This window comes from Ciconia boyciana, chromosome 3, assembly GCF_034638445.1.
Source record: "Ciconia boyciana chromosome 3, ASM3463844v1, whole genome shotgun sequence".
Taxonomy (NCBI): domain Eukaryota; kingdom Metazoa; phylum Chordata; class Aves; order Ciconiiformes; family Ciconiidae; genus Ciconia; species Ciconia boyciana.
The window spans coordinates 98987530-99058834 of NC_132936.1; the positions used below are offsets into that span (position 1 = coordinate 98987530).

Consider the following 71305-nt stretch of genomic DNA (forward strand, 5'->3'; position numbering starts at 1 on the left):
TTGATGGCTCGTATTTTGCACAGTTCTCTGGTACTGTCCTCTAGATGTAAAGATAGTCGCTAGGCTATTATTTTTCACTTTATTAACAATAATTTCAAACTTCTGACAACTTTCAGAGATAAAATAGATCAGTCTGATACAGCAGGACACAGGTCTGATTCCGGCTTGGTGTAAGCAGTCTTCCAGACTGGTCATGGAACTTCTTGGCTTTTTGTCTAAATTAACATGCAGTATCTGTTCTCGGTTTATTCTGCTGGTGCAGTCTCACAGGCAGGAATAACTGTAAGGGGCGACACACTGCCTGGACAAGGGTTTACTTCAACTTGCGTCCTTGTGAGAGGAGGGGGGTTGGATTGAAAGTGGAAAGGAAAAGGTGCTGATGAAGACCAGGAGTATGACGTCCTTTACTGCACTCCTATACAACCAGCAGTTTAGAACTGTGAGCTCGTGGTTGGAGACTGGATTATTAGCAGTCACTTCTGCCTCTTGGGCTGAAATGGTTATCCTGCCATGAAGCAGTCTGTGCAGATATTACTTTTAAAATTTGGAGCTTATCAATAGAACTGTAGGTACCAAGAGGCCGCAAAGAACTATGGCTTCCGGCATAGGCATCACTTGGAAACTGGTAGACGGGCTCATTTTGGATTCATGGACTTATTTCTCTTGATCTGCCTGTATTTATACACCAAAATGTCTAGAGAAGTTTAGAGACTTAAACTGTGCCAAAGGTATAGAGAACTATCTGAAAACTATTTAAAAATCACATATAATAAGTAGAGAAACATTTTATACTACACCATGTTCTTTGGAAATAACCGTGATAATAAAACATAAAAACTTCTGTAGCTTGCTGTTTTAAATGTATTTATTATTTAGTATTAATACTATCCTGTCCTATTAAATGGCTGTATCAAGATCCATGCATGGTTAGAATTAATTACAACTGGACTGTGATTTAACAACTGAATGAGTCATAACAATCAAATTTTATTATTTTGTCATTTTAAAACACAAATCGGGCTCGTTATAATTAAAATGCTAATAATTTTCCCTAGGTATGTGCCAAAGTATGGATATTAGTTAAATCTTAATGGTTTCCTTCTGAGTTAGGATTTTATTAAGGGTGATACTTCTGATGCTGGTCTGATGCCTGCACTCATTTCTCGGTCATGGTCTGCAGAGTTCAGAAGGAAATCAGCACAGATAGAAAAACTGAATAGTGAAGCGACTTGCCCGTGGCTTTACTGCAGGTCCATGCTGACTCTCAGGTTGGCATCCAGCTTCAGACCCTCCTTGCTGCCTTTGTGCATGGTTTAAGAGGAAACTAATAATTGGACCCAGAGGTTCAGTTTCATGGGTCCCAGTGGGGAGGTCTGAACAATAAAGGGGTTTTTGTTATGCAGGAAGCCAGTGGCAGCAGTCAGAAGACAGCCTGAGCACCCTGAAATGCCGAGTCCATGCTGGGTGAGTAACACATGAGCAGAGCACCAGCACAGACATATGATTGAAGCTCTTGCATTTTCTTTATAAAAATAGAGCATACTTTCCAATGACTTCTACACATCCCTCAGTGGGATGTTCAAGGACTCTAAGGACTGGATGAGTTCAGCAGCCACAGTGGAGACACCCACTAATGTGGGCAGAAGAACAGGCCTGGGGCCATATAATTGTCACTCTCCACATCAGCTTAAGATCTGCGGCACCTCGAGCCCAGTGTGGGAGGGCAGCAGTTAAAGCCTTTGCTGAGCCAAGAGTCGTGTGGGTTGCACCAGAAGACCAAACTGTGGTCTGCCAGTGGTACAGCATCTCTGGCTTAGACTCAGTCAGTTGCAAAAATTAGCAACATTAAAGCTATTTTACTTTGGAATAGTATTAATGAAGAAAGAGATGCCAATAATGGTCCACAGCTGCAGAAAGAAGAGGTGGGAGAATCAAGATTTAGGTCAGTGAAATAAACATTGTTACCATGACAGACTAATCTCATCCAAGTAACTCTTTGCTCATTTTTTCTCCTGGCTTTTTGTAACCATGAGGAAAAATGCCAACAGTTCTGTCTCACAGAGTTTGCAAACCTCCTCCCTTCTGAACTCCCTCAACAAGGGAAAGAGAGGACATTCCCTCACCTCATTTGAGTAACCGGCTTTTCTCTGACAATAATCTTCTTTTCTTCAGTGGAAAGGAATACGGGTTCAGGTTCCTCCCTGAAGGCAGGGTATTGCTCCCTGTGAAGCTCCCGGTGAGTCAGGAACAAGGAGCAGTCACAACAGCACAGAGAGCATGAGCACCAGAAGCGCAGAGCTGGGTCATTAGAGATCTGTGTAGAAATCTGTGGTCCATAAGGAGTGCTGAGCATCCTCAGCTTCTGATGCACCCTTTGCAGGATTAGTCTTATAATATTTTTAATGAGTATCCATTCTATTGCAATGTATAGGAGTGCAGTGACCCTTAAATGTCAGCATCTAACATTACATTAATTCACTTTTAATGAAACTAAAGAGGGCTCAGAGAGTTTTGTGACCAAAGACTGTTCACTAGAATTGCACCTTTCATTAACTGACTTCGGAGAGATGAAATAAAATGAACTTTTTGAAATATTTTGATATTGGATACACTGATTTTGCAAGCAGCAAATCCCTGTGGTTCAGACCCCAAATAAGGGCTTCTGATGATTAGGGTATAAAATGAACTGTGAAATCCTATACGCCTAATATCCCTTCCTAATGCAAATCAAATTTGCTGCCCTGCCAAGTAGTTTGATCCTACACAGCACAGAAGCAAGGTAGTCTGCAAGTAAAAGCTCACATTTAAAAGATGAAACGTTAGTGGTTATGCAGAATGGCCTTGCAATGCTGGACACCTATGTATAAAATTAAATACAAAATGCAAAATTAAAACTTACAATTGTCTCATAGTTTTCAAAGGGCGAAAGGAAAATACGTCAGTGACCAGGATGTGCCAGAAAATAGGACTGACATACACCTTTCCTTTTTGGACTGACTTTTAGATACAAGCCCTGGCTAAACTGGGTTTGAAAGTCCAAATCTCGGGACTCATCATGAAAATCTACCACCACAGTGTGCCAGTTGGTCTGTAACCTGAATGGGCTCCTGGAGTTTAAAGTATCTCTTTGTTTCTAGAGGTATTCAAGTGCTGCCTATGGCATTTGAACACTTAAGGTCACCGGGGCAGTAACTTAAACAATTCTTGTTCACCATATGTACGTTTAGGAAGGGGAGCCATCGTCCTGCAGTTCTGCTTTACTCCTCAGTTACCTGCAGGGAAAAAAAAAACACAATATGATATGAAAGTCCCATTGAGTGTGTTTGTTAGTACATTAAAGATAGCTAATTAAAATAAAAACCCTCTTGACCACTTTCTAAGACATGGACATAAATCATAACAAAGCACACAATATGTTAAAACCATAACCACAATACCTTTGCTGAAGATCAGAGAGGACTTCTGTGTCTAATATTAAAGGAGAGACTGTTCATGGACTGGAGAAACTGTACAAGAACAGTTTATCCATGTAAAAATATAGCCTGCAGATTGCTGCCAAGGACAGCAAGACCTGTTTTGATCTGGTGCGTAAGTCCTGGTAACATATGCAAAGAGTAGCCTGGAGAACCTATGAGAATCCTATTTTTTGTAAGTAAAAACTGCCCAAATTTTGATGCAAAGTAGAGCATAATTTATTCATGAAAACATTGTTTTAGTGATTAATTATGATAACCAGGCAGGGACTGCTAAGGAAATGGGCAAAGAAAAGAACAAACACTAGCAAGAAATAAAATTTTAATACTTTTACAAACTCAAATGTACATTAATAGGAATTACTTATTGCAAAATTGTTTAAAGTATGGGGAAAATTTTAGCCATGTGGCACTAGCTTTTTGTCAATGGCCTCGCCTGCTTGATACAGCACGGATGGGATTTCAGTGGGGCGCACGCATTCCCATTTCCACTGTACTCCTTTGTGGGCAAATATTTTCTTTCTTCAGATGTTCAGACAAACAGGCCCCCAGAGGAAGTGCTTGCCTTCAGGAAGAAGCTGCCTTTTGTCCTTGTTTCCCAATTGTTCAGTTGCATTATCAGGAGCAAAAAGAATATACAAAATGTCTTCTTGCCATTGCTATTTCTATGTAAGCATTTGAGGCAGATGCCATGAGAACGCCCGCATAAGTGGGCACTCAGTTGTTGCTTTACAAGCAGAAAGGAAGTTTTCTGAGTGACTCCCTGCTTCATCTCTCTGCTTAACTGTAAATTGGATTGCTTATGTTGATTTTCCTTTTCTTTGTTGGTTTGGTTGGGGTTTTTTCTGTAAAGGGGAAGTATAAGAGAAAATGTATGCACGGACTGTATGTCTCAACCTACATACGTCTACATAGCTCCACTGCTGTGAGCTGTGCTGATGCTTTGGCACAAAGGGCATAACCTCATGGACTCTGCTTTTGCCTATTCAGATCAGCACCAGGTGACTCCCAGTTTCCCTGATCACTTTCCAGTTTGCGAGCAAAGAAAAAAGAAAACAGAGGCATAGGACACCCCAGGGGATTCCATGTACCCTCACTATGCTCAGTTCACGCATCTGACCACTCTGTCACGTGTCAGGAGAAGTAACTGTGCAAGGTGTTCACTGAACTTACTGAAAATGGGTTGGTTGTATTTTGGTGAATAAATTATTGTCTTTTTCCTAAGTCAGTGACATTTAGAACAAAAAGCCATGGACTTGAGGCTACAACATGTACCCCGCTTTACTCTTGCTGAGCAGAAGAAATAAGAAAATAGTTGTCTGTAAATACATTTCTCTTCCTTTTTGTTTCATGAGTTGTTTATAAACCTGCCATATTTTCATAAGTACTCTGGTGAAATTATCAGGCAAATAATTTTTAGTCTGTATGTTGTCAGTAAGCAGTAATCAAAATTTGAAATTGACTGGATAAGCACTGCTCTTAGAAACATCTTTCTGGTAAAAAAGTTTAAAACTAAGAATTCAGGAATTACTCTCTGGTAATATCTTTTAAAATTGCTTCACATAAGTAGTGTCTGTGAGCTTTCATGTCTGAGAGGACAAATGGTTTAAGCAGAACCATAGCAGATGTGTTTAAAAATGGGAACAAATATTCATAGACTTTTTTCATATAATTTTTTTTTTCCTGGAGCAATTGCCCTGTCTTGCTTTCCTAGATGGTGGTTAACTCTCCTTCCGCACAGAGAAACAGCACCAGAAACCTGCTGATTCTCTTTTCACAGTTCTTGGATATGTAATTTCACACATAGAGAAGAAAAATTGTGTGAAATGTTGTAACTGACATTGTCAGTCAGCAGGAAACCTGAAAAGAGATATTGAGATGGAGCTGTGAAAAGTGACAGTCGTGGAGCAGTACATTTGTACGTGATAGATAGAGCCGTAGGGCGCAGGTCATTGCAGCTTGCAAGGGGCAATCTTTGTGTTACTGATATCCCCAGGGCTGCAAAGGCTGAGTGCCACGCTCGGAGAACTGACGGGCAATTTGCTAATGCAGCAATCTGAAAGCGAGGAGAGGTGGCATAAACGTGAGGGCCAAAAAGCAACACCCAGTGTATGTAGCACACAGCTATATTGTCCCTCTCATTGTTTGTTCTAGGAGCTTAGAGTGGATAGTTCTAAAAATCAGGGGGTTTCTACACAAACATAAAAAGCCATAATGAGGTTTTACATTGGAAAGTTTTACTGCTGAAAACTAACACTGTCATATGTTAAACTACTCTTCTTTGATCAATAGCACTGCACAAATTTTAAATCTGCATACTTTCTCAGGTATTTTATGCGCACTAGAAAGTAATTGTTAAAAACTGAAAGGAGTGAATAGTACCTCCTCCAAAAGTACCTTCTCATTTCAAGAGCAGCCCTCAGAGACCTTCCTTTGTTTCCCTTCCCAGGAGGTACCTTTCCTAAATCTTCCCTGCTGAACATGTGACTCACAGAGTTGGCTTAAAAAATAAAATAAAATAAAATAAAATAAAATAAAATAAATAATACACTTAGTTTAAAAATAAGATTCTACTGAAAGTTAAAATTATTTTACAATATCATGCTGATTTCTCTTGATTTCTTTTTAAATCTTCTTTTCATATTTGAGGCTATCATTGATATATTCCATTTTGTCACCTTTAGGATAAAGTGCTTTGATTTTTTCCTTTCCAAATTACTTTTCAGTTAGAATATTTTAACTATAGCATGCAATAGCAAATAATTACATTTTAAATACATTTTGTCAAACTGAAAACTTTTAGTTAATGTGCTGTTTTCTTAGCATTTTCCTTTACAGAGAATGTGGACATTTTCTGATTTGACTGAAGCTAAATGAAGCTAAATTTGGAAACCTCAGAAACATTTGGGGAATGAAATCAATTGTCCTCCAGCCAGTTTTACTGTCCAGGCTAGTCTGGACCATTTCCACAGATGGTGATGCCAAGAGGTTCTTTGGCCTCTTGCTCTGAAAGTATTGTTGCTATATGGCACTTCAGCCTGCAACCTGTGTTGTCCCTGGCACTGCCCACTTCAATTTCTTCTGTACTCAATCGGTGTATTAGTATACAATTAAGATAATAATAATAATAATTGCTCCTTTTTTAATAATCCTTCATGTGTTTATGAACAATCATACTCATAAGGGTTATTTTCCAAATCATTTCTCATTTTTGTTGTTCTCTTCTGAGTTCTCCAATTAGTATGTATTTCTTTTTTTAATGTGGTGTTCACAACAGCATGCAGTGCTCCAACTGAGGCTTATCAAGTGAAGTAGAGCAGAATAATTACCTCATTACTTTTACGCGTGACATTCTTATTAATGTGACTCAATGCAGAGCGTTTGCCTTGTTTTGCCACAGTGTTGCATTGTTGATTCATATTCAAATAATTAGTCACTGTAAATCCACACGCTGCTCTGTAAAACCGTGTGCTAGCACAGGCTATCCCTCAGCTGCCAACGGGAGCAGGCAGGAGCTGCAATCGGGGTGCCGGGCACCTTACAAAAAAGAGGTATGCAATGCCTCTTCCTAACCTGACTGCCAACTTCTGTATGCTTATGTAATTACTGGTTTCTCAGAAGATTTACAGTATTTTAAGTATATCCCAATGGTGAGTGATTTCAGACTGGCGTCTCCAGTGTATAATACCTCATCACTTGTCATGTCTCTCTTCCAAAAATGAAGGTTCGCCCTTCCCTTCCGCGTACATAGTCTCCAGAAGACATAGGAAGAAGCGCTAGAATAATGGAAACTGTCCTTGTCCCGAGACAAATATTACTGGAGCCATTGTAACAATAATCATTAAAATATATTCATTTCTATTGTTGTTCCAGTGGTGTCCCAGAGCCCTAATCAAGGCTGTGAGCTGTGCCAATGCAAAAAACAGGAATGCAAGGACTGTGGTAATATTGGACATTTGAGAGATGTCTCAAGAGAGATATCTCTCATGAAGACTCATGGGGTCATTGGCATTGTCACTATAGCTCTGTTTGGACCTCGTTCTTCATGCCTGCATTCTGGCATTGTCTCTCTGAACTGGAAACAGGTGTTTTTCTGTTCATAATGTGGGTGGCAGAACATAATTTTCTTCAACCACGGACACAGAAGCCTCCTAGAAAAGTCTTTAAATGGTAGCAGAGAGCTCACGGCTCTCACTCTGTTATGAAGCATTCTCCGAGAGAGAGCGTCCTGCTGCCTGGGAGGCTGCAAAGCTTTTGCTTCCTGAGAATGTGCCACATGTGAGAAGAATAGTCCCACAGATACATTGACCAATGCACAATTTCCTTCCAAAACAAGCCTGGGGCTTGAGTTCAGAGAATGAAAAGTTTGTGTCTGCGTGGCTTTTGACAGGTGGCATTAAATCCACCTGGTTGCCCTGGCAGGATCCTTGGTGAGGCGACTCTGCCACTCACCCACATAAACATGTTTTCCATTTTCACCCTAAAGGCTCAGGTTTAATTTCATTGCTTGGAAAGGACATATAGACACAGAAATTAGGGTTGTGCTTTATTCACTCTCCCAGGAAGGGTGCTGCTTCCCTGGAAGTGGTGGTGGTAGAGGGATGCTAAGGTCTGTCATGCAGGCTCACTTCCAAAAATGAGAGGAGCCGAAATAATTGGTCTCCATGTTGCCCAGCTTCTCACCTCATTCCTGGGTGGCTTTATCCGTAAAAGAGAGAGGGGCTGTAGTCACTCTGGTGACTGTATGCTCACTTGAAAAGAGCTGTTCCGCAGACACGGATTGCAGGAATTTGGCCCGTATGGTTTGAAGTAATGACTTGAACTTGGGTCTCCTGCACCCCAGGTGAGTGCCCTGAAAAGAAGGCTGTTATTGTCCCTTTCCCACTGGTCTGATAAATACTTAATTATTTCTATAAAAGTGAAGCAGCTCCAACAAAATAAACTGAACCTACAGGCCTAGGATGTGGAAACCCAGGAGGAGAGCCTTCTCCCAAACAGGCATCACAGGAACATGGTCTCACACACCTCCGAGGAGAGCTGTATAGCCAGCGAGACATTTTTATTCTGTTTTGAACTCCTTTTCTCCCTGGTTCTTATGCAAAAATAAAAAAAAACTTATTTTTCAAGGAAAATTACTTATTTTTTCAATAATCCTTCTGAGAACCTCAGTGAGACATGTACTTATAGAGTTGGTATTGCTAATCAAAGGTATTCAAAACTAGTTCAAACTCTTCCCTCAAATAAGGGATTGCCTTAAAAATGGAATCTGGGTGCAGCATATTACATTTTGTTGTTTAGGAAATCCTAAAGGATTTCCATTTCTCTCTGCCTTTTCTTCTAAAAACGAAAATTGAAGTACTTACAGTATTGTGTTCTCCCAGGAAGTAAGGCTTGGGAAAAATGCAAACCATTGTGCCATAATATCTTAATTTGGGAATAACATAGATTAGGATTTTCAAAGAGAGTTGAAGAGATATGGGGGGCAATGTCTATCAAGTCACATTTGAAAGTCCGAAGTACTTCAGATTCCTTTCAAAATCCTGGACATGAAGTATTTTATATCTACAAAGTTAACTGATTTACTAAGAAATATAATATCAATTATACCATCTGTTAAGTCTGGATTCTTAAATTCTCTGAATGCAGGTTGCAATATTAAGAAAAATGCCCCAGATCCAAATCAAAAGAATTTGAGTTGTTATGAATTTGGGTCAGTAGTCACTATGTGTTTCATGGCAGGAAAGAAAAATGGCAGACACTGGTTAAATACATTAGAAAGTGGGTTTAGACTCCTCTGAGATCGTGAATCCCAACGGGAGCACTGTTGATCTAAAGATCACAGGGAGATAGGACCAGGTCACATGCTGATGCAAATGAGCATAGTTTTCTTGACATCAGTGGACCTACAGTGATTGATTCCAGATGAAGTGATGAGATGATTCGGGTGTACTGTGCCCTCCTGAAAAACTGTTGAGAGATGCAGAGAGATCAGTACGGGGATAGCCTCACCAGAGGCAAATATGCGGCGCAACAGTGTTCCCTTTAAACAGACATGGAAGGAAAAAAGCAGCAGCATCTCTCCCTGTGCTGGTGGAGAGACGGGCTTTGGTGAAAGGACAAAAAGCACAAGTGTGCTCAGTGGTCAGGAGTTTGGAAGGGAGGCAATAAAGGCAATGTTTAAGTGACAGAGGCAGAAAGAGCACCAGCAAATTATCTTAGAGCTTGTAGGGCTCCGCTGCTCTCACCATCTTCAGAAAACCCTGGTGCATACTTGCTTTTACACATCTTTAGATGGTCACTGAGGTTTGACTCAACAAGGGCTCAAATGTGTTTGCCTGGGAACAGGAAGGATGAAAGATGAGGCTTGCTCTAAAGGCAGTACAGCAGCAGCACAACCAAGTCAACTTTAGTAACTGGCTAAAGCCAGCACTGCCTGCCGTTTAGCAATAGTCTCTTGGCATCCAGCATGGGCTGCAACACTGGGTGTAGACACTGAGTAAAAATTCAGGCAGCTGGTTTGAGCTGGTCTTCATGGTGTTGTGGCTGGTGAGGTGGCTAAACTAATTTACTGATGCTCTCTCAAGTGTTTTTTACCTTAGCACTATAGATAGACCTAAGCATGACTGCAGATACTCATCAGTGGTTCAGGGGCTATCTAAAATATTTAAAATTTTGGTAATGTGCTCCCTCTGGAAATAAAAGTAAAAGGCACTGGTTGGTTCTGAAAGCCTCAAAACACTGTAGTGATTAAATCACTCCTTCTTTGAAATAGCAATATCAAAATGCAAATATACAAGAATCCTGAAGTCTTCATGGACTCAATAAAACCTGAACATAGATTTTTTCCTGAGTTTTTTTTCTTAGAGCGTTATTTACAGTATCTAAAGGCATTGCAGAGCTTTCACAGTTGAATTGGCTTCTTTATAGGGAGCCGTAAACCCTCTGTAACTCCTGCCCTGGCATTAGCCCACATTTGCCCATCAAAACATAAAAAGCTGTTTTCAGAGTAACTAATTTTGTGAATATTGAAACAATTGACTAGTAAACTACCCAATTAAAGCTATATTAACTCGGATATTTTATCTCACACTTATTTTCAAGAGTCAACAAGCCAAGTACAAGCAGACTAATGACTTAAAATTCAGCCTGCTCTGTACAACTGATGGAGTTTTGTTCCTGGGCTACCTCCTCCTCGATTCATTCAGCGTGAATGGCAGATTCCTACATAGTGTCAAGTTTCAGATCACCATAGAAACAAACTAGGAGGCAGTTTCATTAATCATTTAGAGCACAAGAAGTCTAGGTCAGTCTGATTGCAGCATATAGAGTATCATCCTAGCGCCACATGGGACTCAGTTGATTTGAATTAAAAAAGATTAAGCTGCCCCTAGGACGCTCAGCATCATCAGTTTAAGTTCTCATGTAACAGTGGTCTCTGGAGCCACATGGATTAGGAGACTGAAGCTATGCATTTATTTTTCAGGGCTCAGTGAAACATTAGATGAGTGCAGGTGTCTGAGGGGAAAAAAGGACAAAGATCACATATAGTTTTTTAGACTTGTTGCTGTTCTTTTGAAACTGGAAACAATAACTCAGTTTTATTTCTCCAGTGACAGTTACCACTCTTTTTTGGCCATGCAATGGTACATCTGTTACCCAATGTTTACAATTTAGATTTATAAAAATTTCATACTATGAGCCGTAATTTTAGCACAGAGCTGCAAGTTGGGCATAGAACAGTTTACATGAATGCTGACTTTTTTTTTTTCCTGATGGGGTAAAAAATGCATGAAATAAATACTGGTGACATTTTAGTTTTGCTTGAATTAAGATTTATTGCTCCCAGGAAACTGACTTACAGGCAGCTACAAATCAACTTGACTATGAAATAGTTGTATATGTACACCACAAAATGAGCCCCCCCTCCCAAAGTACTCACCTTATTTATGGGTCTTCCAGTACTTCAAAGACCTTCAGTAACTTAGTCCAGACTGGTTTATTGCTTCACAGAACTAAGACATTTCAAGGGGAAAGTTGTAGGTTACAGTATATTAGAACTCTTTCTCTTGGGCGGCTGAGAATCCCATGATGCTATATGAACTGTTGATCTAAAGCTTATTATAGCATGACTGCCTACAGTATAATTCTTAAATCTTTTAAGTTATACAGTACTGTCTTTAATCCCAAGCGCTAAACCTTAAAGCAGAGCTAGCTTTCCAAAATTCAGAATACCATCTGTGAGTAGATGTAATTACGCTTTGTTAAACTACAGTTCACTTACTTGCATGGGTGGTCTATGACCTATTTCAAACTAGTTATTTGAATTTTCAACAAGTGTTTTACATAGAAAAATCGGGGAGCAAAATCCCATGTGACAATATTCTTCATGGAGAGAAAAGAAGTCCTGTGGACCGAGGTACTCCACTTTACTCAAGAACCCAAAAAAACCCCACCCTGTGTATTTTACCCATTTGCCGTTGCCGTGCCAGGTACCTGGGCTGTGATCTTATTGTCAATGGTGAAGCCTCCTGTTACAGCACATCTAGGGGTGCGCAGACCAAGTCAGGACTTTTTTGCTGATGTGCTGTCATTTTTAAATATATCATTCTGGGGGGAAGAAATGTCATGCTCAGGAAGCATTTTTAGATTTTCCTGGCACAGTGCAAACGGACAGGTTATTCCCCTGGGAAGGGGAAAGTGGGTATTATCCCCACTTTGCACAGATGGAAGTTGATATGGAGTTAGGCTGAGCAAGTTGCCTCAGGCTGCGATGGAGATCATGGACCAGCGTTGTGGTGCTCCTGTTCTCCTGCCCAGTGCCCAGCCCAGGCCCTCCTACTTACAGCTTTCTGTCAATTGCCCTAAAGAAGATGGAGAATGCAGGAATTAAAATGTACACAAAGAGCCCTGATGGGAGACACAAAAGAGTTCGTGTTAGCTAATATTTATTGAGTGCCAGCAATGTGCTAGTTGCTCTGCAAACAGAAGAGAAAACATGGTCCCTATGACACAACATTTATAGGGCCTACTTTGAGGGTTGCCACCCAGCCTCTCCAGCCCGGCTGGAGAGCTTTGCCATCCCCTGGTTGCCCATGAGACAGCTGAATTTACCAGTGCAAAGATGCGTAGCTGTGGCACCCTGTCAGCAGCAGTGACGGTGGCCAGGCTGTACTTCTGCTGAGCTCCAGCAGACCCCCAGGTGAGTGGTGGTCACCATACCCACACATCACTGCTCCCCTGCTCTGAACCCACCGATGTCTTCAACTAGCCTGGACATCCGCCTTCAGCCACAGGCAAAGCCTGGCAGCAATAGTCCCTGCACTTGTGACCCTTGTTCAAAGCCACTGAACCTGAAGAGGCACAAAAGCCTGTCCATGACATAAAGCAATGCCGAGCCAGCAGTGTGGGACTGGCCACCACCTCCTCCACCTCACCAGGCACTGCTGTATTTCAGCCGCTCATTTGTTCCCATTTGTTTTAATATTACTTCTTCTTAATTACTCTTTCTCTAACTCCAAAGCAAGCACCTCTCCCTGTAGCTGCTGGTCTAGCTCCTGGTGCCCCACAGTTAGAGGAAGGAGTAGGATGTCCCCTTCCTGCAGCTTTCATAAAGGGTCCCTGGCCCTGGGGGCTCAGGGCTGTGGCTGCACTGCTGCGACAGCCACACGTACCCCTCCGTGCCCAGAAATGCTCAGGCATGTCAGGGGCTGTCTCCAAAGGGAACCCAGCTGCTGCTGCCAGTTGTTATGAGTCATGTCTTGGACGTGCAATTTTATAGCTATCTTTTTTTGCTCTTCATCTTTGTGGTCAGTGGTGATTTTTAAGGCCAAAACCTACCTGCTCAGCTCTATAAACAGTTTATAAAAAGTGCCATGGAGCTGAAAAGGAGAGGATTTCCTTTTTCTGCCAAACACACGTCCTCCCGCAGGGCCTAGGCAGACCTGTGAAGCTCCAGTTTTGCTCCTGGGCTCCTTCCAGCTGGAGGGGGCCATGGCAGGTTTGCGATGACACAGAAGCCCGTGTGGGGTCCCTGACTTCTGCTACTGCCCAAAGCCACCAGAGAGAAGACGACAGCTTCTGGGTAGCCTTTTCTAGCCAGGTAGTTGTGGCAGTATTGTTTTTTAATAACCATGTAGCAAAATCAATTGCCCTGGCATATATTGCCTACGGTTAGTCTCCAAAACACATTTTGGCATAAAACACCAAAAGAAAGTTTCACATTCACTCTGCTATGTAAAGCGAATATAAAACATTTCTGACTCATTGTATTGGCTGACTTTTGTGTTACTTTCCTGCTTTAACTTTAGTGGTAAAAAAGTTGTGTTCCTTTTTCATTACAAGTGGAGTGGAGCAGCACTACCAGAAGGTTATCTGAATTCCTGCACACAGATCATCATCTGAACGGTGTGCTTGTTCCCAGCCTTTCACTATCAGGCATAACCAATGCCTGACGTAAGCAATAATTTGAAGATGCTGATGTGTCAAAAAGGATCTGAATCCTTCTGTCAATCCTTTTCTCATTCAGCTCTTGACCCATAGCTCTGTTTGAATTTGGGAAGCCTGAGGTCAGAATGAAAAGCATCATTTTCTTGTAAGCCAAACATATCTGACTGAGAAAAAGTGAGCTAATAAAGATGGGGAGGTAATTTTTAATGTCACTTTTTAGAGTGCAATAATTTGTCTAATTGTATAGCCCTGGAATATGATTACATGTAATACATTCACATTACACAGGAGGAAATATGTTCAGGAGAGAAATTATACATTTCTCTTCCATGCTTAACGTATGGAAATATGTATAAAATAGGAAAGTCTAAACTCTACCAGTGCGCACAATCTCTTGTCAGTGGAGGAATAATTGAATTGTGACCAATGTACTAATTTGAACTTAGGGGAACGCAGTTCACCCAACTTAAATAATTTTGGGTTACAGAAAATATGGGTATAAAACAAATCTCTTTGTCCATACACTAATTGGTGCAAAATTCTTGGCCACTTTTCCGTAACCCTACAGTAGTTGCTGGTAGCAAGCAGAGATTTACTGGAGGAATTAAAGCAGCTTCGTTCCTCCCACCACCAGCAGCTGTTTGGCCCTGCAGTCTTCCTGGGTAGGGCAGAGCTGCATCGATCTGTGGTATGCATGACTCATAGGAAAGTAATAAAAACCTGGGGCTAGAAAAGACCTCAGGAAGGTAACCAGCTGATAGTGGAAGAGCTAGAGCAGCTCATGTAAGATAAAAACATAAGTAGTTGGAAGACACATGCAAGGGGAAGCGGCTGGGCAAGTCTTCTTGGATGCTATAAAGTACTGGGACTCCTACATGCGCAGCTACCTCCACACGCGGTCTGGAGCACTGTGTAATGCCCATGACCAGAGCTCCTTTCAAACAGAGCTGTGCGGGTGATGCATAAAGGCCATACGCAATAAATGCGCACCTCTGGACTTGTCAGCCGACTCCAAACAGATCGAGCTGTTCGGGAAACTTATGGGCTCCACAGATTTTCCAGTGACTGATTTTGTCATTACTATTTCCCAATAGCTAAGGTCCAGAACCAAAATACAGATGTCCTCTTTCACTCTGAATATTTCACAAATCTAAATTCATCCATTCTGGGATTAGGTCCATACCTTGGTTTCAAATTGTAGGTATCATATGTGCATTTCTGTTTCATTAAGGCAAAGCGTATTTGGGTAGCTGTCATGTAGTGCCTGGAATGTGATGAAAACAAGAGGTCCTGGCTGCCTGCTGCTGAGGAACTCCCAAGGCACTTCTCATAGGAGCAGGGGTGTTAACCCTGATATCCTGGTCAAATTCCAACATGGCTAATTATATCCCACTTACCTAAAACTCTGCCATACTTTCTCTGCTTGCTGCAAGGACTTGCTGCATGCAGCAGGCTCTCTTCTGGTTGTCTTAAAGGTTATTGCCTTCCACATCAGAGGCAGTTGTATTTAGGGAATAGCTGCAGTCAGTTATCAGTTTGTAAAATTTCCTGACCAGCACAGGACTGTTGAATGAAAACTGCAGTTATTGCTACATAGGGTTTGAGGCAAAAGAGGCCAAAAGGAAGAGTAAATATACCGTGAGGCTGCAAATGCAGTTATGGGCCGTCACTCATGAGCACTGGTAATGACCACAGTAACAGTATCCATCATGCTCCCTTATCCGTCCTTTTGCCTGAAGGAGATTAAGAGAAGGATAAACGTGGATGGGGCAGAGCACTGATCAAAAGTGTGGGGGAAGAGCAGCACAGGTGAATATCCCCTGGAGATAACACCAAGGACCCCAAGTCATAATACTTATTAAATGGTTTTAAGAGAATATTGTAGCTGTGTAAAGCTACAGTGAGATTGAACAGTGGAAAAAACGTGTGTTTAAAATGTTGACTAAGGAATAAAAAATCAAGGATAACTTTAAAGTTCCAATATTGCCATCTTATTTTTTGTTTGGAAAGACAGTGTATGTGTGGTGCATAATACTATGGAAATGGCCGCATGATAATCCCAGTGGGGCTTTTTGCATCTTGTTTGGAAATAAATATTTCCAAAAGGAAAGCAAATTATGTAAATGCATCTCTGCCACTTTTTCTACTGGAACCTCATCTGTCTCATTATCTTTTCAGTATTAGCAGCCACTAAAATATCATTGAAATGAAGAGATATGACAGGTTTACCAAGCAGTGCCCAGAGTAAACAGAAGAGTGGATTTCCACACTGTGGAAACCATTCTTACTGTCTTCTTGCTCTCTTTCCACAAAAATCAAAGTTGTTTATATGTCTGCAAAGTATTCCGCTATTTTGAGAGTCCACAGAGCAACCTCCTTACACCTCATCTTGTATGGCAGAGTCCTACATTCAAGGTTCTCTTTTCTCTGATACATATATATATAGACACATATACATGTATATATGTACACACACACACACACACTGGTTAGATCACTGGCAGCATAGTGGTTCTGTTATCCAGCAGAATGATTTGAGTTTGCCTGTAATATTTAGCTGAGGAGATGGCAGTAGGATGTGCATTTGATAAATTAAACGCGTGGGTGTGCACTCAAGTGTACGCACATGAAGAGCTATTCTCATTCCTGTTTTTAGAAGACAGGTGCTTCTATCACAGCTAGCAACCTTCAAAAATGAGAATAAGGGCACAGAGTCTTAAATGCCTCTGCCTGTCTCCTGTGTCTCCCCAAACAGGATGAGGCCACGTTAATGGAGTAGCACGAAGTGAACAAGATGACCTAGCAGATGCTGCCAGGATATACTGTACTTTTCCTAAGATAAATAGAGCCTGTCATCTTCAGCAGGATTAACAAAACCCCACATATTCTTTAGAGCATAATAAGATACAGTGTTATAGAGTTCCAAATTGCTATGTAATTCCATATTCTCTCCCATGCCATTAGCTCCCCTTATTCCATTTAATGTACATAAATATTAATTATGTGAATATGGGATAAAATACCCATTTATCCAGCTGCTTTTTATTGTCATAAATAGGAGTTTAGAGAAAAAAAATAACATAAAAAGTAAAGTCTGAACTGTTGCAATCTAGGACTTCACATTTCAGACTTTTAAACTGCTTTTATCCAGCAGCAGAATTTCACCGAATGACTCAGAGTTCCCGTAAAAAGTACCAGCAACAACAAAACATTCCTTTTCTGCAAGGGCTCTTGGATTTCTCATCCCAGAACTGTAAGAGAACTGGGAAAAGGGGACTCCCCCTTCATTGAAGATGACTGTAGTATTTCTTTTTTATTGTAGATGCATTTATACATCACATAAATGAATCCCACAGTTTCACTGAGAAAAGAAAGCCCTCCCTCAGGTTAACAAGTGCAGATGCCATTTTCAGTTTGCTTAGACACATGCAGCACATAAATTTAGGGCCAAATGTGTGATTTTGCCTTGTTCCAGCAGAGCCAGTTTACAGCTTCTCAGCCCTGTTGGCAAAGCAGAATTTCATCAATCCCAGAGGGAAATTGCGTTTTGAACGTAATGGTTTCTGTAACATAAGATCACTTTGCAGAGAGCAAGCCTGAAGAGGCTGGCTCCCCCGGCCCTGTCTAGCTTCTCTTGTCCTTGAAATCTTGTCCTTTCCCCAGAAGTGCAGTTAGCTGGGCAAGCTAACAGATGATCTCCTCCTCCCCGGGCCCAGGCTTATAGGTGATTTGTTGCTTCTTGTTACAGGCTGTTGCCTTCAGCATGGCTAATTTTTGTTCATGACCTGGTGTGGTGCTGCCTCCACTACCTTGTTTTTGGGGGTGACAAGATGTCGTGAGCCCAAACATGCATAATGAATGCTTATAGAAAAATCGTTCCAGACAGGAGGTTTTTCCCAGATCAAAGTCTCAACCCTGTAGTGTCAGTCCGCGCGGCCTGAGCCATACGGTGGTGCTTAGAGCACCAGTAAGCCACCGAGCTTAAGGGGGACTGCAGGCCAAAACAGTTCATGAGTTTATGCATGACTGCTCCTATATCTGTTTTTTCTTCTGATCTGCTCTAATTGTGTTATTGTCCTTATACATTTCTAATCCTTTTTGAATCCTGCTATGCTCTTGATCATTCCTGAACTCACCTGGAAAATCGGTAATTGTCACAGTTTGACTTACTAGCAAGACATTTATCTAGGCTTTTCTAGTTATCACCTGATATTTCCCTTGTGTAATGGAAAACATGACTGCATGTGATATTAGGGCTGGCTCACATGAAAATTGTCATAAACGTTAGTAGTGGCAAAGTCAAGATGCATAGAAATCATACAGTACAATATATTGCTGAGAGTTTAAAACAGTGATTCTGAAGAAGCCTTCCACGTCCCAAAATCTGGATCAGAATCAGAGGTCCATATGTGCCATTTTAAGCAAGAACTTCCACTGTGCACTACAATCCTTCTATCCCAAAGCAAAATATTTCCAGTCTTTTATATAAGCTGAAAATCAGTATGGAACTACAGATGTATGAAAGCAGATGTCTAAATGGCATTAGAAGAGTGCAACATGGCAGATAGGTTAGTTTTTAGTTTTATCATGTTTCTCTTATATGCTTCACAAGTTACTTCCATAATCAGAAATGTATTAACCTCAACAGATTGCTTAAAAATTTATGCATGTGACATAATGCTACAATGAACTTTAAGAGGTCGGTTTTGAAGAAGGAAAGGTGGAAAGTTTGGACTTAGTATTTAAAATAATTTCCTTGCAACAAACTTCTGCTTGTCTCTGGAGTCTTGTTGCAAGTGGAACTGGTGAGTTACATCCTGGACAGGACAGGCAGAGTAAGACTGCTCAGAACGCTTGAAAATATCTCCTGCTTATGTCTTGTTTATGGAGACCAACTGAGTGACAGTCTACCTTCCGTCATATTGGTCTTCCATGAGTCTCACATTTACTATTTTCAGTTGACAAAATATCCTTTCTTGAAATAGTACCAGTTAGTCTCTCAGTTTAGCTCAAGAAGACATGGTGAATTTTAAACTGGTGTTCAGCATTTGCTTCCTTGCATTTAAGACATTGTCTTCATCAGACACTGGAATGTGATGTGTCTTCTTTTCCACAGAGTAGATGTTTGATGAGCAAAATAATTTAATGCTGCACATAACATCTATTACATCACAGCAATATCCTGCCAGCACTTTAACAAGATTCTCTCTTCTGTATGCAGCTCCAGGATGGGACTTTCACTGAGTTGTGTTGCTTTAAGATGCAGAACATTGCTTCAGCCCTCCACGAGAAGCCATCAGCAAAGTTAGCAAATTCCCCAAAACCTTGAATTGTATGTAGGATTTTGGATTGGCTCAGTATTATTTACAGTGTTTTGCTGTTTGTGATTAGGTTTACAGGAAGGCTGGCTGCAAAGTTTTGATCTGGATTTCTCCAAAGTGTTTGGTTCATTTCTGGGTTGGAGCACGCTGTAGTCAGCAGTTGTTCCTATCAACATCTGTAAAACATTTGGCATTACTTGAAAATATTAGTCACGATTGTAAAACGAATAAAAGCCCTTCTTTCGTATTTTAACTATAAGGTGGTCATGTATGCTGAGACCTCATTGATTTAGATGTTATCTCTCTGCTAGTAATATTTTTGCTGTGCTTGCTCCAAAGCCTGGATTTTTGATCTGGGAGCAATTCTCAGCTGAGCAAATTAGTCTAACTGAAGAGCTGTGCCAGAACTCGGAAGACTTGTGGATTTACATCCAGCTGCTCTGTACTGATTTGTACCAGTTCTCGAGCCTCTCAGATAAACTCTGTGGTACATTTCCAGTCTGTCATAATTAGCAGAATTTTTGTATGCAAGACGCTTCTCAATTGATAGCTGAGTCTATAATAAAGATGAGGACTTCGTATAAATATTTTAAACACTCCAATTGAACAATATTAGCAAAGTGTCAGGAAATAAGGGCTTCCCAATATGAGTTAGTTACCTATGAAAGATAGTCTTACTGAGAGAAATGGACTAAATCGTGATGCCCTTTCACCTGCAGATAAATGCATGAAATTGTGTCAAAACGCAATACTGGCTGAGCAAAGTCCTGATTGCAATGTGGTAAAATGTGCTTTTCATGTGCTGTAAGGACTCTAGCCCATGCGCTTGGAATTAAGACCTGTTTCAAAAGGTATTTTGATGGGATCATATAAGACGTTTGTCAAATATATGCCAAATGTACACGGCTTAAGAGGCTTTCTGGGTCAGAAAACTTCAGTAATTGTGTGTGCGCCATCTTTCACTATGGACTAGATTAAGACAAAACATCTCAGAAAAGCTTCAGTAATTGTCTCTGTGTGTGCCGTCTTTACAGACTAAATTAAGCCAAAGCACCTCTTATTTGCTATGGCTTGAAAGAGAGACTCAGATATTATGATTCAGTGACTTGTTAGTCTGAAACAACTCAGCCACATGGCTGAGCCCTGAGGATGGGTATCTCCTGAGCCAAACTCTACATAAGCTGTCTAGTTATGAGGGCACTCCAACTGCTTCAGGCTTTAAAATCCACCTTTTAATTGATATATGACAGCCCATTCTTGCCTGGTATTGCTGTGCTTTCAAGAACATCTTGGCTTCCGTGTTGCAGGATTTGACCCATTGGTAGTTTTCATTGGGTAAAGCCAGAACTACTCTTTGAGCGTGTGTGAAGTCTTCCAAGAATTGACTGGCATTGGCCTACTTCTACTCCAGCAGAAGTCAGTCAGCAGGAATTGCACCAAGGAATCAGAGCTAAGCTAGTGCTGAGTGTCCTTGAAAATTCACCCTGTATGCCCATTAGCAATAGTGTATGACTGTGCTGAGATCGGTGACGGACCTTTTCCCACATATAGGTATGATGTCCTAGCTTATAGAATACTTTTCTAAACCAGGTCCAACATCATGCCTACAAAATTAGTAGTGACATTTTTGGCAAGTATTAGGTCATACTATCTGCAGATTGCTCATAGTTGGTTTAGGCTCAAATGAAATTTGCTCTTTGTTCTGGAGATTAGTTTTCACCTCTGCTTGGGCAGAGCTTCGGCTTACACATTTATCCACCAAATGTCACTGCATTGAATCTATCCTCCCACCTAAAAAAGGAAGCTCCTTCAAAGTTTCGTTTGTTGGTCCTGGTAAAATAACATCTAAATTTGCCTTAGATGATGAGCATGAAGGATACTTCCGAGACAGCAGGCATATTATTAGCATCAAGCTCAGCAATCCCTTTTGCTGTTGTTGTATCCTGAAGAGCCACTAGTGCTTCAGAGACGATGATAGACACACCTTTTCTGCTGGTGGCCTTTGGTGTCTGATCTGACATGAGTAGACGCTCTGTCAGGCTACACTGGGTTTGTTTGGGGCGCTTTATTCCATCTGACCTCTGTTGATTATTCCCATCCATCAATGGACATGTGCAAGCAGAACCCCAGGCTGGTTGCCACTCGCTCCTCTTCTGCAAGCAGAGGAGAAAAGGCACAAGTCAGGGGAGCGCGGTGAGGGGGCAATGCTTCCCTGCCTTCCTGCTCACGGGGGTGGAAGAGTGAAGCAGGGATGGGGATGGGGACCAGTTGGCACATGTTAATTATGACAGTGGTTTGAACATCAAAGGATGGAGATACAAGAAGCAAATATGTGAGCAGAGAGAAAAAGAGAAAGAGGAAAGAATAGGTGTGATGTTACAAGAGGAGGTGTTTGCTGGATCTAAGGGCTTAAATTCCATGAGGTAATTATAGAAGTATAAACAATAAATCAGTCTTTATCTGGCAAACTTTTGACCGTAAGAAAAAGGAAGATACATCAATGGGATTATCGGATCTAGCTCTGTAGGGTATAGAGTATAGCTGTAACAGTTTTGGGCCCTAAGTTTCTCTTTGAACAGCTTGATAGCAAGGCATGCATCAAAACTATTACTAAGAATGTGCTGTGGGTTTCTTGCATCTTCCACTGAAGGAGAAAGCTGTTACTGATTACTGGCTACGTTGGTTGTATTTCAAGGCTGGGCTCATGTGGCAGTTTTCTTTTTAGCTCTGAAGCCAACTAACTGTGTGATAACCTCATTCTTTCCCTCTAGGGAAGACCTTGAAGAGTCCACTCCTATGACTGGTTTAGGCAGAGAGAGAGCTCTGCATAAGTGGGGAGGAAGGCTCTTCTTCTGCCCTTTTCCCTGTCCCAATCCCCTTTTCCTCCACCTCTGCAGCAGCAGAACGAAACCCAGGCTCCATCTCCCCTTTACGGTGATCTTTGTATCACCATTGTCTGATTAACAAAATGATTTGTAAAGACTTTGTTTTACCTTTGATCTTGCAAAACAAGGGTAGCTTTAAACAAAGCCAGATACTTTAAAGATCACCACATGGTTTTAATAGCATTTTCTACTTTGTGTCATAACTTGAATGAACAAGATATGAACAGTATTCCTATTGTCACCACATTTCCCTGTGTTATCGCATTTGCTAATATTTCCTAGTTAAAAAAATATTGGCAACTATTATGAAGCTGATGTTGTAACTAAATATCTTCTGCTAGCTCCATCCTTAGAGCCTGTTCCAAAGCCTACTGAAGCTGCTAGAAACTTGCTCTCTGACTTCAGTCAGTGTTGGATCTGAAGCACAAAAAGGGAAATGGCATGCTCGGGAGGTTTCCCACCTTTCAGATCCCATTCCTCTGCTCCCTCCAGCTATGCAAAAGTTCTCACCACGTTGCAGAGCACAGTGCGGTTTGGATGCTGTACGCACATATGCGAACATGATGGGTTTATGGGTGTATTTTTGCTGACAAACTGAAATTATGGGAGGAAGAGAGGGGAAGTACTTTGTTTGAGATTTGAAGTTACATTTTTTAATTGATCTTGTAAATAGAGTGCTTGAGAAATGAAACAAAAATAAAGATGTTTTCATTTCTCTGCAGCTGAAAAATATACAGAATGAAAATTGAGGGGAGGAGGGGAGAAAGGATGAAGTCACAGATACTTCAGTTTCCCTTTCTCCCCATTAGTGCCATGCTCTTTCACTTACATAACAGAGGAGAGGCCGAGCTAGTGCACAGATTGCTCTTCCACTTCATAGCCATGCAGCTGCATCCTGCCCTGATAACTAATCTCATTTATGTCCTTTCCAGAAGACGGCCTGCCCTGGGTAGCAATTACAGTTGGTTAATTTTGGCACAATGTGATTAAAAGCAGACTGATATAAATCACTGAACAGTGTAGCTTATGAAAATGCAAGTTGAGGTAGCACCCCAACCACAGCACTATCATGAGAGAAGCTGAGAGCCAGATGTTGGCCTGATGATAGAAGTAATCTAATAATGGACTTTGTGTATCCTCTGGAGCTTGAGAGCCCTGCCTAACATTTTTTGTCAGCCAGATATCTCCGTGTTGCAATACATATTGAACATTTTAGAGGTTCACAAGTTGGTTTAATGGGTTGTCTTGGCTTATAGCTAAATACCCTAGGAGAAAGTCTGGGAGCAAGGTCTTCTGGAGCCCTGGCAGGGAGACCCCTAATAGGGGATATCCTAGGAGGGATATTCGGAGTACCTTAGGTATCCAGGTGTCTTAGGCACTCTGAATCTTACCTTATATTAAAGTCTAAAGTAGCCTGTGTGAGTAGGTGGTGTCATATATGGGCACGAACAAGTGACGAGTGTCCCTGGAATCAGGGCAGCTGGATGTATATGTGGAAACCTAGTGTAAGTAAAACTGTAATCAGACTCTTCCTGCATCTCCTTGCATTTCTCAGATAAATGAGACCAAGTCCACTGAAAATAGGGACTGTAAAACAAAGCCTTTTTTTTTTTCATCAGCTGAGGTGTGGTAGGACGGATTCCCTTTAAGTTAAATGTGAGTGCCCTGATTACAAGCTCACTTTGGGCTCTTTGTGGCTTAAAATGTGAGGCTGTCCTGGCTAGTGTGCACCTATATATAACCTCTGCTGGCAGAGGATGAGCATGGTGGCTCCTGAGCCAACTTCCTGCCTGCCACCTACACTCAGAATGCTGTCACCTCCTCTGAGATGTCCCATGTGATACAGGAGTGACATAAGGTGCAGCTAGGGACGGATAAAGCTCTGGTCCACAATGTCAGAGTGCATTATAGCAGTTGCCCACATGATACTGCCATAGAGTTTGATAGCAGTTTAGTCACTGGTCTTTGCAGTAAGAAAATGATAGAAAAGCCATTAAATTACCTGGTGATGTGGTTGAATAAGAGAACCTTGTAAAGAGAGTCATCTGCTTCTATTAAATGGACAGCACAAAAGCACAAGGCCTGAAGAGAATTTATGCCCAGAAATGATGTCTGTTTTCTTGGGACAAACCCTCCACCTCTGCCAGAGTTACTTTGCACCTTGTACGTGAAGACTAAGTTTTGTAAATTTTTTTGAACAAAAAAGCAAGGAGATGAAACTATTTCTGTGCTTTGCTTGAGACTTGGGCTGGAGCAGTCGCTAAGAAACTGACAGTGTCCTGATCAGAGAGAATTTGATTATGGGGAGCATTTGTATTTCTTTCTGCATTAATCTGCAAGTCACGCATTTGGAAGTGATGGCTTGAATATGAAGAAATCCATTAAAGGAGAGAGGAAAAGGAAGAGAGAGGAAGAGATAGAGAAAGGGGAGAGCAGGAGTTGATGAGAACACAACTCCTTGGCAAGTTACTCTGCAAAGGGTAAACAGAGACTGGAGTGTCTCTACCTGAAGATTCAGTCTTTGTACTCTATGACATGGCTTTTCTTCATCAGTAGAGTAAAATTTTCCTGAAACCCCTTTTTCTTTTCCTACCAAAATGTATGTTGTGGAGAATCAGTGCTGACTTCATTACATTGTTTTGCTGCAGAAAAGATAGCAAAGCTTGTGGGAAGGAGGAGGGTTAAGGAATAGTTAATTGAAAATGAAATGACTTGGGGTTTTTTACCTTAAAATAAGGTTTCATTTTGCAAAATATGCTTTTTTATTTTTTAACAAAGCTTCCAAAAGATGACAGGAAAATTATTTTTCCCATTCCCAGTCAACCAAAAAACCACAATTTTTGGCATAGCTTTTCCCAATCAGATCGTGCTTTGCTTGAACCATGGATTTGTGTAAGTAAGGAATTATGCTAGGACCTGCTCCCATTCAGTAGATGACTCAAAGCAGAGCCTCACTGGTTCCTCAAAACAACTTTCACTTGCATTGGACTACACACCATGTACCATTTAAAGCCCAACACACACACTTGTAGAGCCAAGGCTTTACAAAGTCTGGACTATTCCTTTCTTTGATGAATAACATATGGTGCCAAGATTTATCAGATCCTGTCCATGCAAAACAAAGGTTTAGAATTAACATTATCCATGTTTAATGACAAAAGAAAAGGTGATGTGATCCTCTGGTGGAAGAGAGTCATGCATTACAGTATCTCTAGGTTATATTCATCACTTTCACAGACATAATGAATTTTCCATGCACCTCCTGCTGTTAAATTGTCATTAAAAGAACCAAATAGATGGTATCAAATTCTTGGAGTATTGTGCTAACCTTGTTCAAGCAAAGAAAGAAATTTCACACTATTTCAGAAGCTGTACCCTAGACTGAGACATGGAAAGACAGAGAAAGGCTGGCACTAGATGGAGAACTGTTCTCAAATCTAAAATATCTGATCAGTAATTTAATGTATAATGTTGTTTTGTTTGTCTTCATTTCTCAGTCATCAGTGAAAGGACTGCAAATTCCCTGAAATTCGACAACATGGCTTGTTGCTGGTGTAACACTGGGGCTGCAATGCGGGACATTTCCAACAGTGCCAACCATGTGTTGTGCGTCAGTTCAATACAAGCACTTGCAGGACAGTAAAATAGTTGCTAGATAATGCCAGTTGCTTTTGCCCCTTAAAAGCTTGCCAGTGCTATGAAAAAGTTGCTCCAATTGCCTGAATGTTGTTGCTTCAGAAAAAGTATGCATCTGAAATCCCACATATGTGATAATGATTTTGAAAAAGCAGCGATCACTGCAACCAAAGCATTTGCATCTGTTAAAAGCACAGCTTGCTCTTTCACTTGTGTCAAGGCTGTTGGCACAGAATTCAAAGCACTGCATTGGCAACTCTATCAGGAAGCAAGTGCAGCATAAAGCTATAATAGCTGTCTTCGTTAGCTTTTGTTATCTAAAAAATTCCAAGTGCTTTGGATAACATAAGGTGCCACATAACTATGGAAGCTGTTGGGCAGCAGCTTGACAGCCATATGCTTACATCTATAATGTGTGCTTACCCTCGTCTTTAACTAAATGTTTTCCTTTAGCAGCTGTGGCAACAGTAGTGAGCTTGAACAATTCCCACACAACTAAAACACAGCTGAAGGCACTGGGTTCTCTGCTGAGGGGACGGAGGCCACAAGTACTCTGATCACTCAAAGATTTTCAGAGGGGCCAAAGCAACTTAAACACCTACTGCTAGAGATATGCCTGTCTGTGTGGCAAGGGCTGTGTTGCAAAGATTCCTGCCCTAACACTAACCCAGTGTGCTGTGGAGTCATGCACAGTTGCTGGTGCAGTCGGAGAGGGATATTGCCAGGCTGGCTCAGCATGGCGCTGAAGCAGCAATCCTGCTTCTGGTCCTAGTGCTAACTCATGTGGGTCATGAAGGCTATCTCTGCACTACCTTGGGGGCTGAGCTGGCTTGTGTTTCTCTGCACCTGTGGTGTGGATCTTCCCTAAATTCCTCTGAAATCTCCCTTTTTGCCTCTTCAGACACCGAACATGGACGAACTGGGAGATCACGGGAGCAGTTGGAAAGGGAATGCAAGCAGAGCTAGGAGGAGGCATGCGTGGCTGGCTATGGAGATGCAGGGAATCCAGGCACTTTTTTTTGAAAGGACAAGCAAAATCTCTCCACACCAGGATGTTTGAGGTTTGTTTTATATGCTGCCTTACTGTGCTCCATGTGATAAAGAAAGAAAATCCAGACCAAATCCTGCACTCATCACTTTCTCACAACTCCTCTTTAAAGTCTGACTAACCATTAGATGCTGCCCTGACAAAGACAAAATCTTTGAGTTCCAATCTTTCTCATTGGAAACACAAAGTCTTTCATTAAAATAAACCTCTCCTGTCCAGTAGCTGAAACATGTTGAGCATAAAGAGCCTGGCCATCTTTTCAGTCACGGTCCTGTGGTGAGGGTGGCACGTGGTGGCAGTAAGCTTCTTGAGGATTTCCACTCTAAAACTGAGACTGTTTTGCCCTCCCCGCTGATTGGGATTTGTTCATTCTTCCTAGGAAACAATTACTGCTTCATTTTTCATTTTCTACAGAAAATGTTTGGAGTACCTTGGAGTTTGGAGCTGAGGGAAAGGTAAAGGTTGCTATACCTAATGGTGTCATCTTTCTGCTCTAATACTGGCTGCAGGCTGACTATTGCCTTGTGGTAGTATAGAAGAGTGCTACACCAGCATACAGTATACAAGTTACTGCCGTTTATGTGATCCATAGGGACTATACAGCTGCAGGGGTCTGCAGGGTGCAAGGCTGCATTCCTCTCTTCTCCCTCCCCACCTGAAATATTTCGTAGCACATTTGGAATACAAGTTTGTGCTTTTAAAGTTTGACCTTTTACAAATGAAGTAGATGAGAGGAATCTGTCCAGACAGTTTTTATTGCAGCAGCACTAGTATTGCCTCATTATTAATCTCTCTCCAGATGTGTCAATTATTGCTCCCTTTCCAGATAAGACGGTGGACCTGCACATGGTGGGATAAGGGAGTGAAGGGTGCACAACTCCAGCTGCCTCTCACAGCTTTCCATAGTGCCAACAGCTGGCATGACCATTCCTGAGAAAAAGCACTTCTCTTCTCTTCCAGTATTGCTTGAGAAGAGCCTGGCTTGGCCACTGGGGATCCATTTTGGAGCTGTGAACATTGAGGAGAGGAAGGCAGATCTCTGCAGTCTGGAATAAAGCATGTAAGTTCCTGAAAGAGTCTAGTTTAGACATGCCCCTCGTTTAGACATGGCTACTTTAGACATTGTGGTAGACAATGTGGAGACAAACTCCCATAGACAGCTTAGGGGATCCCTTTCCATCCAGGGGGCTGACTCATGTGCATCTTTCCTTCAGTGCCAGTTTCTCATTGGCATTTCTATATGATTGTTATAGAAACTATGTCAGTTTAACTTAGTTGCTTATATCACAGATATGATTGTTTCTAACACACTGCACAAGAAGAAATCTCACACAAAAATAGAAGAGTTGGAAAAGTCTATTTTAATATACCGGTTTGGAAAAAAGAAAAAAAAAAAACCACGAACAAAACAACAAAAAACCCAGCCACTGTAAACCTAACTAAAAGCAATTCACAGCAGTAATGCAATTTCATTGTTTTCCAACTATTTGGAGGTTAAATTGGGCTTTTGGCAATCTGATAACCTGAGCAAACAACTCTAAACTAGTCTTAGCCTCCCCCTTCTTTAAATAAAGCTCAACTTGTAATATGGAATGTGAATTGTTTTGACTGTTAAACCATTCCAAACTCAAAACCCACTCATCATAAATGTGTTGAAAGAAGAATATATTTCAATAGTGCGGCAGACTCTTTGAATACAGTAGAACAGCGGTCTTCAATCAACTAGACTTTCTTTCCAGAAACAGAAAATGAAAGCATAAGTGCCATACACATTTTTAAATGATTTATCTAAATTCAAAGAACTAACTTTTTTGTGACTGATTATAACTGCACATATGAATGGCTATGGATAACAGGTTTCTTTCGCTTTTCAAAATGATATATAACAATGTTCCATGCAGAGACCTTCTATTTACACATCTGTTCAGCACCTGCCCATAATTACTTAGTTAGATTTTATTATTGGGCTTGTCACCATATTAATGTAGCTGTACATTCAAATTGATTGTAATTGCAAATTTCCTGAAAAAGCTTGGTTTCTGCAAGTATTTAATTAAACTGATATCCTAAATTAAAAATAATTATGTAACTGTACTCCACTACAATAACACATGCATGTCTCTCTCTACATAGAAAATGGGTATTTCACATAATTCATACAATATGTGGATTAATATTGTACAATTAAAGGTCAGTCTCCACTAGAAAAGGAGGAATAATTTACTTCAGTGTTTAGAAACCTGACATATTTCAATTAAGCAAGCAATTTGTCACAAACTTCATAAATCAAGTTATCGAGGAACAAGTTAGCAATGGTTATAATAAATAGAGATGGTGAAAAGTAAGCTTATTCTTTCTTGTGGCATAATTTTGCTTGAGTAAATGGTTTCTATAGAAAGCCTTCCATTTCTAGGTCATGAGGTCATATCTAGTATGTCTCAGTAACTACTGATGTTTATTTCCATCTAATGGCTGTTTGGAGGTCTGTGACACAGTCGGTAGCCTCTGCTGAGCAGTTGTCTCTGGTACACAAAAAAAACCCCATGACACCGCCCTTGAAGCCTCTTTGGTCTTGGGATAAATCAGGAGAGGAGTTGGTCCCAGCCCAAGGACCTGGAGAGCGCCATCCCCAGCAGTGTGTCGTGGGAAGCTGGAGCCCAAGCTAAGCTCACCTTCCCCTGTGAGTCTGACCCTGGTGCTACAGCCACAGGCATCAGCGACCTGGAAACCGAGCTTTTGCATCACTGAGTGAGCGCTGAGGCAGAGCTGCGCTGGATTGGCACAGTGGCACAAAGTTACCTGTCAAGAATTAATTTCCTCTCATGGGAGAACAGAGACATTTTGAGAGGAAATGTTCATGTTTGTTGTTGAAAATGCATCCAAAAATTCTACAGTACTTCACCTGAGGGACAGTCAAGTATTGTCAGTGTGAAAGTTTCTGGAGCTATGGACCAAAACGTGCTTCCCAGAAACCCAAAACTGCCTTTGCTTTTTCCCAGTCCTTCTGCGGAGCTGTGTGAGCCTGTGGAGGCCGGTAGAGCCTGGGAGGGAAGAGGAAGGTAAGTGAACTGGCTGAAAAATAGTCAGGTTTTGGTCAGATGCCTGCTGGATTTCTTTCAATAGACTCATCAAATTCACAGCTTTTCTACAGAACACTTAGTTTCCATGAGCGACCCTTTTCTGTTGGAAAATTTCCAAAATGTTTGCTCTGACACTGCTTATGCTTATCTTGAAGTAAACTGCAGAATCTGTATTCCACAATGGCTGAGTTAATCCATTCAGAAACACTAATGCCAATAAATATATATCCACTGAACAGCAAAGTTATGATCTGGATTTTGAACTCTCATAATTCAAAGAAAATGTGAAACAGGCTTTTGATTTGATCCACTGTGGCTATAAGAACTGAGTATGAAATACTGCTCCAAGCTCTGCTCCAAACCATTCAAAGTCCAGTGGTTGCTCCTAGGATTTGATTTGAACTCTTACCTACAATTTTGTTGGTAATAACTATGTTCAGTTTTTTTGTGTGTGTGAGGTTGGGTTATATAGCAAATAGGTAATCATGTTCACTATGCAGTACACATCCTGAATCTCAGCTCTGATCTCAGTCCCACTTTCTGAGGATGCTACTAATATTACAATCAGCAGAAAAACAGATTTAACTGTTATTTAAATGATCACTGTTCAATCTGAAAGGAAATGGCTGCAGAAATTTCTATTTTCTGTCGTTGCTTGCCTCAATTCCTTGTGCGCATCCATAGAAAAGCTTCACTGAAACTGAAGGACATCCATATATGATGATAGGTTCATGGCCAAAGTGTCCAGGCGCATATCTAGAGCATTACTGATGAGCATGTAAAATTACAGTGAGGGAAGGAAGAAAGGGAAAAGTGAGAAGAGAGTTGGAGTTCCAGCATGGAAGATCACCTTCTTTCCCCTCCCTCATTGGCACTCTTCAGTATTTCTCCACATGCAACATCAAGTTGAAAAGAAGGAGCAGAAAGAAACATTTCTTTGCCTTGTCTTGCAGTTGCCTGGCTTCCCTAACTCTGTAACATTCTCCACACAAGTATAAGTTTGAACGTTTGTTTTGGGATCCTAATCCTAAGACAAGATCCTAAGGTCCCCAAAGTCTCCAGCCTTCCTTCCTTCCCTTTCTGAACATACACCTTTCCATTTCCCATCAGAGTTCCTGTTGGGCAAATCTGGTCCTGCTGAAGGAAAAAAAAACAAGGTGTAATTTACTTTTCAAGCAAACTATTTTCTGATAAACGTTCTCAACATATTTTTTTACGAAATGGCCAACTTGAATTAGAAACTGACATTTTCTTTGTTTGTCTGGGAGGTGCATCTTAAACACTGGTGTCCTGAAATGAAATGAAATGGGAATTGTTGCATGTTCAGGGATGATATTTGTTCTGGCATTCTCTGTTGTCCACATATTCACATTAGGCTAATTTTTCCTATTTCTGCATTGCCATATACTTGGCAGGTAGAGCAAAATAAACAGTAGCGTAGTTAATCAATCCAATCTTGTTGGAAAGAGACTGAAGGGAGACCTTTGTTGTTGTGGAAACCTAGCAGTGACAGAAACCCTGTGCCTCTCTTTGCCAATAAGAATTGGTTGGAAATTGGGTGAATTGGGAAATAACAGCTATAAGTATGCTTATGAATTACGGGCTTGATCCCACAAAGCATTTTTATTAACATCCAAAATTAAAAAGTGATCGAAGTTCAAGCACAAGCTTAAAATGAAGCATATGATTAAATGCCTGTTCTCCTTGGGAGGCATTAATAGAAGTCTGCTTTTTCACTATTATGCCTGTTACATTGCCAGGGGAGCTTATGCTCAGAACCAAGGGGACAGAGGGCTTTCTGTAAGGCAAGAGGTTTACTTCACCTTTATCTGCAGTAAAGATCATAGAGATGTAAGATGGCTGCCTTCTGCAGATGGAAATAATGGATCTGCTTCTTATCTGCCATTCCAAGTTCATGCAATTGAGGACTATAGATCATTTCCCTTACAGCTTTTTCCTTCCACTCAGTGCTGCCAGAAAAGTGTGATAACTCATTGTAACCTATACTTCAGGCAGCTATCAGATCAACCAAACACTGATTGGGTGATTACAAATACTGGAAAGTAATGTGATGTCTTGCAGAATGTATATCTCTGCGTCTCTTGGAAGTAAATATTTGTGTGAGTAGAAGTGATCTCGGAGCACACCCTGACTGTAACCATGGCTCAGTCTCTCTTTCTCATGATCCCACATCATCTGGGTCCTGTTCAAGCATGTATTGTTACTAATTAGAACAAATATATAATATTAAGGATCCACTCATATTCCACGTCTCTGACAGAAACAGTATCTCTCTTACAAATGTTGCATGCATTTTCCATTTGGACACGGCCAATGGTTTGTCTAGCTATGGTGAGAACACCAAATGCGTGAAGGGCTCATCCATGCTGACCAGCATGACCCTGCTTAGTCCAAAGCCAGGTCCATGGAGCACAGGTAATACAATACCACCTTCACCCTTCCCAAATGCTATGACCAGTGGGAAGCCAATCTGACCACAATGTTAGAAGAGCCACCTCAGAGCTTCCCCGGCCGACCAGGATGCCCACGGTCCCAGGAAGTCACTTTGGCTTGTGAGACTGTGTTCATAGGCTTGGAGGGCACTGCTCCCTCCACCAGCTGTTGCCAGGGGCCGATGACGCTGATTTAGTGACCCTTTGTGTCCTTCTCCTGGCACTGAGAATCTGACACCACCAATATTTTTTAAATGGCACAATACAAGGTATTAAAAGCCAAGGGGAAATTTAGGAGTCTGTGTTGCTGTTTGATAAATAGCTATCTTACTAATATAAGAACTTGTCAGCACACTACAGACTTCATGAGTGTTTGTGTCTCTGTGTATGTGTTGGATTGAAAACACAAACCTTTAGACATGAAGGGTGGGAGGATGCGGGACTATGTATCTGTGACATCTTGGTCAGTCTTGGCAAGAAACCTTTCCCATTTCTGTACTTTAACTGTACTTGAAATCAAGTGAGAGCCTAACTAAAATTAATGGAGAAATAAAATGTTGGGGGAAAGCACGGCAGCATAAAAATAGAAATGCTAGGACTAGAAAATATTAGATCTCCATGAACTCTCTTACAATGCATTTTTTTCAAATTAACATATCAAAATATTGCTCTGGGACTTGCAAAAGTCTTCAGAGTGTAATATATTAAAAAGACTATGATACTGTAATAAAATAATGAGTTTTACTTGAGTTTTACCTCTCTGCGATGCTGGAATCAGTAGCCAATACATAGTCAGCTTTCCCCATACATCTCTTACCCCAACAGTCTCTGAAACAGGAACCTCCTCGCCAATGTTCAGAGGGAGTGACGGTGGGGCAGAGGTCCTAAGTGCTTTGGTACCCGCTGAAATCCCTTTCCACAGCTGTCCCACTTGGTGTGTTCATGCGGTTTAGTGTGGAGTGGGCAGCAGGAGCTCAGAGGGCTTTTTTCCATGAGGTTGTGGGATGTACCATGCTCTGTGACAAATCTGCTTAAAACTTGATTGTGCAATATGGCTCTAGTTGTGTTTTAATTCCACCATGAGTCATGACACTATTTGGGGGGGGGGGGGGGGGGGGGGAGAAAAACAAAAGCTAAGCAGTTTTTAAAAAATAAGGCTTCAAACTCTGCTTTGCACTCATCATAAATATATCATTATGCAATGGAGTCACTATTGGACAAGGTAAATTGGAGTGCCTTAACCATGTTTTTCTATGGCTTAGCTTGTGTCTTTTTTTTTTGCAATGTTTGTTTTGAGGATAATTGCAACCCCTTGACACATTCATACCCTTCAGTTATTAATACATATTCTTAAGCCATAGGAACAGAGTTCAAATCAGAGAGTACTTAGTGAGATTGCCTGTCAGAGAGGATTTTAAGCAAAAAGCTCATAGCAACTTTGTTGCTTCATACAGGTCTATAATCTTTACAGAAATAGATGTTTAATTAATGAAATCTATACAACCCATGGCCAAGTGAGCAATGAACTGTCAGTAAATTATCCCTAGCAGATGGAGGGAAAAAAATCCTGCTGTGTTATTGCAAGGGTGCGTTAAGGACACCAAAGAGAATGTAAGAAGCTAATATTTCCTATCCCAATAGACCTCCTGAGTCCAACTTAACAACTAGGGAAATTCCTCTTTATTGCACTCTTGAGTCACCTGGGGTGCCTGGTGCCATCATGCACTCCTATATACTGTATACCATGGATGGGTGGCGTAGGCACACCACCACCCTTGCTGGGGCTCTGCTGCTCCCCAAATTCCACCACAGGTAGATTTTTTCTCTTCATGACATGCTGAGGACACAGTTGTGAAGAATACAGTAGAAGGCTTGTGCTTCCTGCCTGTAAACTTCAGCTATCTGTTGCAATAAAAACAAGAAATGATCTTATTTTGCTTGATTAAATGAAGATTGACACTAAATCAAATTACTTGCTGACAGCTTGTGATTTCATGTAACTAACCATGGTTTTGAAGCTAACTGCAATGCACCTGTAAATTACTTAGAAACACTTCTGCATTTACATGAAGCAATCTCTGAAAAGCTACAAGCTATTAGCTACATTTATGGTCTTTGATTCCATCGTATGCCCAATTATTTTAATCTTTTAAGTCACTGAGGCATAGGCAAATACTGGAATGGGTTATTTATTTATTTCTTAATTGGGAGAGATTTCAGAGATCATTCAAGGCATTGGTTAAATTTTTTGGAGATGAATCATGTGCAAATACAAAGACAGATGGACAGATAGCTACTCCGTGCCTGGTGCCAGCAAAAGCTCCCTCTCACGTCCCACCCAGCATGTCCCAGACTTAAACCTGAAGGGTGTCTTTACTGGTAAGAAAGGTCTGTGGTGACTTTGGGCCAGACTGCGTGCCTCTGTCAGCCTGGTGGTCTGGGGCATGCCCTTCAGTAGGTGCAGGATCAGTCCCTAGGTCTGCTGCCAACAAATTGGGATGCCGTTTCAGCAGATACCAGATACCTCTTGTCTGAAGATAAAATTCACCTAGAAGACAAGGCTTATTTATCACCAATGCTCTCAAAGTATGGGTGCATGGATCTTTGAGTGAGAAAGACTTGTAACCTAAAAACTGGCTTAAAGCAGCTAGGCAGTTGGAAAGACAGTTTGGAACTAAATATCTGTTATCAATTTTTTATTATTTTAGCCTGGTGAGATGCAAGTTTGTGAAGCTGATGCAAGATAAAAGGGTCCTCCAGTGCTGACTATTTCCAGAACCCCAGCAAAACGAGCTTTGCTACTGTTGTGTTTCTGGACAAGCAGTATTCCTAACATGGTTTGCACTGCAGCCCACAAGCCTTGCTAGCACTTTGAAACATTATTTGCATGAGAAATGCCAGACCTGGCAATGTGGTGATATAATACACTAAAAAAGCAAATTCTGTGCAATGTTCAATAGGAAAGTTTTTTTATTCTATGAAGAATTTTTATTTAATGTATTTTTTCTTAAAAGCATCTTTTCTCTATATCACCGATAATAAATCATTCTTGGCACTCGTTAATGGCTTTGTTATCCATTTCCACCCTCTCTGTTTCTAAATTATGGAAACAAGTTTTGGAGTGCAGTGGGAGGCAGCTGAATGCTCCAGCATTCTGCTGTGAATCCAGAGCATTTTGTTAAACCTCTTGCACAATTTCCAAAAAAGCTAGAAATACTTCATGGCAACGGACTACAAGGGGCTGTCTTTTTCTATAAAATTCTAAACACACACATTTTCTTTCCTGATTTTCTCTGCATGTGTCAAAGCTAGGCAGGAATTCTATAGCATTTAGTACTTGCTGATGTAGAAATGACTGCCAAATGAATGGTTTATACTGGAATATCTCATTATTTATATAAGTATGCTACAGTATGGACATTTAATTTAGTTCTCATTCCAAACCCATGACAAGCCACTTTGACACCTTTAAGAAACGTTTCACATATGGTAAGATGCAGCATTCAAAACTGTAAAAGGGAAAAAAATAGATGACTCAAATTAAAACAGATATTTTTAAACAATCAGAGGAAATACTTCAAGTTTATAATAATACATCTCAGCTATTTACTGTTGAATAACTTTAATGATGAATTGACATTTCTGGAGACCAAGGATGGTACAGTAGTTTTGGGGGCTGGCTCTTTTCACTTTCAAAAGACCTAGGGCAAAATTTTGCATGCATTAATGGAAATGCCTTTTTGGATATGAGGAGTGAAAGATTTCATGGGAGTTTCTGATATGTTGTGGTGCTGCTGCAGATCTGAACATGAGGGAATCCAGGCACCAAGCCCAGGTACAGCCAGGCAGGGATTTGGTACTGCACCTGCACTCCCTATGCCTGTCTCTTACCGTCTCATAGCCTTCCACTTCATGAATAAAATAGTCGTGTTTATCCCCCCACTGCACGTAAAAATACCATTTTAGCTAAAATACATCTCTGCCATAAAACTAAATCAGACTACTTGTGTAATAGAGCTGACTGGAAAGTAGCACCAAAGCTTGATTTACAGTGTAGGCTAGGTGTGGAAGTGTTTGGTTTCAAAGCTGACAATTTATATGGAGCACATTCTCTCTAAAGTGTGAGTTTAAGCCATGAAGTCTGGCTTTGGAACAGCAACTGTCTGGGTACTACCAAGATTTGGGGTGTTCCTACTCAGCACAATGAGTGGCCCATTTGCCAGGGCCCCTGACAGCAAGAAGCACACACTAGTGCTCCAATATACGAATGACCATGAGGGCTAATAAGGCTAAATATAAGGCTAGTAACACTGGGTTTCTGCTGGGTGAATGCCTGCTGGGAACCCTTTCTGTGCCTCCTTGCTTAGCTTCAAGAAACCTAAGGTGTGGGGCTTGAAAGTAAGCATGGCCTCAGCATGCAACTGAAGCACTTAGTGACCTGTTTTGCTCTTTGACCATGACATTGCACCAAAGTAGTAATGTTTTACTACTTAGAGGGCAGCAAGCAGGCAAGCACATGTGGAGAAAGACCTCAGTTACAGCCAGACGGTTCTCCCAAGGCATCCCACCTTGGGGCTTCCTCGAAACATCAGGCAAGTGCCTTTCAGCATTTGCCATTGAGCTGAAAATGCACAGAGGTGCCTGAGTGGTGTAGTTCTTGCCTGGGCCTGCAATGGCCTGCTCTTGCTGTGCAGATGGAAGTGGGCTCCAGGGTACACTGAGTTCTGTACATGTATATAAATACATACATAGAGAGAGTTAGATATCATACAGGTATCAAGTAGAAAGCAGAAGTATTTTCTGTCTAGAAGTGCTTAGTATATAATAAATAAGACAGCAAGAAGTTACCACTAAGACAAAGACTTAAAAGACACAAAACATGAGGTGTTTAGTGTGTATTTTGTTTAATTTTTTATAAAATTAATCTTTGACAAACTCTTTTGAAGAGCAAGGGCTTTTAGCCAACCTGAATAACAACATTATCCAGTGTTACCAAAATAAAGATGAAATACTGTCAGTTGTAACTTCTGAAGCTTTTTCTAATCCATTTTCTTCTTTTTTCTGCTCATCTGGATCTCCCTAACTCACGTGTGCTCACTCTCCAGCCTGATCCTTGCCCCTCCATTACCACCACAAGCTGCTCCCTTGACCCTAAGTGCAAGAATCAAGATTATCTTCCAAGAGTATCTAAGAGGGAGGAGGGGAAAGACAACATCTGGAGAGTTTTCCTAGGGCTTTTTGTGTTTTCCCCTTTAGAATATATTCTGTGTCCTTTAAAGGGGTGGATGCACCCCCTCCCCATCCCAAGCCCTTCCCTTTGGAGAAGCAGCCACCAGCCTGGCCACCTGGGAAGGCTCCTGCAGTGCATCAGGCGACTTTGCAGCTATAAGACCTATTGCAGTACATGGGAGTCTCTCCGTGAAGCCAGTGGGGTTGCATTGCCCAGGCACCACATTTTAAGGTAATCTAGAATCTGTAAGAAAGGGAGCTGTATTTTTTCCAAGGAGGGTCATGTGTATCCCGAGTCAGTTAGTTTGTTATAAGGCTGATATTGTAATGGAGTCCATGAATGTTCGTGCTAAATGGAAAATGAAAGGGGACTACCCCACATTTAATGAAACAAAACACAAGTGAGTCAGTCTTTAAATCTTTCACCAGATAATTTCTCTCTCATAATGTGCTCTTTCTATCCACTAATTTGACAGTGTGTTCTTTTAAATGTAGGTATCTGATCGATGTCCCTGGGTAAGTTCATCTGGCTGACGAAACAAAACAGCAATATCTAACGACAACCTCTGGCACAGGTACAAACACAATCGGTCTCTCCCATTTATCTTGAGATTGCACGCAAAGTACTCTGAAATAAAAACACACTACATCTCTTCTATTTTTTGATGTTGAAAGATTTAAAAAGTGTAATCCACATTAAGCTTCTACATTTCACCAGCCAAGACTGACTGAAAAGTGTGTACTTTTAGACGGTAACTGCACTATTCGTTGTTGCTACTAACTGTGCAACTGCATGGGGTTTGGGTTTTTTTTTTACTCTTCCTTACGGAATTCCTGAAAGTCCTTTGCCAAATCATATGTAATGTTTAATTCATATAACTTTCCTTTTCTCCTGTTTCTTAAGTGAAGCCATTAAGTTAAAACTTGAAATGGAATCTCACACGTCCACCTTGAATGCTGAAGAATAAACCACAAAACAGAGATCTGAGCAAAGCTAAAACTGTGCATTTGAGAAATGTTTGGGTTATTCTTAATGTTTCTAAATCAGACACAGTGTTTCTAGTATTTACAATGGGATCTATGTGCTGTTTTTAGAGAGCACTTCATGGTTAGTGATACATGGTTTAGGTATTTAGTCAATCACAAACAATTATATATTTACATCTTTGAAATTTGTTCCCATGGGTTCCACCAAATGGATAAAACCAGCAGTGATTTCTATGCCTGGAAGAGTCCTACCAGGCAAGGTTTTGAACCGTCTTCTTGCAAAAAGCACCTCCAGAATACAGAACATGTGTCAGTATTTTTACCTGGTTACTCTATTTTCAGCACAAAGACTTCTAGTAGTCACTGAGGCAGGTTGTTCAACCTCTAATCCCTACTATCCAACAAGCCACACGATCTACCTCTAGTCTGTCTGCCATGGTCCCTTTTCCTACTGCCCAGCTAAGAGGAAAAAATTCTGGTGAATTTCTTCTTCTTCATATCCCTTTAGAATCAGTTGAGAGTGGAGGAGAGGTAAATACATCCACACGTTTGTTTTTAGGTTTACATCAGCAGAGGCTCTGATGCTATTAAGGAGGATCTAACGTACACTGAACAGATTTTTTTCTTGCTCTGGTACATCAGAGAGAACAAGATCACAGTCCCGTGTAAATGTGCTCAGGAATGTAGAAACACTGAATTAGACACATGTTCCACTTTCTTCGTGTGCTGAATCACCCTTGTCAGGAGCTTCTTTAGAGACCTAATACAGCAATCTGTCATTCACAGAAAGGAGCACGTGGAGTGTAAAATACCATTACTGGAATTTATCAAGAACAGCTTCCATAGCCTGCTACACTGTAAAAATGTTCACATTTTAGCCTGCCAATGGAGCTTCAGCATCGATACCTTCAACAAATAGGAAGCACATGGCATATTAAGCTTGTTTCCTCTCAAGTCCACAGTTCAGTTTTAGAGGATACATATGAAAAGAAAATCCAGGCATCAACTGCCCAGGTTAAAGAGGCAAGGCCTTTTCTTGTGTGACTGAAGTGGGGAGTCACATAAAGCAAATGGACTTGGCAGCTTTCCCTTGCTCCTTTTTGTTTCTGAGGTTGAACAGCCATCGGAAGATACCCAGAAAGTAATGTGATCCATCAATGACCATCTGTCCATGAAAAATACAGAGTGTTGGAGTGAGGCAAGGAAAGGAGGATTTCATGGGCAAGGTTGTTCAGCCTTTCTCAAATAAGACACCGGTTCAGGTAATCATGTTGGGTATCTGAATTGGAGACGGATAAGGAGAACACCAACAGCCTGCTGAATGGCCACGTTGTTAGACTGAAATTCATCTGCCCTTGAACTCCAGAGTTCAAAAATGGATTTGGTCTCCTACAGCTTTGCTTGTTTTTGACCCTAGTGTCTCAATTCAGACTAATCTATACATCAACATGTCCAAAAGAGTGAATCTTCTTAACATGAAGTTAATACCTAAGTTGGGCCCGTTTCTGCAAGGAACTCAAACACAGGCATGACAGAATGGAGAAAACCGGTTCCCACTGGCTCTCATGGGGTTTGGTGGTGGTTCTCCCATTTGGTGGGGCATATTATTTCTACAGGAGAAAAGGGACTCACGTTTCTGTTGTAGGTTAATATGAATGCTTAGTACTTTGCATTTGGGAAGAGATCGCTCCTTTCCCCTGTATATGCTGCTGTAGATTTTAGCTAATGAGAAACTACTCACTTAACTCCACTAAGCAGACACTAGATTAATGTGATGCATGGCAGTGGGGAGCATTAAGAGAAGTGCAAAAAACCTCCTATATTATATATCCACTTTCGTGAAAATGGATATTGCAACGTGTTTTATTTCCTGCTGATTTTCCTTCTTCTTCACTGGCCACCTTCACTCAACCTGGTTTTACACCAGTTGTGTAAAATCATCTGAGTTGTCAGTGAAGGCATTACAGAAAACCTAATTAGTACTTACTCACCTTTCTACCAATTTTTTCAACAAACCAGGTGGCAATGAAAGAATTTAACTTACACATCAATAAAGAGCATATTCTGTTTGCTGGCTCCAAATGTTCAGTAGCTCCACCATAACAGGATGTGCTTGTCAACTCTACTGTATGCTTCATCATTTGTCAAACAAATAGATCTGATGCAGCAATATTCAGAACTCTTCGTTGCAGCAAAATTCCCGTTGATTTAATGAGAAGATGCAAAGAAGGTTCAGGCCATATTTATAAAAAGATTAAGTCCATATATATGTGTGTGTGTATGTGTGCATGTGTACATATATGTAATATATGTAATATATGTACATGTACAACATGCACAGGCACACAGAGAGAAATCTTTCCCTTTTTTTCCCTGACTGATAAGTTGTTTACTTAAATGGAAGTTTTGTAAGGAATGAAGGCTTGAACTCCTGCAAGTATTTACCCTGGGTTTCAGCTCTGAGTTTTTATGTGATTTTGACCTCCTGTGGCTCTCTGATTTTAAAATAGCCTCTCCTAATTTACTGAGGATATAAGGTGTATCAAGCTGAACAAGACACAAGTCTCCTCAGATACAGATATTTTCTCATTTAAAAAAGAAAACTCCAATCTACATTTGCACTCCTTCACATCTCTGTTATGAATGTGAGTTGTCAATCTAAATGGTCAAATCCAGTACTGCTGGATTTTTAGCATAGCAAATATTGGACAGTTTTACTCAAAAAGTTCCACCCAACATGCAAACTTATTATTTATTATTACTGCTGAATCGCATCAGTTTATTGTAGAGTTTATCATTAAAAGATAGCATTACTCAAGTGCTAACTTCTAATGGGAGTTTGGAGGGCAAGGGTTGGCCCTTGGAATTAAGGTCATGTGGTTCTTTTGGCTTGTTGTACATAAAATAGGAAGGTTCTGCTGATTATTACAGAAATGTATACTCTCCCTTTTGTACACTAATGAAAAGTTTTTAGGAGGAAATATTGAGAGTTCTGTACATAATACAGATTTCATAAAACTATAAATACTTGGCACACTAGTTAGACATATTTAACTTATGTGTGCCTAATCTGTATTTTTACAGGATTTCTCCATCCAAGAGTTCTGCTAGCTATAGATTACTTTCACACAGAAACACACACATCTGGGTGTTAGCATCAGTACAAGATTTGATTGGTTGCATATTTGCCTGTGAATTTTCAGATGCGGGCAAAAAAAAAATCCTATTTCTTGAGGACTATATAAGGAAATAGTTCAAGTCTTGATGTGACATCATATTATTCAGCAGCAGATTATCAGCCTGCATCACCATACAGTACACAGTAACTAGTTGGTTATTTAACATATGGCAGGAAAAGTGCCTGCTTCATCAAACTCTACATATAATGATCATCTAAACATTGCTGCATCTATAATGCCTTGGAAAAGTTCCCTTTATGCTCAAAACAATTGAGCAAGGATCACATTATGGGTCTCCAGAGATCAAATAAGACTTCTTAAAAGAAGAAGAATGATGTACATCTGCTTTAGTGTTGAAGGTTACATAATATCGACCATATCTCAACACCTTTGGTGCCTTGAAAGACTAGCCCAAAGGAAATACACACCAGGAACAAGATCTTGCACTTCTTTGGTGCTTTTAGTGTACTCTAAGAGACATAACCAGAGAGATAAATGTTCATCTTCTTGTCCCCAAGGAATAGAGTCATTTAAAAAGAGTCATAATTAATAATAACTTGATTTGTCTTCCTAAAAAGCCTGCCTGACATTGAAGACAAAAGGTTTTTGCATTGTTCAGGAACAGTTCCTCCTTGTGAAAATATTAGTCCTGTAATACTGCCAAGATCTGTGCCATCCTAGATGGTCTGCCACTCTGTGTGCCTGATGCCTAATTGGAAGATTCCTGAGGGAAGTTCATCAACACCATTGAAAGATTTCAAACTTTTACTTTCATAAGCCTCCTTCTACTTCTTCTTTCATGCCGGATCCTCTTTCCCCCCTACTCTTGCAACTTCTTCAGAACACCAGTCCAGAGCTCACAGACCTGTTAGAATTCTGTCCTTTAACTTCTGTGTGCTTGGGGTATTTCCTCTACTACACAGCTAGGGTAGGGGACTAGCAAAGGTCTTTCCTACTCTCTGGGACACATGCTACAAGGGTAAATAGTTTTCATGATTAATGAGGTAAATACAAAGCATCTTTGACAGGATGGGAACGGGGTCCATAGATGTTCTCAAAATTATGTCAGAGGTGCATCACTCATTCAACATAAAGGCTTCCGTCATGTGAGGTTGAAACACCCAGCCAAATTCCTCACCAATATGAGGCAAACTATGAGCCCTCTAATTACCTGAAAGTAGTCGATGTGCTTTACATTTATATTGCACATTTCTGTCTTGGAGTTGGCCACGGCTTATTGATCCAATAGGAATTTTCTGAACCTTCTTCAACTGGAGGAAAAAACCACAGCTATTGCCTTTGAAAATGAGAGTGTGAAAATAAAAAGAGCTCCTGCCTCATCCTCCCTGTCCTTGGCCCCAGGCCACAGAGGATTTTGAGGTGACCACAGGCACTCTGTTTCTCCTTGAACCCTCCCTAGTTGAAACTCTCCACCATGCCGTAGCCTCCTCATACATTCTGCAGCTGTGGAGAAAAGAGATGTCTTATTGACCAAATACTTCCTCGCCCATCCCTCCAGGAGTTTCTCACCTAGCTGAAGACTTCATCCTATTTAAGACCAAAGGTCACTGCAGTCATCCTGGGCTAGCCTCCAGCAATCCCAGGATCATTTGTGATATCTACAGCCTCCTCTGGGATGTTGCTGGGACCATGTTTGGTTCTTTTGTTTTGTAGTCTTTGTTCATTCTTTTTGTCCTGATCCCTTAAACTATAGGCCCCATCTCTGTTCTCTGTATTCAAATGTCTCAAAGACCAGTTTGGTGGATTAAGAGAACCATCTTCAGGCACGGTCCTCTCCTTGCTGAATTAATGCCGTTCGCTCACCTCTGCCAGCCACAAGTCTGGCATCCATTTTGGCACTGAATACTTTTCTTTCCCTTATGTGCATTAAACATGCTCATTACACTATAGCTTCCACATCATAACTCATGTAACTCACCCAATTATACCTCTTTACTTTCTTCTCTTCTTGGAAGCTGAAGCTCACTTCTTTATGATGACTGTAAGGCCCAGTTCCCAGACTTCTTCAGTGTATGCCAAATGCTGCTGCCAACCTCCTTCCACCTGAAAATAAACATGAACATATCACCCTCACCCACAACTGTATTTGTTTCAGAATGTAGATCAGAAAAAAAGAAAAAAATCCTTTTATTCTGTAAAATTCTTCCTGGGCTTTGTCCAGTCTATCTCATGCTCTATTCCTTTCTCCCACCACCTCTCTTATGTGACTGAAGTGAAGAAGACCTCATAATTAAGGAAATGTTTATCAGGTTATATTACTCTGATAAGGTTATCCTACTGTTTAAGAAAGGGTTTAGATTTAAAGAAATTACAATCTCAGTTTTTTCCTGAAGTAAAATTAAACAAATGTTAATTAAAACAGCTAGACATATATTATAAATACACATAAATATATGCACATATACATGAGTGTGTGTGTATATACACACTCTTTAACGAGTAATTTCCTGATTGTTTTCTGGCTGTAGCAGGTAGCAGATATGCAAAAATCAAGAGCTAGTTACACAAGAATCCCATGCTTTGCAGCTCACTGTCACTCAGTAGAATCTTCAGCCCTATGTCTAGTATCTGGGCTTCCTCTGCAACTGATGGGGAGAATGAAACAACTAAAAATTATTTAAGCACTGATTAATTTCTGTTAGAAGAAGGAAGAAGTAGTGAGTCTCAAGAAGGTGGGAAGTTAAGTCCCATCTTGCAAAGAGGTTTGAACTATGTCCCTATTGCTAAGTAAAGCAGGGCTGAGAACCCTTCTCTGGGCCTGAGGCTAAGTGGCATTTGTCACTAGGTCTTTGGGTCCCAAGTGGTGCCTCTGTGGTTCAAAAAAATAATTATTTCCTGTGGGTTTTTAGTTCTGAGTATCAGAGATAATATAAGGGATGCACTGTAAATTGTTCAAGTGATATTTTCATAGCATGAAGCAGAGTGAGGGTGTGGGCTGAGGGCATGGAAGGGTACCTGGGACTGCAAAAACTTCTGGGATAGTGTTGGAGGACTGGAATAGTGCAGGATGGAGGGAGCCAAAGTAGGTGCCATCTAGTGCAGACTGTGCCTTGGGAGTGATCCCTGGTGTGCGTGGCACCCCCGAGCCCTGTCTTAGAGAGATCAGAGCCAAAGCTGTGCTGGGAGCATGCTAGCAGCCAAACAGGGTGCTTGATCTCATGCCCCCTCCTTGCACTACGCAGCAGCAGTGTTTGCTGCCACTAGCATCCACTTCCAGTGGAGAGGATATGCCCTTACGCACCTTACCTTGCACACATGACTGGGCTGTTGGAGGAAACAGGATGTGGGTATGGTACCCCAACAACAGATTGTTTCTTAACCAGTAAGGTATAGAGCCTTAGTCTTGCCTGCTGAAGTAGCTTAACTGACTGAAACCAATTCAGTGTTCACCAGACTGGCCTTTTCTGCGTCTTGAATAAACAACAAAGTCAATCTTAGTCTAGTCATAAAGTTCTTGTTTCTAAGGAAGATAAAATTGATGACAAAAATTAAAAAAAAAAAAAAAGACGGAATGAAATGGGATACCAGGTCTGTTTAAATTACGTGTTTCTTTTTCTGGGAAGTAAAAGGTCCATGTTGTATTTGAGCTGATCCAAGAACCTATGAAATAAAGGGGAGAAGACATCAAAGGACAGAGACAGAATTAACCCAGGAAAAAGGAGGTTGAAACAATCCACAGGGGAAAATACAGAGCATCGTCACAAGTTCAGAAGTAGCAAATTTGCCACTGGAAAGTCGATCAGCGTTAAACTGATGTTAAAGTATCTAAACTATCTAGCTTTCCACAAAGCTTTTCTTGTAGTTTTCAGCTGTATGCAAAGCTCCTGAGAGAACTGCAAGACATGGCAAACAAACTAAATTGCACTTCCTACTTTCTGCAAATAAGGCAATGTACTTATTTATTACAAAAATTACTGGGAGTGAGAGCAAACTGAATGTATTCTGAAATGTTATGAAGTTTCCCTTACAAATAATAATTATTTTTGTCTTAATTGATACAGTCTTGTTTGGTTTTATTTATTCCCAGCAGCAAATTATAGAAATTATTTAAAAGGAAAAAAATCCCAAACCTAAACAGATTCCAGTTAAGTCAGTTAGTGTTGTTTGACACCAATATCTCTGTGTGTATTATTTGCTAGCACTGCATTACATTTCAGCTTGCCTCAGTCCTGCAGAATTTAAGCAATGGATGTGTTTATGGGCACACTACGCTCCATGGAAGAACTTACGCAAGCTCTTTCTATACTGAAGGAAAAAAAAAGAAAACCAAAACCAAAAACTTTCCTACATATCTGTAATTAGTGCTTGCTCCCTGATTCTTGACAAGGATACCTGTGTCTGGGGCCCACCGTATAATGGGAGCTTTGGTTGTTTTAGGGACTGCGCTTCCTTCTCTTGCCACGGGATGGATACAGAAGAGGGTGGGACCCCCCAAAACCCTCTTGTACCATGACGCACCAGGACGGGGGCATCAGCTCTGCTCACTTGCAGGTAGGGCAGGATAGGAGCTTGCTGTTATTAAGAAGACGAAGGATTTATTGTCATGGCGACGACCTACGTGAGCCACCTTTGAGAGTCCCGGGGGTGGGGCGGGGGGGAAGACTTTTTATCAAGCTGAACCTATCGGGAAGACTGAAGGACGTTGAGGACGAAGCCTTGTTTTCTCTCCGCAGCGATCGGAGCTGAGTATTAGAGCCCTCTAGTGAGATTTCGCGGAGTGGATCTCCCCCTCCGGCCCCGTGGGGCCGGCCTCAGCCCAGCCCGCGGCCGGGGGAGCCGAAATTCCCGCTGGCGCTGCAGGAGGCGGCCGGAGGTTTGCCCCACACACACACCCCTTTAGGCATCCCACGCGGGAGCGTGGGGTCCCAGCGCGGCGGGGCGCGCAGCGCTCACCTGCGCCAGCGGCACCGGCGCGGCCGCCGAAATGCCGGCGGTGTCCCCGCCCCGAGACACCCCGGGCCGCTGCGCCAAGGGTGCCTGTGCGCGGCCCCCACCCCCGAGGCGGGGATCGCCTGCCCACGGAGCGGCAAGAGCACGGCCGAGACCCCGAAGCTGTCAGCTGGCTGGGGAGGGGGGGCAGGAGGGGAGGGGGGGCAGCCTGTTCCTAAAAATACTCCCCGGTCAAATCCCCGTGAGGCAGGGATGGAGATGGTAACAAAAATGCCTTGAACCGGTAGGAACAGTGAACAATCTTCGTGCTTTCCTCATCATCTTGGAATAATCAGCGGCATTAACTGAGGTCGAGGAAACAGGCTCTTGGGTTAGTTGTGGGAGGCTGTGAGAATAGGGGGCAGCCATTAAAAGAAACCTGATCGCTATTCATCAACTCGGAAGAGGGGAAAGGAGGAGGGGGGGAAAAAAAGACCTTCGTGGCTCAAGCTCATACCAACCTGGTCTATCGCTGATCAAGAAGATCCCTGGAAACAAGAAGTTTACAAATATTGTCAAATTGATGCTTGTAGAGTGATTTAAGTTGTCAATCCTGCAGAAGCCCACCAGAAGTTTAGATTCAATGCCCTGCATTTCTGGCTAGTTATTGCCAATCCCCTAAGGCAGAAAGCTCGCTCTCTCCTTATTTTAACCATATGTGCCTTTTGTTGTTGTTGTTGTCTTGTCTGTAAGCTGTACGCTGTCTGCTGGGAGAGTCCCCTTGTGCCGCGGAGCATCTGAGGCGGTCCCCGCAGCCGGGAGCGGCGCGGGCCTGGGTGGGCACCGGCCCGGGCCCCCCTCGCCCCCCGGGCCGCCCCCCAGCCGGCTGTCCCCTCCGCGGGTTCTGAGCCTGGCTGTGGGCCGTGGAGGGGGACACCCCCCAAATACATCTCGATGCTGGGGGTAGGGGCCGGGAGGGTGCTGGTGGCAGAAGTGAGGGAAAACTCTGAACCCCGCGCCCGAGATTGAAAAGGGATAGTATAAAGGTAATCAGGACCGGCCGCATTAGCCGGCTGGGGGCCTATCGGGTTTCGCGGGGAGCGCGGGAGGGTACAGCGCCGTGAGCCGGGACACGGTGCCGCCCCCGGAGTCCCATTTCACCGGGGGCGGCCGGGAGGGGGGGGCGGAAGGTTCACCGAGGCCAGCTCAGACAGGCACGTCGCATCAGGCCCCAATCTCCTCATTAAGACACCTCTTTCGAAAACGTTGTTCCAGCATCTCCGGTCCAGCCGGCCGGGAAACGGCTCCGGGCTGTAGGGGACGGGCGGAGCTGCGGGCGCGGGCAGCGGGGCCGCTCCGTGGGGCAGAGGCTCGGCTCCCGCCGGCGCCCCGGCCCGGCCCCCCCGGCCCGCAGCACCCCGCTCCCCCGCCCCGCAGCCCAACAACGTTTTCTTTCAAGCGGAGTTTGTTAGCATAATCGAGTTACCCGCTACATATCTGAAATCCTTGGCCGGTCCCCTTGAGGAAGAGCGCATTGCGCGCAGCAAAAGCTTTGAATTATTCCTTTCGCCCCAAATCACGGAACAACAAGCTATTGTTGTTTGCCTTAATTTAGTTACGCGCAGCGATCCTCCCTCGTGTTTTCTTTTTCAGTCGGGGCAGGATCTTAGTGCCATCTGTGGTGGGATAGAGCCGGGTTTTAAACAAAACGCGAAAATAAATATAAGCGTCCATAAATAACGGGAGGGAGGGAACAACCCGCGGCTCCGAGTTGCAAACTGCCTCCGCGAAGCCCGGGCGAGCTTTGGCCGCCTGCAGGGGCCGGGTCCTGCCAGGGAGAAGCGTGGCTGCCCGGGGCGCCCCGGGAAACCCGCTGAGGCTGAGCCCCCCCGGGTTCGGGGGTGGGAGGCAGGTAGGTCCGGGATCCTGGCAAAGGCCGCTATCATTCATTAAAAAAAGCTAGCAGGAGTAGCAGGTTAATTGCGGCAGGCTTTCGCCCACCTCAAAGCCCGCTGGTTTTAAGGAAAAAGCATACTGCCCTCCCGCCAAAAGGAAAGAAAATCAAGTTTTAAAAGAAATAAAGAAACGAAAACTTGGAGCTGTTTGTCATTTTCTTGCTCTCCCTACAGTCCTTGCTACGGTAGCGGGCATCTGCGGGGAAGACGTGTTTCTTCCTGGCGTGTGAAGATTTGCGGGGGTTATCATTCGCTCCCTACTGCTGCCGATAAAAGCGGCCCTGGGAGAGCCTCCGTCTCCCTGCCCTTCCCACGCGGGGACCCGAGGCCGCCTGGCAGGAGCGCGCGTGTCCTCAGCCTTGTGCGAGTGGGCGAAGGGAGGTGGGCAGCCATCCCCCTGCCTCCCGCCTCTCCGGCGGAGGGTTTGTCCCGAGCCCAGCGAGCCGCATTTGCGCCTCCGTAAAACGGATGAGGGGGTCCGCAGAGGCGGCGGTCCCAGGGGCGTGCGGCAAGATGCAGGGCAGGAGGCTGGGTGAATGGGCTCCTGTCTTGAATGGGAACGGTGCGGGCCTGCAGCCTCCCACGCAGGCTGCTGCCTGCAAGGAGACAGCCGAGGCACAGCCGAGAGGGAGATCTGCAGATAACTGCAGCGCTCTCTTGGCACTCGCTTGTGGACACGAATCAGTTACGTGCAATGAAAGGCTCCTAGGAAGCGACACGACCGTCCCCCCGCTCCTTCCCTCAGACAGTCTGCGCCCCGGTTAATAAAAGGAGCGTTACGATAAAAACGACTTCTTTATTTCACTCATATTTCACACTGATGGTGTTGACACTGACGGTCTCGCACGCTGCTTCGTGCGCGGCAGTGACTGCGCGGAGGGGTGAGGCGCTTCCCGAGTGGGCCCTCGGCAAAGTCACCCCCGGGGCCGGGGCCGGGGCCGGGGCCGGGGCCGGGGTGAAACCCCGGGCTTCTCCGCCGAGCGGCAGCGGGGCCGGGCACAAGTTTCGGACAGCTCAGATAAAGCCTTTCACCGCGGCTGAGCGGAGGGACCCGGCAGCGGCCAGGCAAAAAGTTCCCGTCGGACCGGGGGCAAACGCTAGCAGGCGATTCGCGCCTCCTGCTCTGAAATATAATTGCAGTGACCGAGCTCTTTCACGAATGCCGGGGAAAAAAAAAAAAAAGCTCCTCGCCCGATCGGCTGATTCCCTCGCAAGTCGCTGCAACTTGACTCGCCCCGTGCGGTGGCTTTGCAGCCAGTATCTGCTCTCTCTTCTAGCATGTATAGGAAGATTTTTTTCTTTCCCGAAAGTTAAAAGCAGTGATGCGGAATTTGGATCCAGATATCACTAATTTGCAATTGCTCTGGGACGCAAGCTGCTATAGGGTGCTCGGGAGGGGGCCAGCCCTGCCTCTGCCCAGCGCTCTGGGAAGTGAACTAGCGTTACATGCAAGCTGCAGCCTGGCTAAGGCAGCCTAAAGCGAAAGCGCCTACGGAGGGGCTGGCGTGTAGATTCTGTACTCACATTTTAGGGCGCTAAGAAGAGACTTTCTCAGATCTAAGTCCATGCAACAGGTTTTGACATCTCCTTTCCGGCTAGGGCGAACAGCAGCTCCCGTTCAGATTCAACCGCTGTGGTTATGAGATGGAAGGAGAGAAAGCGGAGTCAGGTATATCCCTAATAAACGTGGGGCGACCGAGCGCGGTAGCGGGGAGGCGGGGGGGGCAGCTCAGACCTCGCTACCGCTTGTCTCTATTGCCACGGTCCCCATCGTGGGAGGGAGCGGAACGGGGCTGTATTCCCCTTCGCGAAAGGCACACGGTGTGTGCGCAGAGCTCGGGGGTGGGAGAGGGGATTTGTGCTTCCTTCGCCGTTTCTGCTCAGAGTAACGTTTGCAGTGGGTCGGTTCCCCCGTCCCGTGAGCGTCCGCTCCAGCTGCAGCTGCGAACTGTCTGTCCTGCCGCTTAGGTTGGCTAGGAAGCGCTGCGATCGGGATGCTTTCGTTTACAAACAAGCACAGTTTGAAGCCTGCAGAAGTCGGCCGGCATCATGGCACTAAGGGGCCGAGGGCTCATTTTGTAAAGGGAGGGAGGGAGAATCATGCAAGGGGGCTTTACGGACCCGTCACCAACATCCCCGAATTTGTTTTAAACGAATTTCAGCTGTCTCTCTCTTGCCCTGCAAAGGAAGCCTCTGTTTTGCCTCCCCGGGGGATCCAGGGCAGGACCCGCCCGCTTGCCACCGCTTCTTTATGGCAGCCCTCGGGAAAAGCCCGGACAGGTAGGAGGACGCGCAGCTTCCAAAGCGGAGTGCACTCGAGAAAACACAGATATACGGCGGATACGCACCGGCGTCCGGACATGCTGGGAGCTGGACGCGGGCTGATCCGCTGCCCCCACCCTCCTCCTCCTCCTCCTCCTGCCTCCCTCCCCCGACGCATTTCGCCTGGCCGCAGCCCTGGCGCGGCTCCTCGCCGGGAGCCGCCGCCGCCGGGAGCCGCCGCCGCCGGGAGCCGCCGGGCTGCGCGCCGCCGCCCCGGCCTCGCCTTCCCCTGGGGACGGCCGGTACGCCCGCCCGGGCCGGCACGGAGGCTCCGTCCCTCGGCCGCGGAGGGTCAGGCTGCGGGGCGGGGAGCCGCAGCCCGGTCTGCTGCGGCTTCGCTAAATCCCCGACGCGCCGGGGCGGCTGGAAAGGTACTGCGGCAGGAACCCACAATTGCAGAGAGCTCTCCTGTCAGGGCTGCAAATGGCGTAGAAAGAGCTTGTGGGATGAATTACTATTTCTCCCCAAAAGGGGAACATTAAAGGCCATGGAAACTGCCCTGAGTTTGGGGCCGGGAGGCTCCTCCCGAGTGCCTTCACCTGGGCCAGCCCCGGCGCCCGCCGCCGCTCCGGCCGTGCCGTCCGCCCGCGCAGCCTGCGCGCCGCTCCCGCGGAGGCACCGCACCGCCCTCCACTCCCTCATCTTCCCCCGACCTTCCGGCTTGCACAGTCTCTCTCCCTCGCCTTTCACTTTGTGTAGACCGAAAGGGACGGGAAAGGATACGGGTCCCTGCCCCGCACAGTCAGTGAACTAAAAACGCGGTGTGTAAGGGGCACGCGTGGGTGACAAGGGTCCGCTTAATCACGCGTAGTGTCTCTGACTTTTACATGTGTCCCTCTCCTGGATGAAACACCTCGACACGCTCCTGGAATTGAAGTAGAAATAAATGCCTGGCGTCCAGCGATCAAAACCGCCAGCGCCCGGCGCACCGGAGCGCGGTGGGGCACGGCCGGCGGTTAACGGAGAGGCAATCCTTCCTCCGTCCTGCATCATCATCAGGCCTCCTCCTAGCTCCCGGGCAGGTACGACCAGCGTGTAATGGGATCCCGGGTCACGAACAGGGTCTCTATTGTACACGAGAGGCCCCTTCCCTATAAAGCTCTCCGGCAGTTGTTACTGGGCGCTGGGGAGGGGGGGTTAAGCTAACGCATGGAGAAAGAAACTTTCTGCAAGGGCCGGAGACGGGTTTTTCTCCCCCCCGCAGCCGCGGGTGCCGGGGACGGCAGCGCTCCGGAGCGGCGGGGCCGGGCTGGGGCTGCCGGGCCCGGGCTGGGCGGCGGGGCCCGGCTGGGGCTGCGGGGCCCGGGCTGGGCGGCGGGGCCCGGCTGGGGCAGCGGGATCCAGACGGGGCGGCGGGGCCCGGACGGGGCGGCGGCTCCGTCCCGCCGCGCCGCAGCGCCCTGCGGCCAGAGGCAGAGGCAGAGGCAGGGGCCCGGGCTCCGCGCTCCCCCTCTCCCCCGATGGGCGCCTGCAGCGTCAATCACGGCGGAAATTTCTCTCTCCCTCGCTAGCTAATATCTCAGCGCGCAGGGCCGCCTCTGAGTGGATCTGAGCAATCTGTCAACCCAGCCGGGGAGCCACCTCAAAACAGATCGGGTTACCCCTGATTGACAGCGTCACCATGGCAAATAATTTGACTAAAACTATTGTCTTCTCCTGGCAGTCCCCGGGTCAGATAACCGGACCAATCACAGCGCGGATAATCACTTTTCATGCCAGCTTAGAATAATATTATTAAAAAAAAAAGGGGGAGAGAGAGAGAAAGAAAGGGGGGAAAAACTCCGAGAGGGAGAGGAGCGAGGGAGCAGGGCTTTACCACTATATTATGTGGGATCTCGCGGCGGCGGGGGGTGGGGGGGAAGCAGGGAGATCCCAAACCGGCGGCCGAGGGGGGTGGGGGTGGGAGAGCCGCGGCCGCTGCGAGCGCTGCAGATAGGAGACAAAAGAGGCACAAAGTTACTCTCGCAACTTGGACTTACAAAAAGGAGGCGGCCGGGGGGGAGGCCGCCCGCGCTCGGGCTCCCGAGACTTTTTTCTTCGCTCCTCGCCAGTTCTCCCCGGCCGCCGCGGCCGCTCCGGGGCCGGCGCCGCCGATGGCCGCGGCCCCCCGCGCCCGGCCGTGACGCCCGACCGGGCCCCGCCGGGCGCCGCCGCCCCGGGGCCGGCCCCGCATGCCGGGCGCTGCCCGCCGGCCCGCGCCGCTCCCCTCTATGCGGCCGTAGGCTGCGCGGCGGGGCAGGGCTCACCATGTCGATGCTCCCGACTTTTGGCTTCACCCAAGAGCAAGTGGCCTGCGTCTGCGAGGTGCTCCAGCAAGGCGGCAACATCGAGCGGCTGGGGCGGTTCCTCTGGTCCCTCCCTGCCTGCGAGCACCTCCACAAGAACGAGAGCGTCCTGAAGGCCAAGGCGGTGGTGGCCTTCCACCGGGGCAACTTCCGCGAGCTCTACAAGATCCTGGAGAGCCACCAGTTCTCGGCGCACAACCACCCCAAGCTGCAGCAGCTCTGGCTGAAGGCGCACTACATCGAGGCGGAGAAGCTGCGGGGGCGACCCCTAGGGGCGGTGGGCAAGTACCGGGTGCGCCGCAAGTTCCCGCTGCCCCGCTCCATCTGGGACGGCGAGGAGACCAGCTACTGCTTCAAGGAGAAGAGCCGCAGCGTCCTCCGCGAGTGGTACGCCCACAACCCCTACCCGTCCCCCCGCGAGAAGCGGGAGCTGGCCGAGGCCACCGGCCTCACCACCACCCAGGTCAGCAACTGGTTCAAGAACCGCCGGCAGCGGGACCGCGCGGCCGAGGCCAAGGAAAGGTACGGCTCCCCCGGCGCCCGCGGCTCCCCGGCCCCGACGCTCGCTCCGCGCCTCTCCCTCTGCCCCGGACCCGGCCGCGGGGAGGCCCGCGGGACGGCGCGCCCGGGAGGGGCCGGGCTCTCCGGGGCGGGGGCGCCCAGGGAAGCGGAGGCGAGCGAGGTGGGCGCTCGGCGGGGGCGTCTCTCCGCCGAAAGCAGCCCCGGGAGAGGCGGCCGGGACGCCTTCCCCGCCGAGGCCCCGCTCCCCGCACAGCCGGCGCGGCGGCCGCGGGGCAGCCCCTTCTGCCGGGGGCGCTTCCCACCGCCGGCGGCGACTCCCGGTTCGGCAGCGCGGCCGCCGCCTCCCCGCCGCAACCCGGCGCGGAGCCCAGCCCGCCGGCGGGGCCGGTGCGAGGCCACGGCCCGGCGGGAGAGGCCGGCGGCGGCGGGGCTGAGGGCGAGGGCGAGGGCGAGGGCGAGGGCTCCGCGCCCCGCAGCGCTCGGAGCGTGTCCTTGAGGGTTACCCCGGTGCAGAGAGGGAAAGCCGGCGGGGCAGCCGGGAACGCGTGGGGCTGAACGCCGGTAGCAAATATTGCCTCTAACGTGGGCTCCTGGCGTGAGGCGGGAGACCTGGGCAGGGACCCACCGGGGCAACCTCTTCCCGCGCTCATTAAATCGCAGTTCGTATTCACTACCCAGCAAGGTGCTCGTGAAGGCATGTTAACAGATGTATATTCTTATACCGAGCGTGATTCCGAAACTGTGTTTTCCTCGTGAAATGGAGCGAAGGGACCGTTAATTGCCGGGCAGAGGTTAATGCCTACATCCTTGGCTATTCGGGATGACTTTCCCGTCAGCAGTCCCTGTGCCTTGGGAAGACGGTTTGAAGAAGCAAAAAGCGTCCTCTAACTGCCCGGTGGCTCCTCACTAGCTCGCTGAATTGCCCGGCCCGTACGGGTCGGATCGTAGGGCCTGCGCGGTTAACTACTGGATTAGAAATCTCCCGTAGATCCGTCCCTCCGCGGAGACTCCTTTTTTTCGTTTCTGCCTAACGCGTTTTGGAAAAGGCCAGCGCCGCGGCCGCGCAGCTGTGCCGCCCGGCAGGTTCGGGCTCCGCACAGATTTGCTCCATACATTTCCCGAAACGGTGCTAGGGCTTTAATTTTCCTTCAAATCCCCGCAAGTGTTGGTTTTACGAGATGTTAGAGATCCTTTTTATTGCTGATAGCGGGGACTCACCTTCAAATATCCAAAGGAAATGAAGGTTACACTTATTCCATTCTTTTTTTCTTTTTTCCTGAGGAATCAAATTTTAAAGGTCTCTGGAGACAAATAAGATTTTTGACATTGAAAAATACACTCAAACTAATATTACACTCCAGGCGTTGGAAAACAGACCGTTCATGGGATTGCCATTCACTCAAGCAAACTTGTTCAAACAGAGCTTTCTTGTCTATTTTTATTTTTTTGGCACAAAGTGTCTCCCGCCACATCCTGCAGCCCTTATTGAGGAAAAACCGTCAGCGCCATGGCTTCACTGCTCTCGACCAAACCCTGCAGGATAGGGCCCCTCTGCCAGATAGTGTGTTTCAAAGCTTCCGCAGAAGCTTTTAGACTTGCAATGCCTTCAGTATTTCAGGCAGGGCTGTGTCTACGGTATTTCTACGAGGGCTATGTGTCTAAAAGCTGCCTCAGCCTTGACCGGATGGCCTCCCCCACCTCATCTTGCCCCTCTCATTTCGGAAAAAAAAAGAAAAAAAAAAAAAATATATATGTATATCTCTGCAAGGGCTTGGCCAGCCTCCAGCGATTTCTCGGTATTTACCCGGTGATTAATTTTGAAATTATGCCCTGCCTTTCCGAGCCGGCTGCCTCTGTCGGTAGGCGCATCGGCGGTGCCGGCTCCCGCCGCCGCGGAGCCGGGCGAGGGGCCACCCGGGAGGGACGGAGGGATAGCGGCGGGCGTGCGGAGCATTTCCCGAGAGGGCCGGGGAAATAAGCGAGTTAACTCTGTTTGCTTGCCTTATCTTCCATATTGGGCTATGTTTTGAGCCTTAAGCTCTGGGCGAGGGGAAAAAAAACGTCCGGTTACTTAAGCAAAAGCCTTTCCCGCCTGATGCGAGCCAACGGGGCTGCGCTGCCGCGCTGAGCCATCCTGCCTGCAGCTCGCCGTGCTTTGGCCTTCCCGGGAGAAATCGCGGCCGAACTTCTCTTCAGCTGCGGGAGCAGTTTTAAAGTTAAAAAGTCCTTTTTTTTTTTTTTAATGTCTTCCTTCCCCCTCTTCCCTTCCTCCCCCCTCCCTCCCCACACTGTGCAAACGCTTCGGACGCAGAAAATGACGTTTTGGCAAAGTGACACTTGCTGCTGGGCTGGTGGGAGACTCTGTTTACAAGCTCAGCGGACCTTAGACCTTTGTGCCAGATGAGGAGGCCTTGGAGGTTTGCAGAGTTTGTAAACCTACTGTTTCTGCATTCCCCCCCGCTCGCCGCCCCCGGGAGCCAGCTCCCCGCCGCCCGCCGCCCCCGCTCCCGCGGTGCGCGCCCCGGAGCGGCGGCCACACGGTGATTTCCCTCCCTCTTTTGTGTTTCCTATAGGGAAAACAACGAGAATTCCAACTCCAACAGCCACAACCCGCTCTCGGCATCAATGAACGGGAATAAGACAGTTTTGGGGAGCTCAGAGGACGAGAAGACGCCGTCAGGGACCCCGGATCACACCTCCTCCAGCCCCGCGCTGCTGCTCAGCTCCAACCCCGGGCTGCAGCCCCTGCACGGCCTGGGCCACCCCCAGGGCCCCAGCGCCATCCCCGTGCCCAGCGCCGACCCCATGCACCACCACAGCTTGCAGGACTCCATCCTCAACCCCATGTCATCTAACCTGGTCGATCTTGGCTCTTAAAACGGTGTACACGCCCCCTCCTTCGCACCAGCCCTCCTTTACTCTATTTTTTTCCCTTTTTTTTTTCTCCCCCCCTTAATCTTACCAGAGACTTTGAAAGTGATGACAAACTCCTTAGTGGGTGTGTTGTGCCCTTTGGCAGCAGGCTGGCTGCAGGTTTGGAAGGTATTGGACTCGGCTGTGGGCAGTGATGTTGTGAAAAGCCTTAAGGATTGCTTAAAGGTGGTCTCAGGCGTGTAAGGACTGTTGGACAGGAGCTGTGATTTTCACGGCAGTCTGTAAGGCAGGTCAGTGTAGCAGCTCTTTCAGCCTTAACTTCACGAATCTCTCGGTGGTGTCACTCGATCGGGCTGGTCTGTGTGGGAAGAGGCACATTGTAATCTTTTCTTTTTCGGGGGGTGGGGAGGCAAGGGGAGCACGAGGCCGCTGTTTCCATGCCTGTTTGGAAGCTACACATCGCTCCCGTTATTCTATTGTAGTTATGTATCCGTGGCAGGTGTACGATGTACAATTTCAACTAAGAATACAAAAGTTGTAGTCAAGTTATAGCAGCAACACGCGCTCTAGGCAGATTCTGTAACCTTCTTCTAGCTGATGCTATGCAGAGAGGGCCTCTTTGGCCTTGTCCATGCGCTGCTTTCGCCATTTGCTGGGTGGGAAAGGAAGTGAAGGCCCGGCTCCGGCCCCGGAGGAAGGCAGGGGCAGATTCTCCCCTTGGTGTGCAACGAGGGCAGGAGCAGGCTTTAAAAAACAAGAGGCATTGCTGCTCAAGTTTAGACCTAAACGACAGTATCAACGGCAAGTCACTCACCTTAGTTTTGTTTATTGTTTATATTATGTGAATACATTCTTTGGAAAATATTTCTGCTTTTATTTTATAATAAAATTTAGAAATCTAACTCAGCGTGCGGCTGCCTCACTCGCCCGCGGGGTGCTTTCGGGCTCAGCCCTGAGCGAAGCAGAGCGGGCAGCCCAGTAGCCCGGGCGGGCGGCGCTCGGCCGGGGGAGGCGGCGGACGCCCGGGCGGTGCCGGGGCTCCCGGGGGTCCCCCTCCGGGGCTCCCCCCTGCCGCCGCCGAGGCGAGCGGGCCTCGCCCCCCGGGCGGTCAGAGGGCGCTCCCGCACCCTTGCCCCGTCCGCGGTGCCCCGCGGAGCAACGCCCGGGCACGGCGGGGCCGCTCCGGCCCGTCCCCGGGAAGCGGCGTGCGCCGGGGGGGCTGGCGGCGCCCTGCGGGAGCGGGGAGCCGAGGGGACGGGGCAGGACTCGCCGTGCCGGCCCTGAGGGGAGCGGGGAGGTGGCCCACCTGCTCCGCCGAGGGCACGGCCGCGCCGTGCCCGCCCCGGTGTCCGCCGGCCCCGGCAGAAAGCCGCCCCCGCCGCCTCCCTCGCCCCAGGGGCGGGCGAGCAAACGGAGCGTGGCCAGACCCTGCTCCGGGGGTCCGGCACGGCTGGACTGCAACGCCTTTCCAGCGCCCCTGGGAGTGATGCCGGGAATAAACCCATCCATTCCTCTCCTTTTCCTCTCTCTCTCTTTTTTTTTTTTTTTCCTTCCTGTAAGCACGGGGTGGCAAAGGAGACGGGCAAGTTGCTTACAAGTTTGCTTCATTAAACGATAAGAGCTCAGGGGGATTTCATGACAGCTTGCACCCTCGCTACCAACTCTTTGCTAGAAGCCGAATGTGAGATATCATCTGTTTAAAATGTTCCTCAGAGCTTGCAAGGGGTTTTATACTTCCCCCCCCCCTAAAATGAGTTTCTTGCGAAAAACAAACCGAGCAAACGATATGGCTTCAAGCGGGATAGAAATATGTGTAGATCAGCAAAGATCGCGTCCAGGTTTCAGACGCTGGCTGAGATTTCAATCAGCGGGAGTTTTGTGCGGGCAATGTCCTAATTTGATGTAATCTGGGGCTGGATTAGCGCCTCTGCGCGTTTGTGGGTGTCCGCTAAAAGCACATTTCTCTGAGGCCCCGTTAAAGTCTATAGAAGGGAAGGTATGGCTGTCGGTAACGGGGAGGGTCGGTCTCGGAAAAAAGCGCTCTCTTACTCGTGGTTATAAATCCAGTGTTCGCGCTATGCTGGGGTGCAGCGGGGTACAATGCTGCTATGGAGGAGACAATGTGGTATATTCAGGTTTTTGTTTCTCCCGTTTCTGCTCTTTTGGGGTGGTTTTTCAGCAGCGGAGACGATGCGGCTGTTGCCTTTGCTATGGAAGTGTACCGGTGTGGTCCTGCGTGCATTAGGCTCTAAACAGCAGATCCTGTTATTTCCGTTGAGGGGCATCTAATAATTTTAGCTATGAATTTTAATCCTTTGAAAATAAACATTTTGCAAGTGGAGGAACCACCGCTTCCTAGGGCTACAGAAGATCCCCGCTCCCTGTAAAATAACACAGGCAGCGGTGCAATATTGCAAAGAATGAATTAATTGGATAGTTAATTATTTTGTATTTTTAGAGATAGAAGTAAGTTTGGGAAGGAAAACAGAACGACTGGGTTAATAAAACATGGCCTCGAAACCGAAATAAAGCCTTAAGGCTCTGCCCGCTGGAGGGGGAAAAAAAAAAAAGAAAGATTAGAGAAAGAGTAAAGCCAAGATGGGGAACATTTAAAGAAGCAGTATGAACACAGGACGGGGTTTACGTGGTTAATAAAAGGTCATATTGCACAGAGGAGGCAGAATTCGATCGGGGAAAGTAAATGAAGGGCTGACAGTGTGAGAAAGGCCCTTTGAAAGCGAGGGGCGATGAAAAACTCCTGAAGATTGCACCGAGGATCACTTATATACGAAGAGAGGAAGAGAGGGCGAGTCGTTGAAGTCAGTTAAAGACAGCTAGAAACAGAAATCATGCAGTAAGAAAAAAATAAATCTGCAGGTCAATCCAGCGTTAAGGGCGCACACAGCTGAAAGCCCCGATGATGGGACGTGTGTAATGCAACCTGAAAACCCGTACATGTTAAGACTCATTTTATCGGACCGTACTTGCCTTAGTAATGATGTTTGGTAAATTAGCCCAAATCCCCCCGATTTTCCACGCACAAAAAAAGTTCCCGATAGAGGAATATGCCGAGACTGACGTGACTAATCCTTGGTTTTAAACAGATTAGTTATGATTCACTAGCATTACATTACATGGGGCATATCTCATCTCAGGGTTGGTTGGTTGCAGGTTACCCACGCAGGTTTTGGGGCATAAATAAACAGACGGTCCGGACCCGCCAGGCTTTACCCATGAAACTCCCCCTGGCTCTCCCCGGGCTGAGGCCGGGATGCGGCGGGCAAACCCCACAGCGGAGCCCCTATACCTTGGACACCTAGGGGGAAAACCGCGCTCCCTGTATACGCACACACACATACATATACCTGCATATATACATATAAAAGCCGTATTTGCACTCAAACTAAAACCTTACCAAATTACATAATGAATGCAGCGTTTACGGCCCCCAGAAATGTAACTGGAGTAATTCCTTTAGATAGCAGGGCACTGAATATGCACTGCGTACTAGAGCAGATTTGTTCTGCGGGGAAGCCCTGTGCTTTATTACATGAGTGTTAACTGTCCTGGCGCTGCGCTAAAGAGGGTTGTGAGAGAAATGGCGCATTTGGGACAGAAAACACTTTTGGCTGCCCTGCCAGGGCACAGCTCGTCACCCTGCCGGGGAAATACTGATGGAGGCGAGGGGAGAGCATCCCGAGCGGCTGCTGAAGACGGGCTCGGGCCCCTCAGGGGAGCATGACGCTCTCCTGGGAAGAGGGAGCAAGTTTATTGGAGGAAGAACCTTTCCTATGGGTAGGGGAGCGTATGCCGGAGCTGGCTGGTTAAACGCCTTCCCTCTGCAAGCCCTTGCAGGAGCTTGGGGGTAAACAGGACCCTCTGGGAAACACAGTCACATTTCATCTACCAGGCTGTGTGGCTGCGTTTTCCTTTGGATAATGTAAGCCATTTTGCAGACGTTCAACACGATCTACAACTACGATCGTGGCGAATGTCTGCAAACGTATGCCAAGTCGCCTGCTTGGCGTATTTCTTGCGGGCTACCCCAGAGAAAGCTACGTTCCCTCTTCTCCTTCCCAGCCCTGGCTCAGCAGTTTGGGCCTAACTGAAGCCTCAGTGTGCGTTTGAGGGGGGCTGCTCCAGCCCCAGAATGAAACGCCTTGGAAGTGCCCCTGCCTGCCCAGCGCTGTTTGTGTAAGGCACTCAGGCTCCTGTTACCAGACCCGGAAACAAAATCTATTGCCTTCTTTAGGAGAAACAAATGCAGCCTGGTATGAGCAGGCTCTTGCCTGGAACAAACCCTCACTTGAGCATGACAAATAATGTAGGGGGATGACGATGAAAACACTGGCCACTGGCCCTTACTGCAGAGCTCTTAACTTCCTCTGCTTAGTGAATCAAAACGCTGCGGCTCAGACAGCCAAGAAAAATATACTGAAGGGAACTTTCAGTGCTTCAGCACACAAGGAAAAGGTGAGGCTTTTGTCTGAAGGAGAGTAGCTCTGGGGTTTGGAAAAATACATACTTAAACTAAGGAGCTGGGCTGAGCCATCGGCTTCTTCCCATTTTGCTGCGGGGAGTGGGGCTCAAAGCTTCCCCTCCTCGCTCGGGAAGAAGGTCCATCGCTTTCCCACTTAAGTAAACGGGAGGGGGGTTGTCTGGCCGTTGGTTGAGGCTTTTTTGCCGCTGGGCGAGAACGCTCAACCTCCGGCCCTAAATACCAAATTCGCCTTTATCTGGAGTCCCGGTGTGCCGCGGAGCCGGTCCCGCTCCGCGCCCCGGGGCACCGGGAGGCGGCGGCTGCCGAGCGGGCGGCCGGGCTTGCTGGGCGGCAGAGCAATGAGCTATTCCTGCCTCCAGCCACACCATGTCCTACAGGGAAAAAAGAAAAAAAAAAAAGACTCCTTTAAAAAAACAAACAGACACACGGAAACAAACTGGGACTTCACCAAGAGTCTGGGGCTCAAGAGGGAAACGGAGAGGGTTAGTGGGAGCTAAGGGGAACACGCAGGTAAAATGTTACATCAGCAAACGGTGCTGCTCAGGAGAAGGGGGAGAGGAGAAACCACTTGGAAAGATGAAAATCGCACATGTGCTTCTGATGACCCCATTAGATGCGAAGTCCTCCAGGAAATACATATTTGAAACGGCCAGGAAAAACAAACATGCCTTTTATAGACTTGCCTGTCCCGCCATGAAAAATGCAAACCTCGGTATGGTGCGTGTGTATCTAGGGGGTGGGAGGGAGGAAGGGGGAATAGATTTTGTAAAGAACCCGATGAAAGCTACCTTCATCAGGAATATTCATTTGCGCTGCCCTGCTCTCCAAAAATAGGCTGCAGCGTGAAAAACTACCGCGTGAGACGGACATCTGAGTCTGAAAAGTGACTGTCAGGAGCTCGTCTGGGTGTCAACACAGGCAAGACTGGCTGGCAACAGCGAGGAAGAAAAAAACCGGGGGGGTGAAGAGTTAGCAGGACTTTATAAAGCCTACAGTTTGCTGTAAAGTTGGGCAGAGTCCAGTGAATCATACTGGAAGAGCGATTTCTAGCAGTGCAGGAGTTGAGGTCTGGGCAGAGATACCCCCACGCCCTCTTTTCCAAAGCGCCGTTTTAGATGCAGTTGTGCTGGGGGTCGGGGGAGAGAGCAGAGACTTGATCCGAGAGCACTTTAGCAGTAAATGCATCGCCGTTCCTCCTCTTTCCCCCCGACCACCCTGCCCACGGAGCCGGACACAGTGACCCCGCTGCCGGCAGCGCGGGCGGGCTCCGAGCGGACATCTGATCCCCCCCCGCTTCCCACCGCAGGGAAGGGGCAGGTCCGCGCCCACCTCCCGGCATCTGTTGTCCCCTCTGCGGGGCCCGCCTTCGGCCCGGTGCTTTGCGAACCCCGCCGGCAGGTGCCCCGGGAGACGCGGCCGCCTCGGCAGCGGGCTGCGGGCGGCACCCACGCCGCGCGGGGACACGCACTCCTTCTCAAGGAGTCGGCGAGGGCGTCGGCCCGTCACCGTCGGGGAGACATCTTCCCGTGCGCACCTCAGGGTGCTGCCGCGGCGGGGGCAGGTGGCTCTGAACCCCGCTGCTTCGGTGGGATGCGTTTGATCGGAAGAGGCTAAATACCGTCGCCCGGTTGTCACCGGAGAGCTGCGCGACGGGGCAAAGCAGTCCCAAAGCCTGAGCTAACGGCACCCCCGAGAGAGGCCCGACCCGACCACCGAGCGGGGCCGGGCCGGGACCCCTCCTCTCTTTACACCGGCGCCGTGAAACCAAGCGGCCGCCGGCTCCTGCCGCCGGGGCTGCCCGTGCCGCGGCAGCCGGAGCCGCCCCGTCGTAGCGACCCGGCTGTTTCCCACCGACGGGGCACACACGGCAGGCGGGGGCTCTGCTCCCGGCAGCCCGCTCCTTCCAGCCCGCTCCGCCGCCCGCCGCCGAAGCCGGAGGAGCAGGGCAGGGGCACGGCCTCCCCGGGGCGGCAGGCGCGGAGGGCACAGGGGCTGCCGGAGCGGCGGGACGGGGCTCCCGAGCTGCGGCGGGGCCAGGGACAAGTGGGTTTCTCTCCATACCCTGAGATATTCAGTTACACGTGAGCCCAGCAGCGAGGCCGCGGCTGGCGCTGAGGAAGGGAGGGGACATTTAAAACTTAAGACACAGCTTGGGACATCGCTCTTAAGAGCGTGTCGAGCGCACACCCAACAAAAACATCAACAACTGGAAAGTCAGGACGGTTTGGAAACCTCCCGGTATCAAACGAAACCAGACGTGGGGCAGGGAGATGTTGGCAGCGCTGCGCGGGGAGCGGAGCCGGGCGGCGGGGGCCCCACGGGTGGCCGTGGAGAGAGTGGCATGGGGGTGGGCTCCGTCCCTGCGCAGCCCACCTCGCTGCCTTCCCAAATTAGAAGGGCCGGAGGTGGACGATCCCACCTCACTCGCGTTTTCAGCAGAAACCGAGGCCGTCGGAGGCAAGAGGCGATGCTGACACCGGGCTCTGCTGCTGCCGGTGTGTGCGGAGCCGGACTCCGTCTCCCCCAGCCTGCCCAGAAAATGTCAGTGCTTTCTCCTCCGTAGGTGCGGCAGATTCCCCCCGGTGCCCTGGCTCTGCGGGGTGGTTTCGGTCGGAGAAAAGCCCCAGATCCCTTTCAGCTTAGAACGGGCATTTTTTTTTTTCGGGCGAGGCCGGCACAGCGAGAGCGACGGCGTTTCCCACCTACACGCTATTACTTTGAGATGCGATGGTTATTTCTGCCAGTCTCTGAGATGCCGTCCCCGCGGGGGATCTCCGGACGTGGAGGGCGGCCAGTCGCTCTCCTATAATTACTCTAAATCGGGTGTATTTATTACCTCGCCTAGTGCCGGGCGATGGCAAATAAAGCCGCCTTGACCATACGCACCCGGGCACTGCTGCCGTCACCGTTCAGTTGAAACAAACCCCCCGAGCCCGGCGGGGGAGGGAAGGACCGGGCTATTGCACTGCCCGTCCCCGCTTCCCGCCGCCCGACCCTTGCCGGGGCCCCGCACGGGCGGCGCGGCGGCTGGTACCCCAAGGAGAGCCTGGCCCTGCCTGAGGTGCCCCGGGGAGCGGGGGGCGAGGGGCTGCTCCCCGCATAGCCGGCGGCTGGGAAGGGGCCGCGGCCGGCCGACCCACCCGCCCCGGGGCAGACGTCGAGGGGCAGGACGGAGAGCGGTGCCCGGAGGGCGCAGGCTCCCCTGCCTGCCTTTCAGCCCCACCGCCCTTCGAGGTCACAAAACGCCCCGCGGTCGGTCTGCAGTGCGGGGGGACCCCAGAGCCCGGGAGGCGCCCGGCGGGGCCCCGGCTCCCCGTCCCCGGGGCCCGCACCGTTTGCAGGGGCTCGCTGGAGCCGGGGCAGCCCCGCGAAAGGCAGCGAGGGGCTGCGGTGTGAGTGCGAGGGGAGGCTTAAGCCTGCTGCCCGCCCGCTCGGTTGGCATGCGTTGCCGTTTCGATGGTATCTCGCTTTTGGAGGCACTTTATGGCTGGGGGAAATCTAATCCGGTGAAGAGAAAGGAAGAGAATACTGTTGGCATTGAATGAACTCCGTGCGGTAATCTTCGGGCGAATGTGCTGGTTTCCATGCCAAAGCAAAGTGTTTTCTCGTCGGGTCTGCTCCATACTCTGAAGGGAGGCGAAGACACCATTTAAGAAATCCAGCTGGTTGCAAATCATACATTTAATCTCTCAGCTGGAATGATTTAATGGATCAGTATCGAGTAACAGTCCTGGAAAAGTAGCCTCCTAAAAAAACAGAGATAAATCCTGATTGAATAATAGTAAATGAAAACCGTGGATTACAGCGACGGCAAGACAGTATTTTCTTTGCAGTCCTCGAAAGATGCCGCCTCAGAGGGGCCAATCGAGCCGACAAAGCCCCGCGTGTCATTTTGATGTTGGCGGGGCAGGTCCCGGCCCCCTGCGGTGCCCCCCCTTGCCCCCGCTTGGGGCAGCCCCCCCCCCCCCCCCCATGCCCTGGGCACCTTCTGAAACGGCTTCTCTGCGGTGCAGGGAGCCGGGACACAAGCTCTCCCTCCGGCGCTCCGCGGCCGGGCGAGCGTCGACGCGCCCGGGCCAGGGGCGCGCCTCCAGCGGGGGGCACCGGCGGGGGCACCGGGGGGGCTCCCCCCGAGGGGGCACCGGCAGCCCAGAGCCACGGCGGCCGCCTTGCCGAAAGCCACCCGTCTGCCTTGGGCCGGCCCGGGGGCCTCGCTGGGATTTTTCTTGTTCCAGCAGGGAAGGCGCAGAGGCGGGGGAAGGAACTGTTACGCCGGGAAAAGTGGCATTTTCCCCCGAAATGTGAAAACAGGAGAGCAAACCCTTCGCCCCTCTCTGTCCTTTTGGACGTGTTGGAGAGCGAGGCGGTACCGGGGCGACGGGGGGAGCCGGGGGCAGCCCGCCGCCCCGCGCTGTCGCAGCCCGCCGCCGGTGGGGCCCGCGGGGGTCGCCGGCGCGGCGGGGGCGCGGGAGCCCCTTCGGCAGCCGGGGCTCCGGGGGCTTTTTTAACCCTCCTGCTGCCGTAACTTTAACCGGGGTCTAGCAGCTGGGGCGAAGGAAGGATCCCGGCCGGGAGTGCAAAAGCACTTGACTCCCCTCCGCCCGGCCGCGGGGGAGGTCATCACCGCGCTTAATTAAAAGCACCTCCTCGGCGGGGCAGGTGCTTCCCTCGCAGCGGCCCCGGGGGCTGGGGCCACCCGTTCCCCACCAGCCCCTCTGTGCCTCCGCTCGGGTCCCGGCCGCTAACCCCCCAAACGCCGCCTCGCCCCCGGGGAGCCGAGCCCCGCACCTCGCTCTGCCCGGCGAGCTGGGCGAGGGAAGGAAAAACCCCGCAGCGCCGGCGGCACAGGCGTGGCCGCTCCCCGGGCACCCGTGGGCGCTGCCCCCGCGTGTCCCCGTCTCCCCTCGCCGCCCCGGGCGCGCTCGGCGGGTGCAGGGGCCCCGGCGGAGCTGCCCTTCTCCGTCCCGCGGCGGCGTGGGGCTGAGGGGTTCCTTTATTTTTCCGAAACGCATCCTCTTCGCAGCTCGGAGGAGCAAGAGTTTTAGGGGGAGAGGTGGGTTCGCTCCCACGTTTCCCGGACGTTTCGTGTTCCCAACGGGGAGGCACCGTCGGAGACGGTCTCTGCAGCGGGCTCTGAGCCGCGCACACCTCTGAGGAGGAAAACACACCGTTGCTGTATGTTATTTTCCTCGGAGCAAAGATGAGAGGGCAGCCAGGAGAGTGCGGGAGGGATTGCGGCTCGGCTGGGCCGCCCGCAGCCCGGCTGGCCGGATCGAGCAGCGTCACCCTTATAAGGAATGTAATGCAAGGGCGAATGTCGTCAGCACAGCATTAGCACATTTTGGTCATTAAATGTACTCGAGTCATAATAGTTGTTTATATTTACAGGGCATTCTTGAACTCAAACCACATGCTCGAATCATCCCTAGATGAACCTGGAGTCGGTGAAAGTCCGTACTTCCCAAGGACAGCGTCGGTGGCAAGGTCAAAATCAGTGTAGTTTGGTGTTACCTATTTATAGAGGTGGAAAATCTAAATAAAGTTAAAGAAACAGGACGTCGAAAAATCTCAGAAAGTGTTGTGAATCTCAATCTAAATTTTCGTGTGTGTCTTTCTTCACATCATTGTATGTTTTTCAGTCTCAGCCTCCTTCTAAAAATATTACTGTATATATACTGTATATTAATATCAATTTAAATTGAAAACGACTCCTCCATTTCAAAAGACCTCTCCCAAAGTTTTCAACAATTTCAATTTCTTACGATGGTTTTACACAGAAAGGTTGTTAAAATTCTCCTTTCTTTTTCTGCAGGCAATATGGACTTTGGCAAATGGGTATTTTATGTTTGATCTTAATATTTTTAATATTGTCTTCAAATTAATTAATATAAGCTTTTGAAAAAATCCCCACCTGCCCTGTCTATTGAAATCATAGCTGTCACCCAGCTCAATTCTGTAAGAAAAGCTAAATACAATAGCTGTTCTGAAAAGCAAAGTGTTAATGTGCACGAATCAGAAAACTGTTGACCTTCGTCACAAAGGACTCAAAAGTGCTCTTTAACACGTTGCTTTCGATCTATACAATCTTTATATGATTACTTTTTCTATTAAGTGACTTTTTTACAACAAGCATGTAAGCAGATATGTGTAAAATTTCTTTTTAGGTACAATATGCTTTAAAACATAGATTTGTGGGTGTTTAATGTTATTAACAACGGTATAGCTACAGAAATTCAAATCATAAATTATTCCTAAAGCATTTGAAAAGGATTTGTGTCTTTTCCTTGCATTTGTTTTTCGGCCAAGAGCAAAAGCCTGGCCCCGTTCTTTCTGAAGACAGTGGCAAAGTTCCCACCTACACCCCAAGGATCCGTGAAGTCAGTCAGGGTTTTTCCATGGACTTTGGATCAAGCCCATAGCATGAGTCAATTTAAGAAGTGATTACTTCTGTCATAGACATGCACATTGCATTTGCTTAGATAACTACATCTCGAGGATTTTTTTCCACCCTCATATTCTAGGATCTTAAATGAGAAAATTCTTGAGTCAAAATTTCCTTGAAATTAGTCCAACTTTCCCTGCCCCCACCAAGCACACACCTCCAATTTGGGACTGGCTCTAGGTGGCACTATTCTTGTAGCAAAACTATTCTTCCTTTTGTCCCTGTTCACCTTCTGACCTGTCTTCTCTACAATCCTCCAGCAAATGTGTCCTCCTTCATGAGACCCTGGAAAAGGAAACCCGGGGAATCAGTGGAAACCCAATGGCAGAACCAGACACAGGGATGACATGGAAAGAAAGACCCACTCTCCCCACCCTTCATTTCTGGCACTAAGTCCCCTGCTTTCCTCACTGCACAACATCCTCAACCTCCCTTTAATGAACATGCCCCAAGATAAGTGTTTTTAATATGAGCAGGAATGGCTTTACTGCCCTCTCTGCTAGTTACAGAAAACTCACCCACCCCTTGTTGCTCACCACCCACTAGAAGGAAAGGGTCACAGTGGAAGAGCAGGCTGTTTGGGTAGGTTCTGGTAAAAAAAAAATCTGGCCCTGACAGGATCATCTGCGACAAGAAAGATCCTCCAAGGACAACAGTGCCTGCAGCCCTGCAGCCAGCACGGGGCAGGGGCAGGAGCAGGCACTGCATGGGGGGTGACGGGGCCCATCCCGCAGCCTGGCCACCCCCAGGTGCCCCCCAGCAGCTGGTGCATGTTCGTATCTGCCGTACCTAGCCCGCCCTGCTCAGCCAGCATCAGCAGGGTGGAAAGGTGAGCTCCTCGCCGCATTTACAGCTTGCCATCAGTCTGTGCTACGTGTAGTTTGGCTGGACCCCAGAGCCTGCCTGGGAATCTTCAGATCACATCTGTGTTTGATTACATCTGTTTGGAGCATCTGTTTATGTCTATCTGTGGCATTATAAAGGAATCTCCGAGGCCTGTTCTGTTATGTCATGCAGAAATGAAATGGTGTCAGCGAGTCAGTGCTGCTGCACAGTTAGTGACCCAGCAATTGGCGGAGCAGACTGAGTGTGCGGGCAGAGCCATGGCACAGCAGCAGGCAGCCCCCCGTGCGAAGCTGAGACGGGGCAACGCGGAGGTGTGAACGGGTTGGCTGGGTCTTAGCCACCCCACAGACCCTCTGCCACCAGCGCTCACTGACATTGCATCTGCAAAATCTGCTTACATTTGCATGTGTCAAGAAGAGACATTTACGTAATTAATGTTTCCTCATTTCTTGCAAATACCTGCTCTCCAAGGAGTGAATAATGCTGACTCCTGGGTAGGTCGGAAGAGTTTGCGCAACATCTGTGTGCATTTCCCAAATATGGACTAGGAAACCTGTGGTTGCCCGTCCCAGTGTTCCCCGCTCAGGTGTAAACCACCAGCACTGCAGTCTCCAGCTGGTGCAGCAGTACCGGCTGGGGGAGGCTGGGGGGCAAGCAGTGAGGACAGAAGCCAGATAGAGCTGTAAAATAGCCCAGCGTTTATTTACGGCATAACAGCAATTAATTTTGCCTTTTAACTTTGTGGCAACTGTATCTAGTCTCTGGGTACATTAGGACAAAAACAGAATTGTTGCTTTGCATACAAGCAGATCAGTGACATTGATATTTATCTAATCAATTTTCTTCTGTCATTTACAAATAAGTAAGTTTTATTCAATTGAAATAGGTGGTGAAAGGCAATGCTGCTTTTTTTCTGTGATTATGCTGAAATGGTGGATTTGCCAATGCAGTGCTTTTTTTAATCAGATCTGGGGATCTAAATGAGAATGCTTTAAAAAAAAGAGGGGGTAATGTATTACTGGGATCCCGCAACCAACTCCTCACAACAGATGAGCATGCTAATTTGACTGTCCATTACAGAGTGAACATCAGGAGGAAGAGCACCCAGTGTGACCTGTGTGCTTCAGGACCTGGTACTTCTACAAGCACCTGTAAGGAAAAGCAACATAAGTGTTTTATGGCGGAGCAATCTGGGACAGGGAACTGGCTAACAAGCCTGGAAGGCTTGGCACTGTCTTGACAACTGTCTAGGTGTCTGTACTATGCATATGGCATGATATTTTACAGTTTTCTGCCTTTACTAGGGAAAAGGCACATACCTTGATTTGTCCCAGCCAAAGGATAAATCCCCATAAATACATCTTACATTTTATGCAATTTTATATACGTACATACCTATCTCTTTTCTGTTAAATCTCAGCTTGCTTCTGTCGATCCTTCCTGAATTTTCTCCAGTTTGTCCCTACTGTCCAAATAATACTGTCCTGAATTTAACATAACGTGGCAGCAGAGTAAGATGACGAGAGCTACTGTAACTCTATGGCATAAGCAAATATATAGATCAGTTATCACACCATAGAGTGAGTGGCACAGCAATGTAGTGAAGGGCCATATGCACCCTGGCATTCACTAGATTGCCTTATTTCTACTATCCATTAATTATTTTTCACATATATCTTTATGTTGTATCTCATATTGTTCATTTCTACCCACATTTTAATCTCTCTGGATTCCTTTGCCTTGTTCTCAGTTCAGCAACATTTCCTAACCCAGTGTTATTTGAAAGTGTCAGTGATATGTATTGCATTCCCTCTGATTGTTAATGAAGATGTCAAAGATGATGTCAAATACTGCTCTCACTAAATACTCCTTTCTTGATTTGATACACTACCATTAAACTTGATTTTTTTTTCAGAGCCATTCAGGCACCTTTACAACTTCATGCACGCTCTCAGGAATTTAAAATTAATTTCCAGGTAAGATTTCACTATGAAACAATCTAATAAAATACACAGTTACTGTACCTCTTTCACCATCCGGTTTTGTGATTACATAGGAAAATGAATGATTAATTTTCCATGTCAGGATTCTTTCTTGACAGCCCTGTTACAATCAGTTTGCACATGCAAAATAGGTCCAATACTTCCCTGAAGTGATGAGTTTATTGCACATGTGGTATAAAATAAGAACCAATTTTTAGCCCCAGGTGTGAGGAGAGGCCAGGAAGGATGACAGCAGTGAGGGAACATTCTCATGTGGAATAATTAATGTAGTGCACTCCCAGCCACTTGTTTTTCCTTTTTTTTTTCCTCGAGCAATTTGAACTCAAGCAAGGAGCAGCCTGTTAGCTGAATGAATTGGTTTGCCACGGACCACTCCTGGTCATTGTTTTTCCTAGAGGACTTAGGCATTTCCTCCTCACATGACTGATGTCATATTAGGGAAAAGATCCTTGGAGCTTCTAGGACAAGGTTTGGGCTGGATACATGTCCATAGCAGGTTGCATACAGTCAGCCAGGCAAGCTAGAGGTGGAAAATTCCTGCTGTGGTCAAAACTAAGAGGAATTCACAATAACAATAATTTTCTATCTGAAAATACAGAATCATCTAATCAAGAAAGGTCAACTTCCTGCTGAAAGAAAGGAAACAAATTCTTGATGAGATCTGTATTAAATATTTTTCTTTTGTTGTGGTGAGGATCTCACCCCATTCCTGCCAACATCAGTGGTTTATCTCCTAACATACTCATCTCAAAATGAAGTGGCTCTTTAACGTCCAGTTTAGACGTTATAGGTTGGGAGAAGCCCTCCAGTCATCATCCCACAGGAGGGAAGTGGATGATATTCCTGAAAAAGATGGGAGCTCAAAAAAACCCTAGAATAGCACAGAAAGTTCTGGATTGGTAACGTGAGTGGAGTGTTCCCCATTTAG

At 46.6% G+C, this 71305-nt stretch overlaps 1 protein-coding gene and 1 long non-coding RNA gene across 8 annotated transcripts; one reads left to right on the forward strand and one right to left on the reverse strand.

Annotated features, from left to right (window-relative positions):
- Positions 1-17333: 17333 nt before the first annotated feature.
- On the reverse strand, positions 17334-53903 carry LOC140649493 (uncharacterized). Of its 6 annotated transcripts, XR_012041631.1 has the most exons (7): positions 53151-53903; positions 50107-50213; positions 47149-47175; positions 45284-45358; positions 43677-43801; positions 30549-31026; positions 28185-29850 (listed from the first exon to the last, which is right to left on the reverse strand). It is a non-coding gene; the product is annotated as an uncharacterized lncRNA (long non-coding RNA). The 6 variants fall into 6 exon arrangements; XR_012041634.1 differs by lacking the exons at positions 28185-29850; positions 30549-31026; positions 45284-45358; positions 47149-47175 and adding exons at positions 17334-19416; positions 21225-21393; XR_012041630.1 differs by lacking the exons at positions 45284-45358; positions 47149-47175.
- On the forward strand, positions 52802-57487 carry SIX2 (SIX homeobox 2). Of its 2 annotated transcripts, none has more exons than XM_072856770.1 (2): positions 52802-53711; positions 56285-57487. In XM_072856770.1, exons 1-2 carry the CDS (start codon positions 53152-53154, stop codon positions 56586-56588), a joined length of 864 nt encoding a protein of 287 aa, XP_072712871.1. In that variant the 5' UTR covers positions 52802-53151; the 3' UTR covers positions 56589-57487. The 2 variants fall into 2 exon arrangements, with proteins under 2 accessions (XP_072712871.1, XP_072712870.1); XM_072856769.1 differs by having other exon boundaries at positions 53008-53576.
- The last annotated feature ends 13818 nt before the right edge of the window (positions 57488-71305 follow it).

Excerpts from the sequence above, each read along its gene's own strand:
- SIX2 (XM_072856770.1), top strand. The coding sequence starts at position 53,152 with ATGTCGATGCTCCCGACTTTTGGCTTCACCCAAGAGCAAGTGGCCTGC. Across the intron at positions 53,712-56,284 it reads GCGGCCGAGGCCAAGGAAAG|GGAAAACAACGAGAATTCCA; the intron begins GTACGGCTCCCC and ends TGTTTCCTATAG.